At 34.8% G+C, this 60,948-nt stretch overlaps 6 protein-coding genes, 1 non-coding gene and 2 pseudogenes across 9 annotated transcripts; 4 read left to right on the top strand and 5 right to left on the bottom strand.

The window, feature by feature from the left end:
- The first annotated feature begins 565 nt into the window (after positions 1 to 565).
- Positions 566 to 18,967, top strand: LOC132173718 (uncharacterized). The gene is made up of 7 exons (XM_059585302.2): positions 566 to 790; positions 2,929 to 3,168; positions 4,462 to 4,587; positions 6,057 to 6,152; positions 6,394 to 6,540; positions 16,858 to 16,921; positions 17,064 to 18,967. Exons 1-7 carry the CDS (start codon positions 707 to 709, stop codon positions 18,755 to 18,757), a joined length of 2,451 nt encoding a protein of 816 aa, XP_059441285.2. The 5' UTR covers positions 566 to 706; the 3' UTR covers positions 18,758 to 18,967.
- Positions 18,968 to 19,519: 552 nt separating this feature from the next.
- On the bottom strand, positions 19,520 to 21,836 carry LOC132175685 (elicitor-responsive protein 3). Its single transcript, XM_059587707.2, has 5 exons — positions 21,597 to 21,836; positions 20,918 to 20,983; positions 20,277 to 20,406; positions 19,924 to 20,038; positions 19,520 to 19,781 (listed from the first exon to the last, which is right to left on the bottom strand). Exons 1-5 carry the CDS (start codon positions 21,661 to 21,663, stop codon positions 19,707 to 19,709), a joined length of 453 nt encoding a protein of 150 aa, XP_059443690.2. The 5' UTR covers positions 21,664 to 21,836; the 3' UTR covers positions 19,520 to 19,706.
- Positions 21,837 to 27,517: 5,681 nt separating this feature from the next.
- LOC132173986 (thaumatin-like protein 1) lies at positions 27,518 to 28,487 on the bottom strand. The gene is made up of 2 exons (XM_088514246.1): positions 28,098 to 28,487; positions 27,518 to 27,985 (listed from the first exon to the last, which is right to left on the bottom strand). The coding sequence occupies exons 1-2, from the start codon at positions 28,435 to 28,437 to the stop codon at positions 27,594 to 27,596; spliced, it is 732 nt and encodes a 243-aa protein (XP_088370372.1). The 5' UTR covers positions 28,438 to 28,487; the 3' UTR covers positions 27,518 to 27,593.
- A 7,512-nt stretch (positions 28,488 to 35,999) lies between these two features.
- Positions 36,000 to 36,889, top strand: LOC132175975 (protein P21-like). Its single transcript, XM_088514567.1, has one exon. The coding sequence runs from the start codon at positions 36,026 to 36,028 to the stop codon at positions 36,701 to 36,703; it is 678 nt and encodes a 225-aa protein (XP_088370693.1). The 5' UTR covers positions 36,000 to 36,025; the 3' UTR covers positions 36,704 to 36,889.
- A 7,746-nt stretch (positions 36,890 to 44,635) lies between these two features.
- On the top strand, positions 44,636 to 46,309 carry LOC132174766 (thaumatin-like protein 1). Its single transcript, XM_059586439.2, has 2 exons — positions 44,636 to 44,732; positions 45,387 to 46,309. The coding sequence occupies exons 1-2, from the start codon at positions 44,681 to 44,683 to the stop codon at positions 46,064 to 46,066; spliced, it is 732 nt and encodes a 243-aa protein (XP_059442422.2). The 5' UTR covers positions 44,636 to 44,680; the 3' UTR covers positions 46,067 to 46,309.
- Positions 46,310 to 48,195: 1,886 nt separating this feature from the next.
- LOC132174765 (uncharacterized) lies at positions 48,196 to 52,940 on the bottom strand. Of its 3 annotated transcripts, XM_059586437.2 has the most exons (10): positions 52,837 to 52,940; positions 52,310 to 52,706; positions 52,061 to 52,170; positions 51,463 to 51,581; positions 51,250 to 51,347; positions 50,058 to 50,145; positions 49,838 to 49,972; positions 49,600 to 49,708; positions 48,887 to 49,026; positions 48,196 to 48,537 (listed from the first exon to the last, which is right to left on the bottom strand). In XM_059586437.2, the coding sequence occupies exons 2-10, from the start codon at positions 52,369 to 52,371 to the stop codon at positions 48,493 to 48,495; spliced, it is 906 nt and encodes a 301-aa protein (XP_059442420.1). In that variant the 5' UTR covers positions 52,372 to 52,706; positions 52,837 to 52,940; the 3' UTR covers positions 48,196 to 48,492. The 3 variants fall into 3 exon arrangements, with proteins under 3 accessions (XP_059442420.1, XP_059442419.1, XP_059442421.1); XM_059586436.2 differs by having other exon boundaries at positions 52,310 to 52,940; XM_059586438.2 differs by having other exon boundaries at positions 48,887 to 49,011; positions 52,310 to 52,940.
- A 684-nt stretch (positions 52,941 to 53,624) lies between these two features.
- LOC132176743 (U1 spliceosomal RNA) lies at positions 53,625 to 53,785 on the top strand. The gene has a single exon (XR_009439598.2). It is a non-coding gene; the product is annotated as a U1 spliceosomal RNA (small nuclear RNA).
- Positions 53,786 to 55,472: 1,687 nt separating this feature from the next.
- LOC132175068 (thaumatin-like protein pseudogene) lies at positions 55,473 to 56,360 on the bottom strand (annotated as a pseudogene).
- Positions 56,361 to 60,829: 4,469 nt separating this feature from the next.
- The window catches only part of LOC148586767 (thaumatin-like protein pseudogene), an 883-nt pseudogene continuing 764 nt past the window's right edge, over positions 60,830 to 60,948 (bottom strand).

The following is a 60,948-nucleotide window of genomic DNA, read 5'->3' as shown; positions in this document are numbered from 1 at the left end:
ACAAAAAGACGTCATTTTGGGTTGGGTAAATGTTGTAGTTTTGAGGCAAAAAACGGTATAATTTCTTGGTGAGGATATAATCGGCATAAAAAGTCAAACCGTTTGAGTTTAATGTTGAAAACTAACAAGGGTCAAAAGTGATAAAAATTAAAAGTTTAGGAGTGTTTGTCAAATCGGCTGAAAGTTGGGGACAAACTGAAGTTTTTTTAAAGAGTAATACTAGGTACCATCTTTTTATCTTTCTAAAATCTTCATAAAATTAATGTGACTTTTAAAATTACTATTTGATCAAAATTCAAGTGTAATTCATCTAAAATTTAATAGTAATTTTAAAAATCACATTAACTTTTAAAATATTTAAAAAAAAAAAAAAATTGTACTTAGCATTACACTTTTCTAAATTATTAAAAAAGTACCACAAAATTTCCTTGTCCGGTTAAGTGGGACAGCTCTGTTGTCAACGCACCTAACTCAAAGAGAATCTTCTTAACCTAATCGTTGAATTACAAACACGTGGCATCAGACTCATTTCACTCAATTAACACATACATTATTTAGTTTCACTCACAGTTTGCATTTCTCCCTCACCGTTTCACAAAGCAAAAGCCCAAAGCTGGCAGAGGCATTATCGATCGAGAGAGTGAGGATCGCCGAAGAAGTGTCACGTTCTGCCATCTTGTCAACGGAGACCTGGGATTCCGGCGACATGGTGGCCCGGAACTCGCCGGACTGGCTTCCCTCCGGCTGGGTCGTCCAATTCAAAGTGCAGAAAACCGGTCGCAAAATTAGGGTAATTTCTAACATTTCAGCTTAATTTTTGCATTTTTGTTCAACTTTGGGGGGTTTTAGTGCTTAATCGTTAAAATTTCGTACCTTTTGTAGCTGTATTTTACAGATGTATTTAATCACGACGATATTAATCGTTGAATGGTCGAGCTCTATGATCAAATATGTGTGCATGATTGCTTATCTTTAATGGGCCTATTGTTATTTTTGTATATTGGTGTAGACCATGGTGCTTTGTTTAGCTCATGCAATTTGTATAAGTTAGCTGCAATGGTTGTCATTGAGGGCTCCTCAAACGGGGCAGTTATAACCGCCCTGCTAACCGCTAACTGTTAACTCCTAACCACTTTGGTAGGCAAAACCACTACTGCATAGGGTAGTTGCGGTTAGCAGTTTTAGGGACAGGGCAAGGCAATAATAACCGCTAACCGCCTTCATATATATATATATATATATGCCTCCTGGGCATGAGGATAAACTGCTTAGCCCGTCAGAGATGAAAGCTCCCGGATTACCTGGTAACTGGTTCTGGCGGGTAGGGTCAGTTACCCGTAAGAGTTTGATTAACGGTGAGGATTGTTGTACAGTATGCGTTTGCGACATGCAATTAATCTAAGTAAAGTTCTCCTACGTTATATATATATATATATATATATATATATATATATATATATATATATATATATATATATTAATTTTTTCATTTGTATTTGGATTAATGGATTTTGGCTATTTATGACTATGTATGTGAAATATATAATGTAGTATGTGATGTTTTGGGCTAAACCTTATTCAAAAATATTGGTTGGCCCAAAAAACATGTTTTTTTTTTTTCATCTTTTTTTGGAACAGTTTGGCTTGAAACCCTTAAAATAAGTCCAAAAAATAGGCAAATCCCATAAAATAAGCCCAAAAAATAGACCAATTAAAGGCTCAAAACATTTAAAAAGCCTAAAAGACCATATTAAAAAAGCCGATTATTGGATTGAATAACAGCTAACCGCCGGTTATAAAATAACCGCTAACCGTTTAGGCGGTTGCGGTTATTAAAAATCGATAGCCGCCCAATGCGGTTGCAGTTATAGCCAATAACCGCCGGTTATAATTGTTTGAGCACCCCTAGTTGTCAATGTTGTTTTTTTCGTGAGTGTTTGAAAATTTTCGCATGATGGAAGAAAAGGGATTGCATGCAGCTTATTGGAATATGTACAAGCAACCAAGACGTTTGATTGTGTGTTAAATAGGTTTGCATTTGGAGTTGAGGAGCTAGTGCTATTTCTTAATTTGTGGTTTGGCTTAAATACACTAATGATCCTAGTCTGGTCGTTCACTTGCATGAGAAGCATGTATTGTTATGAGTTTGTAACTGTGAAGCGATTTGACGAAGGAAGATTTTTTTGCTGTTCGGAATTTTGGCGTCTTGGGAATCCATATCACCTTCTCTTGTCAATCGTTAGAGCATGGCAGGGAAAACCCAGATGTGCACACTTGCACAATTTTTAATAGGAGCGACCCGATAATCATGGAAGCTTGCTATACATGTTACTTGATTTTTCTTTTTGTTGTGGTTATTCAAATATTTCAAAAGGCTACTTCATTGGGTCTACTTCATGTTTGGCTACCAGAACTTAAAAAATGTAGACTTCTTTTCGTAAAGACCCCCCCTGACAAACAAGATCTTAATAGGACTATCACGGACAAATAATGGCTCTATGCTAGTATTTAGAGTTATAGTTGTGTGAGTCATTACTATTTTTTGCTACATGTTAGTTGTATATCTGTTTAATTGATCCACATGTGATGAAACCACTTTTCGTTTTGTTTTCATTTAGCCTTTATTTATGTTTATGACCTATAAGCTCTTTTCATTTGCTGAAAAGACAAAGGAAGGAAAATTAGGAGCCCTAATGTTATCTTGGAGTAATAGTTTATAAGTATCTTCTCTTTTACTTTGGCCTCTTGGCAAAGGAGCAATAAAGTTAGAATTGCATGGTGGCTTACAAGTAACAAAGGGAATAAGTAACTAAAGACCAAGAAAGTTTCAAATTGAAATGAAGAACACTAGGACCAATTATCTGGTCATGGAGCTGCTATGATTCTTATGATATATATATATATATGTTTTTTTTTCTGATTTTGTAGTTTTACACAAATTTGGAAACTGGGAAGAAGTTCTTCTCCAAGGATGAAGTTATCCACCATACAAAAGTTAGTAGCAGAAAAGGTAGAAGGCCTCAGCCATCTAATAGAAACACCAAAAGGCACTCTAGAAACAATCCTAAGGCAGTAAGAACCAATGAACATCCTGAATGGTTACCTAAAGGTTGGAATGTGGAGGTGAGAACCCGGAACAGTGGGCCAAAAATTGGAGCAAAGTACAAGGTATGATGTACATTTATTAAGTGATCTTTTTTCACTTGCATTGCATGGACTTCTACCATTTTATAACTTCAAACCCCCCCCCCCCCCCCCCCATGCATGGCAGATGCAATGTCAGGGAGCTTTGATGTTTTATGTCTACTATTTTTGGTTTTCTAATGCATCACTAGTGGCTGATTCTTTTCCTTGTATTGCCTTTATAGTTGGTTGAAATGAGGAATTTCTATATGCTACTAATCACGAATTAGCCATAAATTTAAAGTAGATAGTTGGCATATCACATGCCCATCAGCACGTGCATCAGGAAAGCAAATGTTCCATTTTTAAATTTATGGTAATTAATTGATATCTATTTGTTGGTAACAGTTATTTGATATATTCCTTTTTGATTCAAATTTCATTTATTTATTTACTTATTGTGCATATTGGTCTCTATAGACTCAAGAAGATAACTTTCAAAGATTATGCTGAAATTAGTCTTTCAGTCAAATTTTATTTTCTTCTCCTGTTCAAACACTTAATTGGAGACTTTTAACATTTTTTTTTTTTTTTTTGATAAGTGACTTTTAACATTTTATACCTTGTATTTCCTGCAATATTCTTTAGTCCTACGAATTAGATATAGTATGATTGTATGATATATACTTTCAAAAAAAATGATTGTATGATATACAAAAATTCTCCCCTTGGCAAAGGTTCCTCCCTTGAGAAAGGTTCCAGCCCTACTAAAGGAATTGATGAAGATACAATTAGATCAGAGTTTTGGCAGTATCTTCTAGTGGTTTTGATGGATGCTATGTGCTAAACAATATCCTGAGTGATTTTTAAGATAAATTTTATTAGTGTACTATTACTGAGAAAGCTACATACTTGAGTATAACGTGATTCCATACTCTTTAATGCTGGGCCTTAATCTAATCTCCTGTCAAGATTTGTTGGTATGGTAAATTTCTAGCGATTGTTTACCCCTTAACAGTGCTCTGTTCAATCCCTATTCTGTCTGGAAATAATTCTTCAAACCAACTTTACCAGTTCATTATTAATTATAGGCATTTTAAATTTTTTATCAATGGAAACATTTGATAATATGAAAGTACTCTATTTTGTGAAAACAATTGTTTATTAAGAAAGTTTAGGACTCTTTCGACTTGTACTTTGCCAACCAGAGTCTGCTATACCTGGCCAGCCTTGCTCAAGTTGTAGAATGAGGTCATCTACATAGCATCCATCCTTGTGATGAAGTTCTTCGGAAATATTGGTCATTAATTCTTTCATGTGATTGCTTTCTTGTTGCAGTGTTATCTTGATCCATTGACCGGATGTAAATTCTATTCCAAGCCACAGGTGTTTCAATATCTCAAAACTTTAAAGCTGGGTAGTAGGACACCCATAAAGAGAAAACCAGATATTGGTCTGCCTTTGGTGAGCAAAGTTCATTCCCATAAATTTTCTCATGCATTCTTTTCATTTTTGTAATTTTTTTTACTGGATAGTGTTGTTCTCTCTCTCCTATAGAACATGTATTAGTAACAATGTTTTGTCAAGTTTGGGAAGTTTTTTTTGTACCTTATAAAGTAGGTTCATCTTTAATGATAAATAATAGGGTTATATGAGAACATTTGTGAATACAAAAAGGTTTACTTTACAGACACATAAAGAATAAAAAGTCTAACTACGCAAAAATGTATGAGGCAACTCTAACAATGTTTTAAGGATCTCAGAAAACAAGCTAGGCAGCAGCAACCAAAGAAAATTACCATCCAAACCCAACTTAAACTTCAAACCACAAAAGTTCTTCTCAGAAAGAGCAAATACGGCTTTCATGTGAGCTTCTACTGTAGTTGTCCTTTCTTTTACAGGAAATCTCATTCCACTTTTTGTGAGCACCATCATATTATTTCTGCTTAGTTTGACTACTTTGTAATGACAAATATGATCCTTGACTCCAGAAAATATCTACTGCATTGAGGTTATATTTAGATTTTCCGGTTGATGTCTTGCCACTGGACCCTGGTTCGTGTTGATTTGGAAAGTTGTCCAGAATCTGTTTGCCCTCTTCATCCTGAAAACCACCAATTTGATTTTCCCCTAAAGTTATCTAGACTATTTTTCTCTCTCATCGTGAAACAAGTGATTCAATTTTCCCCATGGCCGATTGAAGTTGCTGTATGAGAGAAATTGCCATGGTGATACCCAGGGGGGGGGGGGGGGGGGGGGGGGGGGGGCTGGGAAAAAAATTTCAAGGTAAAAATAAATTTATAAGGTAATTTTTTTTTTTTTTTTTTTGCCTACTTGCCCCTACCAACAAAATTTTTTGGCCCTTGGCCCCTACCTATACTAATTTCTACCTTTGTCCCTGGTGATACCAAAAGTAAGCCCACAAAACTTCTTAATTGTTATAACTTAGTGTCAATATCTGTTCATTAATCTGAAAGTCCAGCTTGCTAATAAAATAAATAATGTTTCGGCTAAACCTGTTCCTTTAACTCCTTATTACTGCAAGGAGTTGTACATGGGAGATCTTACTACAGCACTTCTCTCATTGCTCTGAATGATCACCTGTGACTTCGAAAAACTCTCATCACACATGCACTCTATTTCTTCAATTTGTGTGAAGTTTACATTCCCGAGATATTCTTTTGCAGCCTTTCATTTCCCAAGGTAATCCATTTACTAGATCTAAACCCGAGGTGGTCCGGTGTCTCAAGACTAAAAAAGCACTTTGCACATCCAGACAAAAAGGCGACAATCATTAATGCACCATTAGCTAGGAACATTTGTTCCATAATATACAGAAGTTATGGTGTCATTTTATTTTGCATACATGTAAATTTACGTTAGTACCTTTAGTTAATCTGATATACATCTCTAATAATTCGAGTATTTTCTAGGTTGTAGTCGAGAAGTGTACAGCGGAGGATTTACCAGCAGGGTGGATAAAGGAAATCAAGACAAGAAAGAATGCATTGGGAATTAGAAGGGACCCGGTATGGAATCTTGTATGCCCATGTTTGGTCCAGTTGCAGGCATTTCTTCACCCTGTCCCTCTCTCTTCCTTCCACACACATGCACACACATTGAGGCAAATATGTATCTATTCCAATTGTGCATCCTGTCTAGAGTGACAGCACTGTCAACTAGGTGCAATTTATTTTTAATGACTTTTGTACTAAAGTTATCAAATTCCTACACAATATATGAATTTTGATTGGTACCTCCTTGCTACAGTATTACACAGATCCGAGAAGTGGATATAAGTTCCGCTCCAAAAAGGATGTTTTGCGCTATCTAGAAACCGGAGAGATTAGTAGAAATGCATTTAAACCAAAGGAAAGCTGCATCAACAATGAAGAGTTGATTAACGGTGAAATCTCAGTAAGTCTGCACCTGTGTTGCTGATATCTAAGGATAGAACATATGCATTGATTTCATTTAATAGCGAAACTTTGGCACTATAACATTGGATAGAATGTTAATTTTCTATTGACTTTAGAGAATGTTGGCAAAAAAAAAAAATTGTTTAGAACTTAGGAATAGGAAGAATATTAAATGGTATCTGAAACTCTTTTATCAAACTTTAAAATTTTTACTTACATTTGGATAAAGATTTGGAATGTCAACAATAATCAAAAAGGAAAAGAAAACATATATGGACAAAGCATTAGGGTTGTAGATACTTTATCATTTGGTGTCAAACATTCATTTGCTGTAATGTTCAAACAAGCATTGAGTCAATGAACTCTAATTTAAATGGCACTTCTTTCCTGCATAAGAATGGAATAAAGGATTAGGTAGTGGGTTGAAGATCCTTTGGGTGCATGTATAACTTACTAATGAAAAAAAAAAAATTAAACAAACATTGAATCTAGTTTGTTGGATGTAATAGAGTATAATACATCATCATTTACCATCATTATAACTACATGTCCATTGTTCAGTTTAGCAATTCCTTCCTAAGTGGTTATAGTTGATATTAAGCTGGGCAACTTAAATGCAAATTTGTTTACAAAAAAAAAAAAAAACAAATTTGCATTTCACATTTTATAAAACTTTTTTGTTCCTTAAATATAAATGAATTAATTAATGAAATTCATAATATAATTTGGTGTCTAATGTGAACCAACAAAAAGGCAGAAATATAGGCTTTTTGAGTGAAAAATTAATTAAGTTAATTTACGTTACAAAGTCAACAGAGATTGTGAGCAAGTTTGAGCTCATTCTAGAAATTAACAAACCAAACTTGAACATAACAATGAGATCTGACTTAAGCTTGTGTTCAACTTGAGAGTAAAACAAAGCTGGAACACCTTATTGCTCAACTTGGCTCGGCTCGTTTAGTCCTACAAGTAATGTATTCATGATACCAGTCATGTCATTTATCTTTTTTATGCAATGGTGTCCCTAGTAATTTCAATTAATTCTGTATCAAATTTCTAAAACTTGTGATATTACACCTTACAATCCCTAGTATTTTCAGTTAACAATGAATGAAAAATCTCACATTGCATTAGAGAACATACCAATTTTCATTGATTAAAAAAGAAAAAATAGATCATTAATTAGCAATCTCTCTGTCCTAAAAGAGAATAACAACTTCTTTTATACCTTTAAGGCTGTGAGAAAACTATATGCATTTTCATTTTTCCAATTTCACCATATTATTTATTAAAAAAACCCTCCATTCATCTTGCTTAAAACTAGTCTCTATTTCTTTGTTTGTTACATTTAATTTGGCTAGTGCTTTTAGATTTCATTCTTTGATACTGTTACAGGTTAAATTTCAAGTATGTCAACTTATGTTGTTGAACTACTTTTATTTTATAAGAGAGGATTTATGTACTGCACCATGAGATACTATATAAATAAGACATTACCAGGAGGAAAACCCTAAGTTTTGGGTCTCACTCTCACACAAGCAATCTTTTCTTTTCCCTACTATCTTAGTTTCTTTTCTCTCTTTTTTTTCTTCCCATTATACTATTCGACTTGGCATCAGAGCAATCAAATCCTAGAAAAACCTACAAAAAAACAGTTTTTTTGACATTTTGTGGTGTCTGGCCGTTGACATTAGCCGTATGGATGTTAAGGCCAACATGGGCAGTAGGACTGCGTTAAAAAGCACATGGGCATTCTATGTGTCTTGAAGGTGGTCAATGAGTGGCGTCTGGTGGCATTCACGGACATGCTTGAAAACTTGACAACCATGGCCTTGGGATTGTTTCAGATCGGTGTCAATGCTTGATTTTGCTTATTAAGGATGTGAAAAGTGTCCATCGTCTTAGTCTAGGGTGTTCTTTTTTTTTAAAAAAAAAAAAGAAATCTTGGGCTATGCTTGTTAAACATTTTGAAAAGTATTTGTTTCGTTTTTTTATTTGAAAAGCTTTTGATATATATATATATAAATAAAAAAATAAAAAAATTGATAAGCGTTTTTGGTACGGTTCACATTTGAAAAGTCTCTTTTGTGGGTGCCACAAAAGAAGACTGTTTGGTGAACTTTTTGAAAGTGTGTTGTGTTTTCAATGATATGAACATGCGTATTTTTTCAGGTGTGAAGCATGATTTATTATTTATTTATAAGTAGGGTGGCTGCATGGCCACCTTTGTCTTGTTGGGGTGGCTACTTGGCTACCACTGTCTTGTTGAGGCTAACCTGATGGGGTGGTTGCACGGTTACATTGTAACACTTCGGTCCCATATTGAAAAAATGAGTAGTCCACATAAAGTGGGTGATTTATAAAGACACATAAGTGGTAAGTCCCACATTACTTACTTATTAGGTGAAACTGGGCTTTATGAGTGATTTTAGGAAAGTTCCAAATTAACTATTCATTTTTGGGTGATGTTACTAGCGTTTTTTCCTGGGTCGTTACAAATGGTATCAGAATCAGGTTGTAACGCCATGTGGTACTAGACCATTGCATGACATGGCCTTAACGAGGATGTCAAAGATTTAAGAGGGGAGTTTTTAACACTCCGGTTACATATTGGTAAGATGACTAGCCCACATAGAGTGGGTAGTTTATAAAGAGAGTCATGGGTGCTAAGTCTCATATTGTTTACTAGATGAAATTGAGCTTTGTAAGTGATTCTTGGGGAGTTTCAAGTTGACTAGTCTTTTGTAACGATAGTGCAAATGTGGCTATTGCTTTTTCCTCGGTCCTTACACACCCGCTCTTCCATTGGTGGTTGTCGTGAGGCAACCTTCCTATTTTTTAAAGCAATAAGTGTTTTGTGTTTTCAAAGATACGTAACCTGAACATGCATATCTTTCCAGGGTGTGGAGCCTGCCTTCTTATTGACAGTTGAACTATTCATATCACAATAGTAAAATTGGATGGGCTTAACTGCCTTGCTTGTTCAGCGTCAACACTCTTATATGTTAAGAGTAAAGGAAAAATGGGATATTTAAATGGTAAGATCATTGAACCACCGCTGGATGGTCCTACTATAAATGGGAAGCTAAAAATTCCATTACTATGTCTTGGCTATTGCACTCTAGGCAACCATAGCCTAGCGAAGGACATTTATTTCTTCACACTGCAAAGGAAAGTTGGGATTTGGAAGTTTAAACCTATTCTTAAATGGTAAGATCATTGAACCACCGCTGGATGGTCCTACTATAAATGGGAAGCTAAAAATTCCATTACTATGTCTTGGCTATTGCACTCTAGGCAAACCATAGCCTAGCGAAGGACATTTATTTCTTCACACTGCAAAGGAAAGTTGGGATTTGGAAGTTCAAACCTATTCTAAAATGGATAATGCAGCACATATGAACTAAAATGTCAGATTCATGGAACAACCCCAAAGTGAGTGGTCTGTAGCTATGTATTTTCATAACTTCATGGTTTGTGGTAGGATTTGGATCATTATTAGAACTTCCAAACCAAGTGTGCAACAGATGCATAAATCCGTAGAATGATAGAAGAGGGTTGTATCTCTGAGTTCCTCATGGGTTTGAATTAAGAATATGATGTAGTTCGAGTTCAAATTATGTGAAAGGATCCTCTTCCTTCTTTAAGGGAGATATTTGCATATGTTCAGAATGAGGAGAGTCATAGTACTATGCTCCACTCCGCTTCATAGGAGCAATCTGCCTTAGTCACTGAATCTCAATGCACTAGTAAAGGAGATTACAAGAGTTGTGAATTGTGATGGGGGGAAGGTGACAAATACTACCCTAGACGACAAAGACAAGCTATTTTTGTGGTCACTGTAACAAGACAAGACAAGGCGTACTAGGAAACTTGTTGGAGACTTCATGGTCGTCCCATAAGAGGTAGAAGGCGTCTTTGAGGAGGTGTAACTTGGTCTTGTGCCAATAACATTTATATGGTAATGACGACACTTTCCACACCTACTCCTAGCCCTACTTTAACACTAGTGCACTCAAAAAGGAAGAGGTAGACACTCTTCGTCGACTTATGGCTCAACATGAACAATCCACTACTGCATCCTCCTCGCTTGTTCATACAAGTAATTTCGCCTTTGCTTTGAACGCATCCTCCACTAAATCTAACAACCCTTGGATCATTGATTCGAGGGCCTCCGATCATATGACCTTTTTATCTTCTTTATTTTCCACTTATAACCTTTGTTTCGATTGGAAAAAAGTTAGAATACTTATGGTTCTCTCTCACCTTTGTTTGGACCTTGTCATCGTTCTTTATATAACCATGCCACTAATCTATTGTATTACGCGTACTACCCTTGATTTGAATTGTAGATTCATATTTTATTCTCATTACTGTTTTGAGGACTTAGTTATGGAGGAGATGACTGGCGAGGTAGCTTGAGGGATGGTTTTTCCTATCTGGATTCTTATCCCAAGACTCATGGTTGGCTCAAACAGGCTTATCACACGGTACAGTCAAATGACTTTTGCAGCAAGAATTTGACTCTTAACATCAATGACCGAGGCATCCTTCGTTCTTTTCTTGTTGCAATGCATGCTTCCTTTATTTTTACATAATAATGTTTCTAAGAGTGTGGCTTTCTTTGTGTGGACGGTGGTTTTAGGAAAAATCCTCACTTTGGATAATTTACGGAAGAGGAATGTTATGGTGATGGAGTGGTGTTACATGTGTAAAAAATGTGGAGAATCCATTGACCATCTACTCCTGCATTATGAGGTTGCGACTGAGATATGGAATGTATTTCTTCAACTTTTTGGAGTTAGTTGGGTTATGCCGAGAAAGATGATTTGATTGTTTGGAGAGTTGGAGGAGACAGTTGGGTAATCGGCTTGCTTTGCACATATGGAGGCTAATTCCATTGTGTGTGATGTGGTGTCTATGGCAAGAATGGAATGCACGAAGCTTTGAGGATCGTGAGAGCGGCATGATTGAATTGCGGAAATTGGCGTTAACTGCTTTGTTCTCTTGGAGAGTGACTTGGCCTCAATTGCATGATTCTACTTTTTCTGATTTCTTAGAGTTATGTAATTCTTTTTCTAATCTGTAGGGGATACTTTGTATATATCTTATGTACATAGGTTGCGCCCCTCTACGCGTTTGATAATATATTTATTATTTATCAAAAAAAAAAAAAAAAGTTTTAGTGTGAAATTTGTGAGCTGACCAAACACTATCGAGTCTCTTTTCCTCCTAGTACTAATAAAAGTTTTGAGCCTTTTGTTCTCATTCACACTCATGTTTGGAGCCTTTCCTAGTGGTTTCTTTATCTAGATATCGTTGGTTCATTTTGTTTATTGATGATTATTCTTGGACCACTTGGACCTATCAAAGGACAAATGTGATATGCTATTAGTTTTCCAATTGTTTTACAAAATGATTAAGACAAAATTTAATACCTCTATAAAATTTGTTCGTTCTGATAATGGGGGTGAATATCCATCTAGTAACCTTCGTACAAATTTTCGTCAAAATGGCATCCTCCATCAAACCAATTGTGTGAATACTTCCTAACAAAGCAGATTTGTTGGGTGGAAAAATCAGCTTCTTTTGGAGGTAACCCAAACCTTAATGTTTTCTATGTATGTTCCTAAACCTTATTAGGGTGATGCATACTAACCGCTGCATATCTTATCAGTCAGATGCCATCTCGTGTCTTAGATTTTAAAACACTTCCTCGCCATTATTTTCTTCCCAATTTGTTGTTCACTCTCGAGTGTTCGGACATGTTTCTTTTGTCCACCTCCATGCTCCAACTTGGAGTAAGTTGGATCCTCGAGTCCTCAAATGTGTCTTAGGTTATCATCCCACTAAGTCTTAGTCTTACAAGTGTTATCATCCCCTATCATAGGAGCATTTTGTGTCGGTGGATGTGATTTTCTTTGAATCACAATCTTATTTTCCCTCAGCCCAAACTTCTCAAAGTCAAAGAGTGAAGATAAGTTTCTAGAGAAATTTCCTTTACCTATTCTTGCTAATTTGTGAGAACATAAAAAGAGCCTCCTGCGAATGAATCGTCACCTTCACCGACTAATAAGCCATGTAGGCACCAATGGAGAAGTTAAGAGGTTACTTTAGACGGCAGAAGAGTAAGACCATTTCCTTTGCTCCTTGCCAAACATCAAACTCTGATCAAGGTAATTCTACTTCTATCTCAAATTTAAAATCTTCAGTATTTGTTGTCAGTGATATAGATCTACCTATTGCACAACCTAAGAGCATTCCTAGTAAACTCACCAAATTTTACTAGCCAAAACAGCCAAAAATCACTTTTCTCAATTTTAGCTATCAACTTTTTTAAAGCAATCCCAGCAATCACCATTTTAGCTATACACTTTTATTATTCTAATTACATATTATTTTTCAAAGATTTCTTTATTCTTTCTGACTATTTGTCTTATTCAAAAATCACTTTTCTCAATTTTAGCTATCAACTTTTTTAAAGCATTCCCAACAGTCTCACCATTTTAGCTATACACTTTTATTATTCTATTTACATATTATTTTTCAAAGATTTCTTTTTTCTTTCTCTAACATTTATATTTTTGAATGTTTGTCTTTTCCTAACGGTCATATTTCTGACTATTTGTCTTATTCTAATGTTCATATTTTTTAAAAATTGTATTTTCCTAACTGTCATATTTTTGAATATTTGTCTTATCATAAACAGTCATATTTTTTAAAATGTCTTTTCTTAATGGTCATATTTTTTAAAATTTGTCTTTTCCTAACGGTGGTGATCGATAGCTTGGCTTGGCTTTGTGTTCCTCTAGGTTCTCTTCCAACGTGAACGTTTGGGTGGGTTGAGAGTGAGAAAAAGAAATAAAAGGGAGAGGAAATAAGTTTTAATAATTTGTTGAGTCTATTGGGGAGCATTTTTTGTGACTTTTAATGATTTGGCTTACCAAAATCCTATTTTGGTGAGTCTACTAGGAATGTTCTAAAGAAGTTAAATGATGTACTCAACATCCACATCTAACTTTGTTTCTTATCTCGTTTCTTTGTGTCCAAATTGTCTTATGTGTCTATTCGTCAAAATTTAAAAGAAATAAGTGACCCAAAGTAGAGGGAAGCAATGCAGGAAGAGATGAAAGCCCCTCACAAAAGTAACACTTTGGATTTCATTGAATTGTATATTGCAAAAAAGGTTGTTCGATACACATGAGTATTTACAGTAAAACATGAGACAAATGGTTTTGTAGAAAGATACAAGACCAGATTGGTTGCAAAAGGTTTTACACAAACCTATGGGATAGACTATGAGGAGACATTTGCCCTGGTAACAAAGATGAACTCTATTTGAGTCCTACACTCGTTGGCAGCAAATTTATATTGGTCACTCTACCAACTTGATGTGAAAAATGTATTTCTTCATGGAGACTTAGAAGAAGTATATATGGAAGCATTCTATGGACTGAAACAATCTCTTAGGGCATAGTTTGAGAGTTTTTTCTGCACTATGCTTATAAACAAAGTGGAGCTGATCATACACTTTTCATCAAGAATTCTTTTCAAATAAAGGTATCTGCTCTTATTGTTTATGTAAATGATATTGTATTTATAGGAAATAATGTTGAGGAGATTCAATGATTAAAAAATTATCTTGCCAATGATTTTGAAATAAAAGACTTGGGCATTCTGAATATTTTTTAGAAATAATTACCTTCCCCCCTCCAAACTGCCACTCATCTACACATTTCCCCCATGAATTTTCACTTGTCACACTCAACTTCCTTGAACTACCATTTTCTTACAAAAAATTGTGTTGTTAGTCAAAATGGTTAAAAGAATGTAAAATGATGAAAATACCCTAAGAAGGAAAAAAGCCACCAAAAGAAAAGAAAAAAGTCATCCTAAGGGTGGCTAAACCACCCCAACACCTGGGGGTGGTGGCTGGACCATGGGATATTCTTACATCATCGGATTTGAAGCGAGATGAGGTCGTATTGCATCTAAACAAGAAGGTAGGATGAGAAATCAATACATACAATACACAATCAATCATTGTAAACCCATTTTCACAAAATATATAGATCTGAGAGAGAAAAAGCTGAACTTGATGAAAAACGTCAGAGTGATTTTTGTTCTTCACTTTTTGTTGCCTTTGGCACAAATCAGGGTATATTCCTAATTAGTTTTTGTTTGTGTTAATGCATATTGTTTAGATTGACCTATGAAGTATCCATGGGTTTGGTGCTCTGTATCAGAAGCTGGGGTTGGGTTGTTGTGGTTTGGATGATGGGGAGAGAGGGTTATGGATGACACAGAGAGAGAGAGGGTTACTTTGGCTTGGTTTTTAGAGTGTCATGCTTCAGATCTGATGATGTAAGATTCAGTATCGTCGTCTCAAATAAAGTATTTCAGAGAGAAAAGTTAGTGATCTTTTACGTTGATTCTTTGCTTTATTTATTTACCAAGAAACCGCAGGAAGAGAAAAAGAAAAACTTTGATTCTTACTAAAATCCGTTTTGTTTCCATGCAACCAAATAGAGCATTAGTCTAACCTCTGTAAAGATAAAATTGAAAGAGTATGTACTCAGCTTGATTCCTAGTATTATGTCGATCTTGATTTTGTATGAAAATATTGATTCTCTTTTGTTGCAATTCGATATATTGATATTTTTTTTCTTCTTTTGGTAAGCTTTGTTTCCTAATTTTCTGTTTAGAAAACCGAGAGAAAGAAATGGAACTGAATGTTTCCTAATTTTTTATTTGAGGATATTTTTGTCATTTTATGTCCAAAAGATTTACATTCCGTTTGATTTAACGATCTTGACTAACAGAGAGGTTTTTTGCCAATAAATGACAATTTAAGACAGTTGAGTGTGACAAGTGGTAGTTCATGGGGCTATATGAAATAAGTGGTCATTTAAAAAAAAAGGGGAGGTGGGGGGAGGTAATTAACCCTAATTTTTTAGCTATTGAGGTGACCAGGTTGAGACATGGCGTATTTGTTTCTCACCAAGAATATGTTATTGATGCTCGGGTTTAAAGCTATTGATAATTTGGTACAGTCGAATATTCAGTTGGGTGAAAGTAGTAAGAGTCCTCTAGCAGAAAATGGGCAGATATCGGCAAATTGGTTGGCAAGTTGATTTATTTGGCTCATACTCATCCAAATATTACATATGCAGTTAGTGTGGTGAGTTAGTTTATGCATTTGCCACAAGAGTCTTATCTAGAGGCAGTCTAACAGATCCTTCGCCACTTATAATCTGCCCCTAGTAAGGGTTTGTTTTTTTTCTCGACATCACTTGAAGATAGGAGCTTACACAGATGTAGATTGGGTTAGATCAGTTATGGATCGATTTTCCACTTTATGATATTAAACTTTTGTGGGAGATAATTTAGTTACTTAGTGTAGTAAAAAAGCAGAATATGGTTGCTAAGTCCAGTGCAGATGCAGAATTCAAAGCCATGACTCATGTAGTGTTGGAAATATTATGGTATAAAATATTATTGAAAGAACTTGGGTTTGACTAAAGATTCCAAGAGACTGTATTGTGATAATAAAGCGAGCCTTAACATTGTTTACAATCCAATCCAACATGACCGAACTAAGCATGTAGAGATTACAGGCATTTTCTTAAGGAAAAATTGTGATCAGGATTAGCTTGTACACCATATGTAATGTAAAGATAGGAGAACAACTTGCCTATATTCTAATGGAGGGAGTTTTGAGTAATGTCTTTCACACAATTTTAAGTTGAGAATGCGAGATATTTTTGCCTCAACTTGAGGGGGAGTGTTGTTGAACTACATTTATTATATGTTTTATGTTTATGTTTATGTTATTTTATGAGAGGGCATTTATGTACTTGCTACCGGAGACGCTAATATAAATAATAAATTACCAAGGGGATAACCCTGATGTTTGGGTCTCACTTTCTTACAAGCAGTCTTTTCTTTTCCTTACTCTCTCCTTTTTTCTTCTATTGTACTATTCAACTCTTTATACCTACTAAACGGTATACTTATCCCATCCAGTAAACAGTTGGCTGTGAATCTCATTTAATTCATTCCCTTTTACCTACTTCCATAAACACCAAGAGTTTTTGTCCATAGTTTCTTTAATATTCTGAATACCGAGATCCCCTGGATCAAGTCTGATTCTCATATACTGCAACTATAACCACGTGGATATGACTGGCTATATGCAAATCATATTAACCTTATTGAACACTTCTCCATTTTATTGTGTTTTTTGGGCAGTTTAGACATTATTCCGGAGGAAGATTTTGATTTTATATTTGCCTTTTTTTTTGGGGTCTTATAGCCATCAACTGCAGCTAAAAGGCAGAAATTAAATCCCCCAGCAGCTAGACAGAGGCCTTTTGCAGGTGAGAGATCATAGATGATGAACACTTCTCGTAGCATGATTCATCAATTATACTAAAAGTTGATCGAAGTCAAGAGGAGTTCAATAATGAACCAAATTATTTACTAAACTGCATTTCTTCTGTGTCGAACTTTTTACTGCAGGTAAGGGAAGTTCTGACAAGGACAGCTTGGTATCGGCAGAAGCCAAGAGCTCAAGGAGAGGGCGAGCAAGTAAAGTATCTGCTGAACAGAGGGTTGCTTTTGCTCCCACAGCTGAGATTGTCATAGGCAAGCATTCAGTGGGGGATACAATTAAAGAGTCTGCTGAAACGATGGAAAATTCTAATCCAGGGAGGTCAACATTGCCTAAAGCTGATGGCCCCAAGAGAAAAGGTCGACCAAAAAGTCTCCCTGCCAATCATGAGCGTGTTTTAACTCCTGTGGTTGATATCCTGCAGGAGAAGAATGGCCTTGAGAATATGAAGGAAAAAAGTCTCCCTGCCAATGATGAGAGTGTTTTAACTCCTGCGGTTGATATCCTGCAGGAGAAGAATGGCCTTGAGAATATGAAGGAAAAGAGCACTAGGAAAAATCAGATTAACTTAAACAAGTCCAAGAAGAAGAAAGAGTTTAACATGCCTTGCCGATCTTCGAAACGGCTTGCGGGGCTTGAACCTGAGCAGGTTGTCAACTCTGTTCGCAGTCAACAAGCTTTTCGAGTTTCAACTAGGAAGTTTAGTGAAAGTGGAGCTGGTCCAGATGCAGGATTGGCTCCATGTAGTTTGTCAAATGGAGCATCTGAGCAGCCCAAAGATGGGCAAGAAACTGTGAATGAACATCATGCTTCTAAAGACTTGAACAATCCATTACATGGAGAGCCATCAGAGAAGAGCAAGAGGCCTCTCGAAAACCAAGCTGCTTCCAAAGAGCAACTGGAGGTGCTGGAAACCGAAACAATGGATGATGAGAAACAAGAACAACCCTACTGTCCATTTGTGAATTCTTGGTCAGATCCATGCCTAGAATTTGCAATCAAGACTCTTACAGGTGCATTGCCACTGGAGGACACTACTAATAACAGGCCTGTTGAGATCCCGCAAAACGAGAATGCTCTTGAGGGTGGAATAAAAAAGAGCAGCAATAGAACCCGGGTTAATGTGAAGAAATCTAAGAACAAAAAAGAGCTTAAAGTACCGCCTCGGTCTTCAGGTCGACTTGCTGGATTTGAACCTGAGATGGCGGCCAATTCGATTTCCAGTAAACGAGCTCTTCAAAATGCAAGTAGAAAGTCTCATGAAAGTGAAGCCATTCCACCAGTGGTTTTGGCAGATGGACCATCTCAGCAGCTTGAGGCTGGGCTAGCTATGGAGCCTGCGGCACATCATACTTCTACAAACTTAAATACTCCAGTACTTGGAGAATCATCAAACAGGAGCAAAGAGCCTCTTGAAGCCCAAGTTGTTTCCAAAGAGACACCTCAAATGCCTCAAAGTGAAATAATGATAGAACCACAGTTCTCCTTTCCTTTCGGGGATTCTTGGTCAGACCCATGCCTAGAATTTGCATTCAAAACTCTTACTGGTGCAATACCCGTGGAAGATAATTTGGCAATTCAAGGAAGCTTCCAGGAACAACTTGATATCTCTCACGCGCAGAGGGATAGTAGTTTGGCATTGCCAGATTTTGGCTTACCCAGCTCTTTCCAAAACGACATTTCGTTCAATTTTGATTCAGCAGAAAAACCTGTGTCAGGACATGAGCCTGGAAATGTGAGCTTGCCAAGTTGCAGTGGAGTTGGTTCTCAACAACCTTGCTTGGAAGGCAATAAGGATCTCCATGGAAATGTAAACTCCTAGAAGAAAGGCAGCTAGTTATCTGAGATAGTTAGTAGAAATCTGCCTTTCGCTGTTTGTATTTTGTAATATTTGTAACTAGGGCTTGATGCTCAGTGTCATCTGCTTAGAAGATATAGGGGCAAAAGCAAAAACAGGGAGGATTTTGAGTCACAGCTGTTGTAACATTGTTTCTTTTTCATTTTTTAGCAGAAGTTTCAATGGAGAATTAGGCGCCTAATCTAAACTCGTAGCAACACAACGGTCCATGATTCCCAAAAGAAAAACCCATATATGGCACAAAGTCAAGTTTTTAAAATGATTTTGGCCCAACGCAAACAGGTCAGCTAAAAAGTGTGGCTCAAGCCTCAATTGTCTTATCTTGACATCAAAGATAGGGCATCACTTTTAGACTTACTTTGCGACTCGGTGGGCATTTTGTTTTATTGCATCTAAGAATATATATAATGTTACGTCATTTAAATGACAGTATATTATACTACACTTTTATCCCATTTTAATTTTACTAGGTTGACATGATAGTGCCTAGTAATTCTTATATATATATATATATATATATATATATATATATATATATATATATATATATATATTTTATCAGATTGATCTAAAGGTTATTATAACCTGCCACGTTAGCATAGCGTGATAAAGTTGTTTAGATTTCTTTTCGTAAATCCATGAAATAAAGAGAAATGTTATATGCAACAACTTTTCTATCATTTTCAATCACAAAACGTTGCAATATGATGGTTGGTCACATATATGTATTCAAACCATCAACTTTTGTATTCAAACCAGGAGCTTTGTCAAATCTCAGCATCATCAAATAGTTATTGAATCACAATCCATCAAGCAGGGGATAGGGAAGCTGAAATCAATCGAACAAAGTAGCCTATTTATTTCAATTCCCAGATCATAGTACTTATAGAAAAAGCTGCTGAACATTGCTTGATCATTCTCTGAATGCAGACTCTTTCCATCCACCATAGCTTTCCTCTTCCACAGGCAAATCTTGGCCACCGTGAACCTACGATGAAGAGCAGCCAACATAGATTTTGATTATTATCATGCCATTACACTCAACATGTAGTGAGATAAGTTTTGTTCTACATTAAAGGAGATAGATTATGATGCTGATTAAACAAAAGCTATAGAAAGAAGAGGATTACCACAGGAGTGAAAGTGAGGGCAACTCTAATCTCTCCACGAAACTCTTCATCCTTTACTACATTGTATGCTGTTGGAGGGAGGCTTCCTTCCATAAACACAGGCTCTAGTGAAATGCTGCAAGGATCATAAAAACAAATAAAATCTGGGTCTTGAATGCTTTTAAGAAATTAATTTCATCAAAATGTCAAATATTGATAACCAAATTATCTCTATTTCCATGTTTATTAGTATGAGAAGGGTGGTGTATGTGCTTCAAGGATTGATTGGTTCTTGCTCACTCAAGTGGTGATTGTATAACACGAGTTAAAACTTTTACGACAATTGATGATTTAACAAAAACTGAGACACTCACTTAGCTTCTCCCACAAAATCATCGCCAGTACCAGCATCACTGTCCATTATTTTTAATGTGAGTTCTGAAACAACATCATCCGAAATGGTGAAGACAAAATTCTCATTCCAATCTGGCTCAGTTCCTTTTCCTGCATGAATCATTTATCAAAAATACAGAACAGAATCCCCATACTAAAAGGACATGAATATAACACTCGTTTTGTAATTAAACATTTTTTTTTTTAATCTATTTAGTAGAATGCTTGTTATCATTCACCAAAGGAACTTTCATTTTGATAGAAACTCTGTTGAATATTTGTTCATGATCAGCCACAGAAACGTGAACATATAATAAGAATAGTGTGTTTTGCCCCGAGATTTAGTAGGCTAAATCCATGTTTTTTAAACAAAATCATAAAAAGTGTCATATTTGAGAGTACGTTTAAAAATAATCTCAGTTCGAAAACATAAAAAAATCTACATCTTGTGAAGTATATATATATATATATATATATATAGGTTTTATCAATTGCTTAACTTTTTAAAAATTACGTTTTGATTAACTATATTTTGAAATTACTAACTTTTTTTAAATCGCACGTTTTAAAACCTTCAAACCAAACCGATAGGAGAAAACAGAGCTGAACAGAGAGAGCCTACCCGATGCAACGCTGCTTTTTTGCTCTTGAGTGCGGCAAATGAGGATGACATAAGGATCCATGTCATCTGCCATATACATTTAACATCAAACATACTTTAATTAGTCATCGTAAACGATATTCCTCAATCCTCAGGATCTTTAGATGGGTCTCGCCAATGAAACTGTTTTAAACAGAAGTAATTGAAAAAAGCATTGCAATAATAAGGGTAAAAATTATTTTTCAGTGAGACCAAAAGGAAAAAGAACAGTTTTTCGATTTATAAAAGGTAAAAAGACCTGTCATTTTGCCGTACGTGGACTTCAGAAATATATATATATATATATATATATATATATATATATATATATATATACCAAATATTTTCTTGAACAATCACATCTATTACAGGAAAAAATAGTTATTAGATGAACATCATCATCATAATCTTATTATTCTTTAAATTTTCCTTGTACGTGCATCATTCATATAATTACGTAAAAATCATTTCATATAATACAAATTAAACATGATATATATATTCAACGGTGTTTTCTTCAATTTCATCCGTTTTCTTGCCTACCAAACAGAAACAGAGTCCAGATCTTAAAAGTTAAACCGATAGGACAATAAATCAAAAGGGTCAGCTCCAAACCGATCAAAACTGGAAATTCAAAAGAGAAAATTGAGATCAAACTTACTGAGATAATCGGTGTTTTCGAGTCCCTTAGCACTAACAAGAAGGACTTCGAGGGTTCCTTGAGGCATTTTTGGAAATTGATAGGGACAGATCCGCGAGAGATTGAGACCAAAACGAAGACGATGATGGAATCTGATCGCTGCGCCTGTCTCTCTCTTTTCTCTCAGAATATCTTACGAGAAACATGAAAAATGTCAGACAACGCTACGTAAATACGGGCGAAGCAAACCGGTCCGAGATGAACCGGACCACCCAGGTCGTAGCCGAGGAATTAGGACGCGTTTCAAAGGGAATGGACGGTGTGGGAGCCACAGGCGCAGGCTTTGCTGCGGTTGAGCGGCACGTGGACCATGTGTCAAACGTATGGTCAACCACGTGCTGCTAATGTGGCCCGGCCCATTCTGAGTTGGACTTATTAAAAAAAAAAAGGTAATTTTCTCTCAACTTACAATTACAAATATGGGTTTGACACGATTGGATAAAGAGTTCCTTCTAACTAAACTTTGTGTCAGTTTGCGTATGAAATAATATAGAGGATAAAATTGAAATTAAATTTATTTAAAAACAATATGTGCTTCTCACATGTAATTTAAAATGCACTTGCATCTTACGTGTAAATGTATATATGACATTTTTATATGCTAGGGGTTTAAGGAAGTTCCGACATGATTACGCTCCTCTAGATTTCGAGAAATGCTATTATGCTACACGCTCACTTTTCAAATTTTAAGTGCACACTTTCTTACGTGGCACCAAAAATTATTATTGGATCCAAAAAGTAAAGATGATTTTTAGTGTCACACTAAGGAGTTCTAATTACTATTTTTCATTAAATGGTTCAAATTTGAGTTCAATTTACAATTCAGTGAGATACAATGAATTTCTTTCAAAAAAAAAAAGAAAAGAGATACAATGAATTAAGGAAAAAAAAAAAAAAAGTGACAGATTCATTAAATATGATAAATTTAAATGGACAAATTTTTCTCCAAATTTATTAAATGTCAATATATCTTTAGAATATGTGATTCTCCTTTGTATTTTTTATATGATTAATAGAATATATGGCACTTGTTATTAGAGCATATGATTATTACATGAGTTTTAAAAATTTATATAAAAATTACATGTTTTAAGGACAAGTGTCGATTTAATATACTGAATTAGAATAGTTTATTCCAACGTTATTTGGACGAAAACATAAATTAAATTGAAAAAAATTCTTTTAATCCAATTTGAGAGAAAAAAAAAAAAAATCCAATCTAATGGTGGGATATCTAAACTAATTATAGACTAAAATTGTAATTTGCAACATTACCTCTAATCTTCCTGGTCCAAGAAATTGACTGGTCATCATTTTCCTATCCATTTTAAAACAAAAATTTTTTATTATTTTTTTTTTTTGGTATTTTGGTAGGATGGATTTTATTTGCACAAGACAGCAAAGGACGGCAGCCCAATCATACGTGCAAACACAAAAGGGCTTATGCCCTGATTGGCATATTCATTATTGTGTGAGGGTGAGGGTGATGTGGAATTAGAATTCCTACGGCCCATTTCACTAGCAGGCCTGAAACCTTGATGAGCCACCCAAAAGCGCTATAGTAGTCATAGTTTCTTAGCTTGATTGGAATTTCGTTGAGAAATAAATTTGTTGTTTATAAAATAAAGGGTAAATATATCATAAGTCATTCAGTCAACGCGCCAAAATTTTTATCTCCTTAAGTTTTTTTTTTATTTTTTTCGAACATTTACTCATGTGTCAATCGAAATGCCAAGAAAATTTCTATAGTCAAAATTGTTTAACTGCCATTAAATTGCTTGAAACGCACCGTTTTGCCACGTCAACATAATAATTTTTTATTAATTTAATTTAAAAAATTTTAAAAAACAATAAAAAAAACCATGGGGTTTGAGGTTCCCTGCGGGCCATTCCAAACCACCTAGGGGTGGCTCGTAGCCACCCCTTGGGTGGTTCTCGGCCACCCCATCGGTGGTTTGGAATGGCCCGTAGGCTACCCCTAACCACCCAAGGGGTGATCACAAGCCACCCCCAGGGTTTAGGGTTGGCATACGGGCCACCCAAAACCACCTGTAGGCCACCTTAGGCCACCTAGGGTTTGCCCACGCCTGGAGTGGCTTTTGGCCACCCCATATGAGTTAGGGGTGGCTTCCAGCTACCCCTTCAATTTTTTTTTATTTTTTTTTTTAAATTAATTAATTTATTTGTATAATTAATTTTTAAATTAAATTAATATGCTGACGTGGTAAAACAGAATGTTTCAACCAAGCTAACGGCAATTAAAAGATTTTGATGGTTGAAATTTTTTTGACATTTCGATTGACACATGGAGTGAATTTTCGAAGAAAAAAAATTAGGGAGATAAAAATTTTGGCGCGTTAACCCAAAGACTTATGATATATTTACCATAAAATAAACTTAATAGAATTTTTTAGAAAAATGTCATTTTTAAACTTCTCTCAAAATGTAGTTTTTGGCTTTTTTAGGGCAAAAGTAATTTTAAGGTCCTTAACGTAATCCCAAATAAGCACTTAGCACGCGTAATTCTAACAAAAAAAAAAAAAAAAAGTCATGTCAAACGAACTTAAAAGCAGTCAATATTCAAACAGTCATTGCTATTTTTATTTTTGTTCCTAAATTGTTCAAAGAGAAATGCTACATGCAATTTTAACTGTATACTCTCAAGTGACGTGACAATGAAAATTACTGTTGAATTTTGAATAGATTACTATTAGATTTTTGATCTAATAGTGATTTTTACTGTCACGTCAAAAAATATATACTTAAAAGTATGTAGATCTAATAGTGATTTTTACTGTCGCATCAAAAAGTATATACTTAAAAGTGTACACATAAATATTTATGTAGCATTTCTCCTTTTCAAAAGATGAGGGTAAAGTAAAGCAAGTGAATTGAGATTTTCATCAATTATTGGTCTAGATTGATAGCAATTTGGACATGTATTTTGAAAGGGTTTTCATAGGACACCTGCAGGTAGGCAAGTAGGCCCTATAAAAGTATCTTTCACAATTGCAAATTCACAGTACGTATTGATGGGTGAGAAGTGACAAGTACTACTTAAGGTAATCATTAGTATTATAGAGGGATGATCGGGATTTGTTGCAATTTTCTAGTAAAATTGTAATTAATATAGTTAATGAGAGATGATTTTGATAGGGTTTATTTCCTCGAGCAGGTGAGCCTGGCACCTCGAGTTGTTCGAACACTTACTTGAACATATAAACCACATCAAAACCCTTTCTTTCTCACTTATTGTCAGGACTAACTGCAACTCTACGGGGGTATTTTACTTGTTAAGCTTGCATTTGTTGCTTCCATGAGATTTTTCGCTACACATTTAGATATAAAAATTGAAGGGTGGCATTGTCATGAAGATTGAATTTCATAAAGCAGCTTGACATATTTTTGGAAGGATACAATTAATTGCACGTCAGTTTCAACTTTGTCCTCTTCAAACAATCTAATTCTTTGCATCAACACACTTGACCATAAAAGTAGGTCTTCTTTGATACCATAAGTGTCCTTCAACTCCACGACTCTACTTGGAAAGTATGGTAAAAGTTGGCACCTAAGCTGCTTATCTGTGCCATGGGAAAGCAAATTATTGCTAAGTGCCCATCATGATGTGCCCACAATAAAGACTGTTGTCTTCTTTGATAGGAATATGGGGAGATTGATATTTTGAGAAATTTCCTAGAAATTCTCTAGTGCAAGAGAGGCAGAGACGAAAGAAACCTTCTCATTGAGTGGATAAAATAAATTAGGAAGCATCTCTTGATAATTTAAGTAAGAAGACAGGGGTGGGAGTGATAGCTAGAGATGTTGGAGGGTAGCCTCTGTGTACAACAATGCCATTTATTATAGACCTAATAGTAGTTGACGCGGTCGCAGTTTGGAAAGCGGTAGCTTTTTTGTAGCGACTTGGGCTTTCAAAGGGTTATTGTTGAGGGAGATGAGGAATCTTGATGAAGCCATTATGGTCAATTGATTAAGGATGCGTGAGCTAGACTTATTAGACTCCAATCATGGTTTGTAGGGCACACTAGAAAAGAGGCAAACAAAGTAGCCCACCGTTTAGCAAAAACAACTCTCGACCAAGTATGGATTGAGGACAGTCCAGTATTTATCCACATACAGTATTGTATTTGCTGAACAATAATTTTCCTGGTGAGTATTAATGAAAGAATGAGGCTTCCCAATAATTTTTTTTTTTTTTTTTTTTTTTAAATTGAGTTTAAATTTTTTGAGTTTGTGCCTAATTACCCTATATTAACCACTCTCATTTGTCATATTTTTTCAATGTAAGACTTAATATTTTCTTTATATACTCATTAATCTCATTCTCACTTGTGAGTTCATCACAACATTGCTATACTTCCTCTCAAACGAAAGATTTTTTTTATTATTATGTATCATTCTTATAAGCAGTTTCTAGATCACTTGCAAACGCATGTGCCATGCACCTTTGCTTCTCTTTGAGGGGCTCTCATTTGCGTATGTGCAATGCAGTGCCGGTTCAACCCTTAGGTGACTAGGCGGTCTCTTAAGGTCCCCAGTAAATTAAGGCTCCCAATTAATAATTGTATAATTAAATTATTTTTCATAAATAAAATAAAATAAAATAAAGCCTCTTATATAGTAAAAAGTTAATAAATAGTCTTTAATTAAGGGCCCTAATTAATAATTGTACAATAAAGGTGGTTTAATAAAAAGCCAAGAATACAGATGTTTAAATAAAAATATAATATTAATATTAAAAATAAATATTATTTAATTAGTATTTAAATAAATAAATAAATGTCTCACTTGAACTTATCGCCTTAAGCCTTAAAATGTTTCAAACATTTGCTCCTAACTCGAAGGACCCTTGTCTCCGTATACACCTTGCATCTTTATCCCTATTTTAGGGACTCTTGTTGTATAACCTTTATCCCTTACTCTAGAGACTCTTGTCCATACCCACATCTTATGCCTTTGTTCTTATTCCAAGTCCGTGCTTGCACCTCTCTACCATATCGCATACCACAATTGATTCTCATACTAGTCTTTGAGGAGTCTTTCAATAAGACCATAATATAACATGTTGATACACCACTCAATCGGCAAAGAGTTTTCCTCTAACTTGAGTTGGAAGGATTTTCTTAAACTTAGTTTATAGAAATAACATGTGTCCATTGAGCACGTGAAAAACACATGCTTAAATTTTATTAAAAAATTATATGCATCTCACATGCTATTAAAAAAATGGACATATGTCATTTTATTGGGTTGTCCTCCAATTAACCAGATTTAGAGAAAATTTTTGTCCAATTAACCTTGACGTTTACGCCTATAAGTTTGAACCCAACAATGCTATACTAACTACTCAGTACATTTCTAACATCTTTCTAATATAAAACTCATTTTTCTTTGGACACACTCACACATGTGTAATTAATAGAATACAAATGAGGATTCATGGATTATTGATAGAAGGACCCTGCTATTTTCATTTCAAATTTTTTTGCATCCACCAAGTGAGGTGAGCTCAAACATAGGTAAACGAGATACACATTAATTCTTTTTCCCAATATGCATGTTTGATTATGGTATCAAATAACTTGATACCAGTTTCCTAATGATAGCTTATGAAGCGAAAGTTGCTGGTTTAAATTTCTTTCCTCTCGCGTGGACATATCAAAAAAATAAAAATAAAAATATGATAGCAAGGTAAATAAGGTACTCTATTTTCCAGCCAAGAATATGCAACATACTTTTCCTCTACTTTTTTTAAGTTATTCGTATAAGACACATAAATTTCCTTGATGAAAAGAACTTGCAGTCTTATTTCAATTAGTTTTCTATTCTACAGCTGAGCACAAACCAACAAAAAGACATACTAATTAATAGAAACTCAGATTTTATTTTCACCAAGCTCTCAAAGCCCTTACATACTTATTCAAAAGCCCAAAGGTTCTCTCACTCCTCCCATATATTTCCAACCATCTCAAGTGGGAAACGAGGAGACCCTTTAGGGCAAAACACAACCCTATAATTAGTCCCACCAGGGCATGTAAATGTGCTTGTAGGATCATCCTGAGGGTAACTATAAGCATCTGGGCACCTAGCCTTGAAGAACTTTGAGAAATTGGTTGGTCTACAGGTCCCTTGCCCTTGAGTGCAGCAATATTCATTGGTCTTGAAAACTGTACACGGGTTATTGCACCCACCTGGGGCCCTCAACTCCCCGGGGCACTGCCCGTTGATGTCAGCAGTGCACTTAATTCCTCGGCACCCTCCAGAAGTTGGGCTAAAGTCCATGGGGATGTTGAACCCGTCCACTAGGGAGATGTCAATGAAATCCTTGTTACCTGTTAGAGAATATTATAAATTTCAACAATTAAATTATCTCTTTTTGGTATCAAAACAAAAATAAAAAATTCAATTTTTAAGTTTTTAAGATAAGGAGTGATTTAACCTTACCAAATTGGTTTAGGGCGTATTCAGCGAGGGTGTTAGGAGGGACACCCCAGCCTTTGCACTCTAGGGCTCCACAGTCACCGGTCTCGCAATGGCCACGGCCGCCAGCATCAAAGTTACACTTTGTTCTGCCCCAAATACGTGCCATGGCAGTGCCGGCCGCCACATTGAGGGTCCAGCTTTGGCCACGGTCTAGGCGGCGACCGCCGCCGGGGCTGGCTGCTGCCCAGACAGTGTAAGGACACTCATTGCGGATTTCAAAGACGGCTGCTTGGGAGGAGATGAGAAAGAAGGAGATCAAGAGGAGTTGGATGGACAACAAGAGGTTGGCCAAGGACATCATTTTTATGTGTCAAAATGTTTGTGCTTGTGCTTGGTCCATTTGGCACTGCTGGGTTTATATAGAGGAAGCCAGGAAGGGTGGCTTTTGGCATGATGCACATAATTGCAATTATACACCTTTTTTTAAAGTAAAAGGTAGAGGCGGCTACTCTCCTGCTTCATAATGTGGATGAAGTCAAAAATGAAGGTTGCTTTCGAGAAAATGAATAAAGAAATAGGGAGTTAATTATCCTCTTAAAGCATTGCGATAATCATCAATTCATCTTAATTTTGTTTTCTAGTCTTCTAGACAACAGTTGATCACAAGTACTTGTGTGGGTTAGAGTAGTCTCTTGGGTTGAGTTGCATGGGATGGGACAGAAAAGAGAAACAACAAAATTTGAAGTTTGTTGTTAATTAAGCTTAATTTGAAACCACAGATAATTCTCTAATACAACAGGCTTTGATTCTGCTTTCTCAGACATTGTTTTGATGGGAAACCTCTCAAAGTACCCATCTAAAGTCATCATGATTCATGTACCATCATAGCTAGTGTCTCATCAAATCTTTTTAGAGGCATAGGCTAGCCACAACCCACAAGACATAGTTAAAAAAAATTTTATATCTTCCTTTTTATAAGGATAGAATGATCGAAAAGTAAAATAATCATTTTTACCTTTATAAAATAAGAGATTGGCTCATTTCCATTGGGATTTATAAAAAACATATGATCTGGTGTAATTATGGATCAAGATTTCTTAAGATTGTTTAATTATTATAAGTAATTGAGACAGATAATTGTGAAAGAGTGGCCAAACTTATGATAAACCCTAAAGTCTATCCCTATCAAATCTATTAACCTTATCAGTATAGTCAAATTCAATGGAAGCAAGCTTTAATTTCTCTCATGAGCTGCCAGCTTGCCCACTTTCCTACCAAAGACCGACTTTTTAATATTTTGTTATGATGTAAGGATAAGCTGGATGTCTACAGAAAGAGAACTGTCTTCATCAGATTGAGGCCGCCTCCCTCCATAACCTCAAAAAAAGCTTGTCCCAAAGACCAAGTCTATGGTCCTCTTTCTTCCATGTGCAGGGTACATTGATAGACCAGATTCATGTATATGATTATTGAATGTAATAATCAAATATATTAGTGTCGAAGGGACATAAAAAGGGACTGGCGTCTATAATTAGAACCCACTTCTTCTTCTTTTTTTTCTTTTTTTTCTTTTTTTTCAATAATAATAACCCACTTGCCGAAGAGAATTTAGACTTGATATTGCTAATTCCATTTACAATTTTTATTATAAATTTCTTGCAAACTAACAAACATGATATTAAATATAAATTGTCATGTATGAGTTCTCATGACATTTATCGTGTATTACAAATTAACTTAAAAATAAGGGGAGGATAGGATAATGGAGAATCTCCTTATGGCATAAGGAATTAATATTAATTATTTTGATCTCTCACCGCTAAAACATTGACTGAAATGATCAATGACCTAGATCTTCTTGTTACTTTTAGCTTTCAATTTGCATTTTGGCTTGTCCCATTTGACAGTTGCACCGGGCCCCAGCAATCACTTATGGGGTAAGGGGTAAGTGCATTCCCAACAGATTTCTTAAATGAGCCTTAACCATGAAAATCGCTACAGTAGAACCTAAAGTATAGGGTTCTACTATTGCGATCCTTATGATTATTAAATTCAAAAAAAATATTTCTCTCTCTTCTTTACACTCTCCTCTCTCCTCTCATATATATAATATAATTAAAAAAATAAATATTTTAATGATATAAGGAATGATTAAGGGAAGTTATTGGGGTGTATTTTGACATAAGGAAGCAAAAAGTAGTTTGAATCCTTAAATATAGGAAAAATGACAAGGAAGTTGCTGAGAATGTTCTAAGGAGATCCCCCCATACCCTTACATTTGCGTCTCTCAGATAATCTTTATTCTCTTTTTTTTCTCACCACCAAAATGTAAAAGGAAAAAAAAAAAAAAATAGCCTTTATGATGGGCAGAAGACAACCCTGTAGACAGTGGCGGATATACATGGGGCGACTCAGGGCGAGCGACCCCAGTAAAAAAAAAAAATTAAAATTTTTTAAGCATTTTTATGACAAAAATTTAAGGGCACTCTTAGTAATTTTAATTTTTTAGCCAGATGTGAGTCTATCATGTGCTACAGCTTGCCCACTATCTCATTTTAATAATAAACAATCGGCCCCTCATATTCTACAACTTCTCTCCTATATTAAAAATAATTTTCTCTCTCTCCATGCATGTGCCAAAAACCGTTAGGATGCTATTTACTGGTTTTGATGCTGTGAGGAAAGAAATAATAAAGAAAGAAAGAATAAAAAAATAATATTTAATTGATAGGGGAAGATTATTTAAATGAGATAATAAAAGTGATAAGTTAAAATGCTGAATCAGATGTGGGTGCTTTAAAAAAGTAGGAAATTAAAATAGATAAATGTGGTTTTTTTGGCTAAATTTAGACTCTAGTCTCTTCTCTGTAGACTCTAGTCTCTAATGTGATTTATGCTTTGAGATTTGAGGTTTTTCTAAAAGAAATAGCCGTAGGCTAACAGGCCACTAAAAGGTACTCATTTTTCTTAGACACTACTAGTCATTTAATTGTGCTTAGTTTATTTTGCAAGTAGTTTAAATTATTATGTGTTTATGACATCATTAGATAAAAATTTTTAATAGTTACTTTAATTTTTGTTTTTTTTTATATATATTATGGTATAATTTACTTTTTGATTGTATTTACCATATTATAGGACAAAAAATTATCATTATGTTTCATTATCCAATTCCTAGACCCGCCCCTGCCTGGAGACTGTAGTTGGTACCGCTGGGACAAGTGAAAACGCTGGTTTGATCATCGTGAGGGTAGCTGTAAGCGGGCACGTATACTTGAAGAAATTGGAGTAATTTGTTGGGCCACAGCTCCCAAGCCCATTGGTTCTTCAATATTTATTGATCTTGAAAACTGTACATAGATTGTTACACGCTACACCCATCAGGGGCCCGTAATTCATTCAGGGACTGATTTGGGCCCCACTATAAGACTTGTATACGTCACACATGTTTGGAAATTATAATTTAAGAGGATCCGGATTATCTCCTTTTGGACCAGAAAATATCGAGTTCATGGATAGAGTTTTTGAGAAATAAAACACTTGTTTCACTAATAAAAAATAATAAAATATTATTTAAAATTTTTTTAAAAAAATAATAATAAACAAATAAGCCACATCATCTTGGCCATAAGAAGTATTTTAGCTAGGGGATGGTAATGGCTAGCCAAGGGTAGCGGAACCACCCTCATGGCCTAACTTGCAAAAGTCAAGAGCCTTGAGCCACTCCCATTGGGCCTGGGGTTGGCTTCAGTCACCACATATCGACTGGTTTGGGGTGGCTGTTATTTTTTTATTATTTTGTTTTTTAATTTTTTTAAAGACTTTAAATAATAATTTATTATTTTTATTATTATGAGGACATGTGTCAAATTTGTGGTTCTAAGAAATCCTAGCTATGAACTGGATACTCTCCAGTCCATTTTGGACTGGAGAGGACCAGGATCCAATTTAAGAACCATTGGTTATTAGAACTTTTGTTATAAGGTTTTTTTTTTTAAAAAAAAATTAATGTGACATGTTCCCAAGAGATAGCTTCATCGGTTGGGACCACGTCTAATAAAGCAGATGTCACTAATTTGAATCCCTATCCCCCCTCTTGTGCTAACATGTCAAAATATATATATATATATATATATATATATATATAATGTGACATGTTGCACCTATTATATTAATTGCTAAAATATAGACTATTATGTGACAATTTATATTATATTTATTATAATTATAAACGGATGTATTAGTTCATGTAATACTTATTATGTTAGCCACTAAAATATGAGATTATCATGTGACAATTAACTTGACGATCATTTCAATAAAATGTGAATTGCCATATGAGTTTGCTATGAGCTGTAATAAGATTTATAGTACCCTAAGATTTGTCCAATGACAACCCTGCATCAAAGAATTTTCAGGATCAATGTTAATCCAACATAATCGTCCAAATCTTTGTATAAAAATGGTTGAACCAATTTTCTCATCGGGCCAGAGAAAGACCACATATGAATTTCTTGTCAAACGGTGCAGCCGGCCCAGCCTGACCGTTTATTGTGCTTAGTTTTTGTTGATTTCTTTGTCTTTTTTGGGGACCTTGTTATTGATCCCCCGGTGTATTAATTTATTTCCTTTAATTCAATTACTATATTATATTCATCAAAAAAAAAAAATCTAGGCGTGACTTAATGCTAAACTCGAGTGTTCTAGTCTTCTAGATAAGCTGGGCTAGCCTCTTCAAGAGTCAAGCCAAATGGTGTCGTCATTGATCTGTGAATAATTTCCAACAAAGACAAATTAATCACATGTACAACGACACTGTGCGTCATGTAGACCATCTGGAAGCCATCTTCATCTCTATATAGACTTGGCCTAATTTTCCATAATGTCATCATAGTTTTGTCCCTCCATGCTTCTATATTGGACTCTTTCTCCTTTTTTATTTTTATTTTTATTTTTATTTTTTTATTTTAACAAAAATCTGAGGATTTCATTGATTAAAGATTAGGAGCATAAAGTTTTACAAAAATCATAACCACATGCTATGATATTACAAAGTCATAGAAACAAACAAAAATCCTTACAATCAGGTGTTATTTATGACTTTAATCTTATGCTAACCTATGTGTATAAATATAGTTAAAGAGCTGATCTGCTCTAAGCAGACTATATCTAAGACACAGGTAACCAAATTTCTTAACAAAATTTATTTGAACCGGCCGTAAGAGATAACCTGTCACACCTAATTATTTTTCCGAACTCATAAGGGCAAATCTAAAAAAAAGAAACTTCTTATTCAAAACAAAAACACAAATAAACAACTAGTAAGCAGCAGCAGTGGCAGGAATGAGATGAACGGCACAACACGGTGAAAGGTGGACGGACGCATAGAAGAGAAGCCAAAGTTATTGATCAGGTCGAAGAACACCTACAAACATAAAAAAAATATATATATAAAATATAAAATATAAAATAAAAACCAGAAAGAGGGGGAGAATAAGAGCGGGGAGTAGAAAAGGAAGGGCTGCTCCTTCTCCTCTCAAAAGTCAAAACTGACTCTTTCTCCTGCTTGACCATAAATCAAGTGCTAAAAGGAAATTATTAGAAAAAAAAAAAAGTGCTAAAAGGAAATTAATGAATGCATAACGGGTAGAGTTTGGCTTACCTCCCGTAAAAAAATTAAAAAAAAATTATTAGATCGAAATTTTTTAATGCAAAAATTAACGGTAAAGAATACAAAATTAAAGAAAATTTCAATTATTTTTAAATAAAGGCAATCTTTACCATTGCTTTTTACAAACTAATAATAATAATAATAATAATAAATAAAAATAAAAAATAAATAAAAACCTACCAAATATAGTTTTCTAGCCACCAGTGTTAGGAAAAATCCTCGTTTACATGCTTTGGATTCACCCGTACTAGAAAACGACCTTTGCATGAGTAAGACTTCATTATCTAGTAGTCAATTTTTTGTTAACTTGTTACATTTGTCTATTGGCTAAATTATGCCGTCAATTAAGCCAAATATTAATGGAAGAAAAATTAAGCATTTCTATATTTTTGGCCGAGGAAACCAAAGCACCTCACGCAACAATAATTATTAAAATATAAATTAAATAATTAAAATTCATACATTTTTTAATTTTTGAGACAGTTGGCTAATTTAATATGATATTTAAGTTTTTAAGATAAGTAATAATTTTAGATAGTATTAGAGGAATGGTCTTGACTTCTAATCACGACTCTATAGTTTGTCTGGTCCGACATGTGAGGGAAAAGTTAACATATTAATTAAATGACTAGGTAGACAGTTCTGACGCAACCTCATTGAGACATTAATGAAACCCAATATGTTTTACTAATCTAATATGAAGATTCTCCTTGTGAGATGCTCTAGTATTTACCTAATCACATTGAAATTCCCTTTGGTCTACTAAATTACCACCCTTGATAATGAATAATATGTTGAGTCAATGAAAAAAATGGGGTAATAGAATAAAAAATAGTATATGAGGAGAAAGGTGTAATTTTCCATGACTAGCTTATCGCTTTTGAACTTCATATTTTCCAAGCTTATCATAAGAATGACTCTTGTTTTATGAAGAATGTGGTCAATTTACGAAATTTTGGATGCCTTAGCCCCTTAATTCTTTGAGACTTTTCCTTGCCATTTATTCTATTTTTCCTACTTTTCTACCCTATGTGATCACTATTTATTACAAAATTGAAAGGTGTGCATTAATGCCCAAAAATCGCGGCTAAAAGTCTAAAAGTCAAGACTCAAAGCCGAAGGACATCCACAATTTTTCACATTGGTTTTTCTCGATAACCAAACAAGAACATTAAGAAGAGAGAAATCATGCAACAAAAAGACAAGATCAGAGAAAGTAACAAACGGATCGATTTAGAAGAAATACAGTTTTCCTCTTCTTTCGGAAAGATTTTTCTCACTAACCAAACAACATGCAGCATTAAAAAGAAGAAAAGTGAAATATATATTAATGCAACAAAAAACCCATTGCGAATAAATTCTAGTACTTCCAGATAATTAGTTTCACGTAGTTTCCACTTCTTTTCTAGAGGTTTTTCTCGGTAACCAAACAACATAAAAAATAAACACCGAGATAGTCGGAAGGTTTTTTTTTTTTTTTTTTTTTCGAACATACAAATATGGTAACCTCTAGCTAAAGATTTAGGAAAATAATTTCCCTAAAATTAGGTGAGAAAAAATTATTTTAATTTAATTTATTAAATTGACATATGTCCTTAAAGCATGTAATTTTGATATAAAATATATATTTTAAAAAATATGCATAATAATTATCTACTCTAAAACAGTTTAATAAATGCACAAATTTTTTTTTTTTTTCTAAACTAGTTTGAAGGAAATTTCCTTCCACTGCAAGTCTAATAAGTGCCAAGTGTCATCTTTCATATGTTTTCTTTAATATTTTTACAGTCATTTATTGCTATTTCACTAATCTATGAACCCAAATATTAATTTTTTAAAAATTAAAAAATATTGAATGACACTTGTCATTATTAGAGTAGGTTGAAAGAAATTTCCTCCAAACTAGTTTGGAGGAAATTTGTGTCCTAAATAAATTAGGTTGAAACCCACTCTATTGAAAACTTTGTTCAAAAGTTTTTGGTGTTGACAATGTCATAGGTTAAACTTACTGTGGAAGTATTAACTACGGACCAAACACGTCGTTAACAAATGTTACCTACAATTATTTTATGCAGATATTCTTTATTTTTCTTTTTGTTGACTTGTCTTCAAGTCTAGCCAATAATAAAACGGGCGTGCCAAATTTTCCAACAATCTAATTCACGCACCTTCCCAGAAGGCCATGACCCCCCAAGCTCACCCTATATAAACCCCTAAGCATCTCCCTCACAAACCACAAGAGCTTACCAGTTACAACAAATATCTCTCACTTCACAAAATGAGTCTCTCCAAAAATCTATCCATTTTCTTCTCTCTTTTCATTGCTCTCTACTTCGGTCTAGCACATGCAGCTAGATTTGACATAACAAACAATTGCCCTTTCACAGTTTGGGCTGGGGCTGTGCCCGGCGGTGGCCGACAACTCAATCAAGGTGAAACATGGAACCATGAAGTTGATGCTGGCACTACAGGCGGCCGCATTTGGCCTCGAACAATGTGCAATTTTGATGGTTCCGGACGTGGCAGTTGCCAAACTGGTGACTGCGGTGGACTTCTTCAATGCCAAGCCTACGGTACACCCCCAAACACTCTTGCTGAATTTGGGTTAAACAAATACAACAACTTGGACTTCTTCGATATCTCTCTTGTCGATGGGTTTAATGTTGCTATGGATTTTAGTCCCACCTCTAGTGGTTGCACTCGTGGTATAAGATGTACTGCTGATATCAACGGGCAGTGCCCCAATGAGTTGAAGGCCTCAGGCGGCTGTAACAACCCATGTACCGTCTTTAAGACCGATCAATATTGTTGCAATTCTGGAAGCTGCGGACCGACAGATTTTTCCAAATTTTTTAAGGAACGCTGCCCCGATGCTTATAGTTACCCTAAAGATGATGCAACAAGCACATTCACGTGCCCTGGTGGGACTAACTACAAGGTTGTCTTCTGCCCTTGAAGTAGTACTAAAATAGGAAGGAAAGCTGCATGGCTAGTCATATATAATAATATGTAATGTAATAAAAGCTTAAAGGCTTTGTTTGCAGTGCAGACGCGCGCAATATATTACGTATTCACGTAATTAGATTGTAATAAATTCACCCTCACAAGTCATTATAACCATCGCTATTTGCTTTGACTTTTATTTTTGGTGAACCATTTATGCATCTCTCTCTATGTCGGTATTTCTTGTGGCCGATGATGAATCAAGTACAAATGGGAGGTAAATGGACCTGTAAATTTTTTACTATAAAGTTTCTATTATAAATTAATTATTAAAGTATAAACGCAATTGACACATAAACTTTTAAAGAAACTACAGTAGCATTTTCCAACTTTTATTACTGACCATAAAGATATCTTTATAGAGCTAATTTTTGCCAATTTTTTTTTAAAATCTATTTTTTACCCAGATCAAGCAAACAGCCGGGTTGACTGGACAATTCATTCTATAGTTAAACTACCCACCTCAAAATACCAAAGTTTATTTTATATTAGTTGAAATTAACTTTAAAGGTTTCATATTAAAACTAACCCAAAAAAAAAAAAAAAAAAAAAAAAAAACTCTTAAGAGCTAATTGAGGGTTTGGGGAAGAAGCATAAGTCTCCGGAATTTGAGGATCCACCTTCAAATATCACTAGGAGGAAGTGGAGAGCATCTCACTTCTAACTCAAGTGCTTTTAGAGTCGCCCTATGTGGTAGTCTCAATTTTTCTAATAAATTGGGTCACTTATTTGACTTGTTTTAATAAGTATAAGTTTCCTGTATGGTTTTCTAATTGTTTTGAAGCTTTTGTTTAAGGTGTCCACCTTTTGGTTGTTTTTGTTATGTTGTAATTAATCTCCCATTTTTCTCCCGTATAATTATTATTATTAAATAATAATAAAACTCATCTGCCTCTCATACGTGGGATATTGTGCAATACTGAGACGGCTAAGAGTCATGGGCTGATGCAAGACTTTGGACAGTTATATTATTAGTGGGCCTTTTCCAGTTTTGGGAAGTTATGGTTTATGTTTAGTTGCATTTAAACAGGTTACTTGATTTATTGATCAAGATTCAAAATATATATATATAGGGATGGAGCCAGGAAGTTTTATGGGAGGGGACCAAAGCAATTTTTTTTTTTTTTTTTTTTTTTTTTTTGCAGTGTGTAATGAACCAGTACTTTTTTTTTTTTTTTTTTTGTCTTCTTTTTCTAATCACGGGTACTTAAATACAATGAGGAATTGAGCTTAGAATTGTGTCATACTCTCCAATTAAACGTTTAAATTTTAACAAACAATATTCTCAACCATAATATGCAAATTACAAGACCACTTAGATTAGGAATTGAGCTTAGAGAACTAACCTCAAAAAGTGCGACCTGCGTTGAGTTATTTTGCACCTCGTTGATTAGCATGATATTCTCGTGACACACAATCTAGGATCAAACTCCAATAAACTTTGTGCATTTTTTCTTTTGAAATAGTCAAATATTGTATTTGACTTTCTCATCATCTACAAATAAATTTACATGATCATTTTGAGTCATTAGAAAATAAAGAAAAAATATTTGTAGGTTAACAATGAACAAACTCACATGAATAACATAATCATCACATAGACTCTTAAGTTAAACATTATACTTTAACCCTATAATTATTATTCTCTTCCTATTCTATTGATCTAGCAACTTACCCCAAATTTATAATACTCATATTCACATACAAGAATCAATATGATTATAATATGACATAATAGAACCTAAACCCCATGGGCATCAATTTCCATTGAACTCATAAAAGTTTAGGGTTAATTAACACTTTAAATGTAATTAACACATCCAATTAGCAATCCTAGTGTTCACATACTAAAAGCCCTAATTTAATTCATACTATACAAATTAGGGTTTATGTCTATACTATAAACAATAATGAAATTAAAGCTTTAAACCCATTAATCTAACAACCCGGATCTCAAATCATGCATAGAAATCCACTACACACAAAAGCCCCTAGTGAAGTTTAGGAATTTAGCTTCTTACTAAAATTCCCCCAAATTCGGACCTAATTAAAAATTCCTTAAATCATTATGATTTCAAACTTGAAATTCAATGGGTGGAACAAAAACTCAAAGAGAAACTAGAGATTTCTCAATGGCATTAGTTATAAAAACCCATCAAATATTCTCATACGGCCATATCAAATCAAGAACCAGAAATCCTCACAGAGAAAAGATCCAAGATTTACATACATACATAAAGAAAATAACAACAAAAAACATATAAATTTCCAAGTAGCAACATGAATTTCCAAGTTTCCAAGCCGAAAGGCAAAAAAAAAAAAAAAAAAAGTCAACTTTTTAGATTCTTAACCAAATTTCCAAGCCAAACAATAGAAAAATTTACCAAAAGAAAACTCCATGATTAACCTAAGAAGTAAGAACCGACAAGTGGAGGAGAGTTGGGGGGATTGGGACCTATCAATTTATTTTGGGTGGGGACTCGTATAAATTTTTTTTTACTCAAAATATCTTTTTTGAGGGAAGGGGGGCATGGCTCCGTCTATGTGTGTAAGCTACGTCATTGCAAACGTGCATTAATTATTAAGACTTTTTGGAAGCTAGCTATAGCAATTTGAATAATTGGTAATATCTTTTTTGATGAAGTGGGGGGGACCATGGCCACAGCAGGTCCCCCCCTCCCTCCGACTTTGATGGGGGGCGTAGATGAGTCCTACAAGCTAAGTTGTTTCCTTATATCCTGTTTGGAATTTGCATTGGATAAATAGAGATTTTAAGTCAAAAAGTATTTTTTGACAAAAGCTTCATTTTTAAGCTTTTATTGAAAATACGTTTTGACCATTTTTAGACTTTTTAAACCCTTTCCAAACAAATCTTTAGTGAGCTTTGAGAAAACATCTGCTATCTTGTTCGCTTACTTGGGCTCACAACCTTTATCAATCTTTAGGCTTGACATTGAGTTCATGGTGTTTGATAACCGGGTTGTGGGGGTAGATGCTGTACATTTTCGGGAAATGTGCCAAATTAAACATCCACTTATCGGTACCCAATCTATTAAGTGACCATTTTACCCTTCCCTTCGTTCTCTTTTATTTTTTTATTTTTTATTTTTATTTATTTATTTTTATTTTTTATCCTTCCAGTGAACGACTTCGAACCAAATAACTAGCATCCTATGCCAATAAGCCGCCAGATCTTACTTGGTATACTCACGGGTAGCAATGTTTTCTGTTATTATCCTCACTTTTTTTTTTTTTTTTAATGTTACTCTTTGTATTCCATATTTTGATAGTAAATTTCTTTCGAGTCATCTCTGCATGTAGGCTTGTTAAACCAAACCACTTAAATCTTAATATCATGTAGATTGTTTTTTACTTTCTTCTTATTTTTTGCATCTCACCACTTCTGAAAAATATGATATATTTTCGCAACTCATACAAGACATAATGATCAAGACCAACTTAGTGTTTTTTGAGGCCTTAGGCGAAGCTTTTAAATGGAGCCTTATTTTTTTTTTTAATATTTGTATATTAATTAAATCATATTTATTTTAATATTATTATTTTATTTAGAGTTATCATTTTTATTAATCCTTACAAAAATAAACACAACAATAAAAAAATTAATTAATTAATTTTTTTTTTATGAATCAATCGAAGAACTGCACCAAATCTCTACGAAGCACATGTTCCAAAACTGAAGCACACAAAAGCAAAAAAAAAAAAAAAAAAAAAAAAAAAAAACTAGAAATATTATCAAGAACCCATACAAAATTATCAAAAAAAAAAAAAAAAAAATCCATACCGTGGCAGTAACTTTCTCACTTGATTCTTTGATACATCTTTGTTTTAAACAAAACCTACCAAAAAATTTGTTAAAAACCAATACAAAACCCACTAGAAAAATCAAGCACAAAAATAAAGATTACAAAAAAATCAATTTATTTATTTATTTATTATTTTTTATTAATTCTTACCTCTTTGATATACCTGTTTCAAACAAAACCCACCAAAAAAATTGACAAAAACCCATACAAAACTCACAGGAAAAATCAAGCACAAAAATAAACATTACAAAAAAAAAATCAATTTTTGATTTTTGATTTTTGATTTTTATGAATTCTTACCCTATTGATACGCGTGTTTCTCTCTCGCCCAGCCTCTCTCTCTCTCTCTCTCTCTCTCTCTCTTCATCTCTCTCCATCATGTTATGTTTTGAAAAAAAAAAAAAAAAGATAAGAGGGGAGGCTGTCGGCAGTGGAGAAGAAAAGAGAGAAAGAAAAAAAAAAAGGAAAGAAAATGGGTGGTTAGGTAGGGTTAAAATGATCTTTCAATATCAAATAATTTCGGATGCATAAGTAGATACTAGATAGGCTCTTTTTAAGTACAAGGATATTTGCTTTTTTGGATTAATTAGTCTTATTTTACCATGGGCTTTTATTATATTGAGGTCTTATTAAATTGAGACATTTTTTAAATTACTTACTTATCATGATTAGATGCCTTAAGTTTTTATGAAGAAAAAAAATGGGCCTTAAATTAAAAAAAAATTAATTAATTAATTATTTTTTTTTTTAGGCCTTATTAATCCGGGGGCCTTAGGCTAGCGCCTCACTCGCCTAGTGGTCTAGCCGGCCTGATAATGATGGCTGTACGTAAGGGAAGAAAAGAAAAAATGAGTGAGAGCTCAGTAGCTCATAGGACTCCTTGTAATATTATAAGTAGGGTTGAGATATTACAAATTTTACTATAAATCCTAAACCCTAAACCTTAAACGAAACAGTACAAAAATGATGGAATAATTAAATAAATAAGTTGGCTTTTTCAATTTTTCTGAGAGGGGTGCTAAAAGTACTAAAATATTTACCACGTACAAAATCATGCGACTCTCCTTAATTTATAATATGGGGTTAGCTATCCCTTGTTTTCTTTTTGAGCACTGATATATGTATTCATGAACCTCAAGTTTATACATTATAAGTTTATTCTAGAAAAGTGAGTCAGAGTGAAGTTCAATTGTGTTTCAAAAAAAAAAAAAGACCTATTAGAGAGAACATACCAGGCAGATGCCCTATGGATTAATTTGGTTACTCCAAATTCTTAGTCTCTTATACAGGAACAGAACCAGAAAATTTTATGGAAGTGGGCTGACTAATTTTCCTTATTTTGGGGGGGACCATGGCCTACCCCGGTCCCCCCCTCCCTTCGTCTCTGCTCTTATATATATGTTGGTATTTCTTGTGACTGCTGATGAATCAAGTATTAATGGGATGTAAATGGTGTACGTGTAACTTTTATGGCGGCAAAGGGTATTACACCGGTCCCCCCCTCCCTTCGTCTCTGCTCTTATATATATGTCGGTATTTCTTGTGGCTGCTGATGAATCAAGTATTAATGGGATGTAAATGGTGTACGTGTAACTTTTATGGCGGCAAAGGGTATTACAATTTTTATTTTATATATATATATATATATATAAATTAACATGGTAGCTAAAATATAATTAGAAACACTTTTAATTTTTTTTACCAAACGACAACTTTTCAAACGGACTTTTTAAGTGTTAAATGCACTTTTAAGCTCCTCAAACGCAATCCCAAACAAACCCTTAGTGGGCTTTGAGACACATCTATTATCTTGTCCGCTTACTAGGGCTCACAACCTTTATCAATCTTTAGCATCCCATGCCAATAAGCCGCCGGATCTTACTTGGTATACTCTCAGGTAGCAATGTTTTATGTTATTTTCCTCTCACTTTTTTTTTTTTTTTAATTTTTTTTTTTTTTAATGTTACTCTTGATAGTAAATTTCTTTTGATTCATTTCTGCCAGTAAATATAAGCTTGTTAAACCAAACTACTTAAATTTTAATATCGCGTAGATTGGTTTTTACTTTCTTCTTATTTTCGTATCTCACCACTTTTAAAAATTATGATATATTTTGGCAACTCATACAAGACATAATGTTGGCTGTACGTAGGGAAAGAAAAGAAAAAACGAATGAGAGCTTAGTTGCTCATAGCACTCCTTGTAATATTATAAGTGGTATTGAGATATTACAAATTTTACTATAAACCCTAAACGTAACAATACAAAAATGAAGGAATAATTAAGTAAGTAAGTTGGCTTTTTCAATTTTTCTGAGAGCGGTGCTAAAAGTACTAAAATATTTACCACGTACAAAATCATGCGACTCCTTAATTAATATGGGGTTAGCTAGCCCTTGTTTTCTTTTTGAGCACTCATATATGTCTTCATGAACCTCAAGTTTATACATTACAAGTTTATTCTAGAAAAGTGAATCAGAGTGAAGTTCAATTGTGTTTCAAAAAAAAAAAAAAAATCCCTATTAGAAAGAACATACGAGGTAGATGCCCAATGGATTAGTTAGGTTACTCCAAATTCTTTCCATTAATCCTTAGACAAGTCGCATGCATGGGCGTAGGTCTTTTTCCACAGGTGAAAATTCTACGAAAGTAAGTGAAAGAAATTCCACAAGCACTCATAAAAATGGATTTGCCTACCTTTCCCAGAAACTGACACATACGTAAATAACTCCAACTGAGTTGTAAAGGAGCAATAAATGGATTTGGCCACCTTTCCCAAAAACTGACACATATATAAATGCCCCAACCGATTAAATTAACATTTATTTAATCCGTATCTCTCATGTCTTTCGTCGGTGCAGTAAATATCAAAGGAAAACCCATATTTTTATTGTGTACTGGATTTCGGAATTAATGCGGGTCACATCAATTTTAAAAATATACAAAATAATGCACGAGGAAAACCCGTTAAGTGGATCAAGATTTCTGGTAATGCTTAAAAAATTGCCAATCAATTTTTTCTCAAATTTTGACCATTCAATGTCATTCAACAACCACAATTTTACGTGTCCCAATTAAAGATAAATAATAAAATATTATTTATTTTAAAAAAAATATATATAAAACAAAATATTAAAATTAAAAATTAAAAAAACCGGAGTTGTCGACCACCCCAATTGTGCCATTAGGAGTGGTGGAAGCCACCCCCAGGGGTCAGTTGGGGATGGCTTCAGCCTCCCCCATGGCCCTAGGGGTGGTTCGGCCACCCCCAATGGCCAAAACTCAAAAATTAATTTTTGGGTTTTGGCTATGGGAGGTGGCCGAACCACCTCCAATGGCCACGGGGGTGGCTTCGGCCACTCCCAGAGACCGGTTGGGGGGGGCCGAAGCCACTCCCATGGCCTTAGGGGGTGGTTCGGCCACCCCCATGGCCAAAACCCAAAAATTAATTTTTGGGTTTTAGCCATGGGGGTGGCCGAACAACCCCCTAAGGCTATGTGGATGGTTTCAACCACCCTTAATTTTTGGATTTTGGCCTTAAGGGGTGGCTTCGGCCACCCCCAACCGGCCCCTGGGGGTGGCTTCCCCCACTCCCATGGCTCAATTGGGGTGGCCAGCCATCTCAGTTTTTTTTTTTTTTCATTTTTAATTTTAATATTTTGTTTTATATATATTTTTTAAAAAATAAATAATAATTTATTATTTATCTTTAGTTGGGATACATGGTGAAATTGTGGCTATTGGATAACATTGGATGGTCAGGATTTGAGAAAAAACTGATGAACAATTTTTGGAGCATTGCCGGGTATCTTGATCCTTAACGAGAGGCAATGAATCGTATTTCTAATGAATTTTCACACAGGCTTTGGCTTGAAAAAGTAGGCATTGAAATGAGTCACATTAATTTTAAAAAGATACAAAATAACGTATAAAGAAGACCCGCTAACAAATAAGAGTCAATGAAGTATATTCCCGGTGACTTCCCACGCAGGTTTCAGCTTGAAAAAGTAGCATAGAAGCCTCTATAAATACAACCCCCAAGCTCGAAAGATGAGCACCACAATACCAAAAACATTCATCAAGATTAACTAGAAGTCTACTAGAAAGATGAAAACCCTTTCACTCTTCGGCCTTGCCTTGGCCTTCTGTTTCCTATCTGGTATATATATATATATATCTCATTGTTTAGTTATGATATATATGATAGCAAATTGCTTTAATATGTGTAAATAATTTTGTTGGAAAGTGATCATCGTTCGCATCAATCACCACACAGATAGTTTAATTTTGCAACTTTCACCAGTACATGCACATATATACGAAATAAAGTCATCAGTCAGGCCCACAAAGGTTGAAAGCTTCCATTGTTTTAACTTTATTTATTTTATTATTATTATTTTTTTTTTTTGTTTTACATAAAACACATTTTAGATTTTATGTTCTGAACGCCTTCTCTCTTTTTCTCTCCCCATTGCTTCTGGAATAGTATTTACACACATAATAATGTTATATATATATATATATATATATATATATATATATATCACATAAGCATTTCACAATATCTTATAAAGCTAGTGTGCGGGTAGGTCTATTAGACCTTGACATGTCACCTTAGTAAGATGTTTGTGTGATATATATATAGCATTACAGTAAAGAACACAATTTTATTGTGTATCTCCTAGTTATTTGTTGCATGCAAGTTATAGTATATACTTTAAATTATAATTTAATTATCCTAAAAACTAAAGTTAATATTAAAAAAAATGATTTTAATGAGTTGACTATTCTTCTGACAATTTATGTCATGCAGGTGCTCATCCTGCTCAAATAACTTTTACAAACAATTGTCCTACAACTGTATGGCCAGGAACTCTAACTGCGGACCAGAAACCTCAACAATTAAATACTGGATTTGACTTGGCATCCAAAGCATCCACATCAATTGATGTCCAAGCTCCATGGATAGGCCGGTTCTGGGCCCGAACACGATGCAACACGGACGCTTCGGGAAAGTTCACTTGTGAAACTGCTAACTGTGGATCCGGGCAGGTTGCATGCAACGGCGCCGGTGCAATCCCGCCAGCTTCTTTGGTAGAAATCAACATAGCAGCAAATGGTGGAAAGGATTTCTACGATGTCAGCCTTGTAGATGGCTTCAACCTCCCTGTTTCGGTTACCACACAAGGTGGGAACGGTGATTGCCAACCCTCAAGCTGCCCTGCAAACGTGAATGATGTTTGCCCTACTAATCTGCAAGTGAAAGGATCTGATGGGAGCGTAATCGCTTGCAAGAGCGCATGCGCAGCGTTCAATCAGCCACAATACTGTTGCACTGGCGCTAATAATACCCCAGAGACATGTCCACCCACAAACTATTCCATGATCTTCAAAAACCAATGCCCTAAAGCTTATAGCTATGCTTATGATGATAAGAGCAGCACATTTACCTGCTCCGGTGCACCAAACTATATTATCACGTTCTGTCCTTGAACTTATGGAGACGAATTATGTATTCCTTACTCTCTATAGTAATAATTAAGATAGCAATAAGTACTGTCATTGACAAAGGCACATGCATGAGCTCATGCAAGACTTTGGACAGTTATATTATTAGTGGGCTTTTGCCAATTATGGTTTATGTTTAGTTGCGCGCATTTAAAAAGGCTAGTTGATTTAGTGATCATTAAGATCCTGTTTGTACTTTGTTCCTTATCATTTTCTCAATCAATTTCAGTTCCAATTTTAATTCTATTTCTTTAGTTAAAGTTAGATTTTAACAATTGGTATCGAAGCGGTGTTCTTAGCATAGAAAAGAGTACACGTTAGTTAGTTGACTCCTTGGCTAGCCTCCGGCGGGCCCATGAAAGGCAACACCACCAAGAAGAAAGGTAGCAACGACAATTAGAGGAACAACATAGATTTTTTGAACAGATGATACCTATAAAGAAGAAAAATGTACCAATTAAAATGGATGGGGAATGACAGAAACAAAGTTTAATAAAAGGTGTGTACCAATTAGGCCTTAGTATATAACAAGAGAAACATGCTATTTCACGAGAATCTTACCGATTTAATGGTAAATTTTTTTAAAAATAATAATAATGGATGAAAAATAGATGCGAGATATTAAGAATAACATTTCTTAATTATAAGTCAACAAGGGGGAGTCTTGCTACCAAGAATATTAAGATGACTTATTAAAATATAAGGTAAAGTCCACATACCTCACTCAAATTACTACCCGATTGATAATGTACCCTATAAACTTTCAATTGTAACAATGTCTTCCCCCAAACTACCAAAACATTGTTAATGTCCTCCTCTAAAGCTAGCAAAAAGATAAAAATGCCCTTATGTTTTTCTCAATATGACAAAAATACCCGTATAAATTAAAAAAAATAAATAAAATTTTAATTTTTTTTTAAGAAAACGAAAATTTAATTTGAAAAGAAAGATTTTTTTAAAACGGAAATTTTTAATTTTTTTTTTAAAACTAATTTTTTTAAAATGATTTTTTCTTTAAACAGAAATTTTTATTTAAAAGAAATTTTTGTTTTAGAAACGAAAATTTTTATTTTCTTAAACGAAAATTCTTAATTTTTTTTTAAACAGAAATTTTTATTTTAAAAAGTTATAAAAAAAATATTTTTTATAACAAAAAAAAAAAAGCAGATTTTTTTTTTTTAATTTTTTTCTTATACAATGGATTTTTTTTTTTTAAAGAAAAAATTAAAATTTACCGCCCTTTGGATTTTTATTTTTTATTTTTAGGTTTTTTCTAAAAGATTTAATATTTTTTGTTTTTATTTTACTAAGTGTAGTTTCATCATTGGGGGGAACATTGACAATTTTGAGTAGTATGAAGGGAAATTGTTACAATTAAAAGTTTGATGGAACATTGTCAACACGTGAATTTTTCCTTTATATATATATATGTGTGTGTGTGTGTGTGAGAGAAAAGTAGATAAATAATTTTTTTAGGGTTTAAATTTGGTATGATCTGACATTTTGTTCTCATTTTGTTATCTTGTTCCAAGCTGAGGTGTCAACCTCTTATTGGTGGGCACAAATGTCGTGGTTTGTGCCACCAAGACCTTATATAAGTTATTCTCCACGATTAATGACAGAAGGAGAAATTGACCCAAATCCGAGCACACATGTTTCTAATCTTTTCTCACGTCAATCTTTTTTCCTATCTCATTCTACAAATTCAATAAATCAATGGTGAATTCATTAATTTACTATGAAAATAGATAAAAGATGATTAAAAAATGAAAGAATTCTATAATTTTTCTTTTCTTTTCCTACCATTTTCTGCTAGATTTTGAAAAATCTATCCTACCCTAGATTAGACTCCGTGTAAACAGTATCATGATTTCATGTTGAGCAAACAGGCCACAGTATTGAATTGTGTAACTTGTTTATTCTCTGATTCTTTTTTTTTTTTTTTTTTTTTTTTCTTTTTCCTGAATTTCTCTAGAAAAAATAAAAAATAAAAAATAAAAAAAGAAAAAAAGACCAGAGTGTAGCATTAGAGAACAAGTTGACATTTATAGCTGATTCATATGACCTGTTGTGCGAGAACAAGTTAACTCATTCATTTGTGGGAGGCAGTGACAAAAACAAAAAACTGGGACCAGAAATACTTCAAGTCTCCACTCTTGCACTCTTGTACAGCCCCATCTCCCAAAGAGAGAGGAAACCAGTAATAATTAATAAAACTAGAGGAAATCAAGATTAAGAAAATCTTTCAACCGTAATCAAGATTCAGCTATCAATTTTTTTTTTTCTATTCAGCTATCAAAATTGCATCCTCTTTAGCAACTTTCCCTCGCTGTGGACTGAGCTTTGAATGATATCTCTGCCATTATCCGGTTTACAGGTCAAACAAATAAAGCAATATGCTACAAGCACACTTAGTGGACAGCCTTTTGTCTTTCATCAGCATCTTCATGCTCAACCTGACAAATAACAAAAAAAAAAAAAATTGAAATATTTAGGATCCTGATGGAATGTAGCTACTGAAGATTACAGAAGGCGCATGCAACAGCCAAATATGTGTATTTAAAGTGTCTCAGTTTCCAAGAAACAAGTAATATATTTTGAGTTTGTGTGTGTGTGAGGGAGAGAGAGGGAGAGATCAACCTCAAGAAATTCGAAGAAAATTTGCACATGAGAGAGTTGGCTAAAAATGATGTAATTGAATATAATAGCTACCGTATACCATAGGTACAGTCTATAACTTGAAAGGATATATGTATATGGAAATGTAGTGAGCCTGTAAAACACCATAATATCATTCGCCATTACCTCAACAAGCACCCTTGCTCTCTTCTTCAATTTTGCACCAGGTTCACCTTTATCAAGCTTTCCTGAAGCCAAGGCAGTTTCCTTCCTCACTCTCTTGCTAGCAACTGGCTCAATGTCTTCTTCATCTGCATCCATTCCAACTGCATCATTAAACTCTTTTTTCTTATTCCAGTTTGGATGGGTACACACACACATTTGAGAATTCTCTCATGTGCTCGTCCCGTTATTATATAAGCTAGTAAAACAAAGGCCACAACTTATACCCTAACTAAAATAAAAAATAAAAATAAAAATCCCATGTAAACTAAAAATTGACAGCTTTTACATGGTATAAGTTAATACTCCCTTCGTCCATCCAAATGACTCTTTTTATTGGTTTCATGACTTGATTTGAAATGGTACGACTATTAATAAAAAGATAACACTATCACCCTCTTCCTCAAATGTCCTTCACTTTAAATTAGAGACGAAATAACCTTTAATAAGAATATTTAAGAAAAAAGGTAAGAATAATAGGAAATTGAAGATGTAAGAAATTTCACTTTTAGAAAGTGGACATATATTTTATAGCGTCCCAAAAAGGAGAATAAGACACTGAAATTGGAACAAGAGTATATTAATTATATGTGCAAGCACAGGCAAGCATAAGGTAATAAAAATTTAAATCAACATTAAAAAAATGCTCAACAATAAGTATCTAGTGACTGCTTTACCATTGTCGTAATTCGCATGAGACTGAGCAATTGCAATATCACCAAAATCTTCTATATCATCTTCCTCTTCAAGTTCATCATAACCCTCAACATATTCTATCTCATGTTCCTGCTTATTCCAAGAACCAATAAAAGGGCATTTAATTATCTGAAGTAGCATCTAAGTGAGCACAAAAGCAAATAACTCGTTTTTAAAACAATATTAATAATTTCAAGAAAAAAGGATTTCACAAATTACCATCTCATCTTCATCTTCACTCACAGCCTGCCCCTCTTCAATATCAAGAACCTTGTTATACTCTTTAACAGGATAGTTGTATATGTCACCATAAACTCCTTGCTGAAGACGTTCCAAGAGTTCTTTTTCAATACTCTGCAGAAAAGCTAGAAAGTCTTAGTCGAGCTGTAGGGACAACACATAATCATGTACATCAATAGTATGAGCTCATGTGTATAACCTTATCCAGTGCTGCTGCCTTTTCAGCCTTCTCTTCTCTTCTAGACTCTCTTTTTTTCTCCTTCCTTGGTGTTGTCATTATTTTCTCCCTGTTAGGCAGCAGAAACAATTGCCAATACAACAAAGCACGTTAATGTGGGACGACACTATTTAACCTATAAAGGTGACAACTAGAACCTTTTTCAGCATCACAACACAGTCCAGGGTTGCCAATTCTGTGTGCAAGACCAATTAAAATTTTCACATTTTACTTCTCTCTTTCTGCTTTTATACTAAATATCTCATAGTGAATGCTATTTCACACTTACAACACCCAACCCTGAATTCCGTGTCACCCAACCATAATGCATTACTGACCTAAGATATCTAGATCTTTGCAAATCTAATTGCTTTGTTCACTAAGTGAACTTAACTTTTGATGCTAATTAATTACTGTTTCTCATTGCATAAATGGGATCCTTTGGCACATTTATCAAAAGAGTTATTCATAGAATATTTTGATGAAAGAAGAAATTTATCTATTATTGAAACCCATAGGTAAATCTGGATTAGGCTATGTACCACATTATGCTTATAGTTGGGAGGTAAGGAAAACATAGTTTAAGTTGAATTACCCAATTGGTTGTATAGCCACAACCACACCCTCCAACCATTCATACAGGGGGAGGATGTGTCATAGAGCTAAAAGTTTACTGAAAAAAAAAAAAAAAAACTTAGTTCTTAAAGATCAATGCAAGACCCTAACATTCGAAGGTCTCCCATGTTAGGAGATAAGCGGTCAGGGCATTTTTTACTAGGAGTACGTTAATATACATATTTGGTCATCACATTAGCCCAAAAGCTTAAGCTAATGGGCTTGAGTCCACTTAGGTATATTAACTACCATTTTTCTTTATACTTTCTCAATGTGGGACTCAACACTTACAAGTGTACTCATAACATGCCATACTCCAAGCCCTATAATTTCTTGGCTCATTCTTTTGCTTTTTTTTTTTTAAAAAAAATAATAATAAGTAACATGTTCTCTTGAAACATAACAAATAGTGGCTCATTATAACATCATTGATCTCCCAAAAGTAACAAAGTAGTTTACCAAAGACAATCTTGTAGCACCTCAGAAAACCTTATTTGCACATGAGTAAGCATTTTTGGTAGTGAAATAAAAACAAATTCAAGCATGAGAAAAAATGAACCTTGTTTTCAAAGCAAGCTTCCTCATGCGTATCCGCATTTGAGTCATCTTGGTCAATCGTTGCTTTGTTTTGTGTACAAGAAACTTCGGCCAATACATCTGTCAAATCAAAAGCGAGGGTAAATTAACCTTTCTAGAACTGATGAACAAAATCATATCGTATCAAATAATCTTAAAGTTCAAAAAAAAAAAAAAACAATATAAAGTTCAATACCAGGTGTTTGTCTATAATCTCAAGTGCCTTCTCATAATTCCTGGGCAACTTAACTCTCTCCCACAATTTGTTTGGCATATGAGCTCTTTCTATGGTTTTCATATAAAGATAGAAGACTCCTGCAGCAGACCAATACAACCATATAAAATCTAGCACACTCATCATTTGTTAATATCTACAAATATTAATTGACATGTGACAGCAAGTCAATTCATAAATACAGATACCAATGCACAGATAAAAATCCTAAGATCCACCAAGATCAACCAACAAAGCCTTGCTGTAGCACATTTTTCCATAGTCTTCAGCTTAGAAAAAGAAACTATAGAGCTCAATTCAACAAATCCAAATAATTGTATTGAGCTCAATTGGACGGAGGTTTCTGTTTTCTCAACTCCCATAACAAAAATAAGATTGAATAAGTTTCGTCCTCTACTTGCTTCTTCTCAGCGACCAAAGGGAACAATATTACAATGACTCAACTGGCATATGTGTGTGAGAAAATCACCACAAAGAAAACCAAAAAAAAAAAAAAAAAAGTAAACAGACCCAATTGACAGAACAAGTAAAAGGGCGAGAGGAAAAGAGTGAAGATTACCGTCATGGTCGCGAATGGTGGCATAGCGACTATTGGCGAGAGGGCACGAGCTCCGATTACAAATCCCGGTCACATTATACGGGTTTCTACAGAATTTCCCGGTTTCAATTCTACAAAACCACAAACCCACCAAGATTTACAACCCGCGGCAATATTAGCACAGCCACAATAAACAAAATGAATCGAAACTTCAATAGACTCTTATAGCGAAAGAAGAATCAATGGTTTTTGAGGTTAAGAAAGACTCACTTGGCCATGAAACTGCAGTGGTTGTGCCTGATTACCTGCCATATGACCTCGTCGTGCTGCATGTTTAGCCAAACCTAACTTCACTAGTGTCTTCTTTAGATTGAAAGGTCAGGGTATTAAGGTTTTATGATGAAAGAGGTTTTAAGGGTTTTAAGGGTTTTAAGGTTTTAAATTGGTTTCCAATTTTAAAATTCGTAAACCAATTTCCCTAGCCCTCGTGCTCAACCAATTCTATCTTCTACGCTCAACCAGACCCGAGACGAAACCCAACCCAACTTGTCTAGGCCCTGCCGGCCATGCAAGAGACCCAGATTCTACAGGAATGTCGATCACCAGTGAAATCTGAACACACCCACCGGCCAACACTGACCTCGCCTGAGAAGACCAAGCTGTCGAACTGCAAGACCCCCGAAATCAGACAAGGACAGACCCCCGACGTCGAACAGATTATGCACGAGCAGAACGACGCCGGTTGCAGAGAAAACGACGTCGAGTCGTCGACGACAATTAGAGAGAGAGAGAGATACCTGACGTGCAGAATACTAAGACGAGAGAGAGATGTTGAGTTTCTGGAGAAAACGAGAGGGAGAGTCTGAGAGAGGCAGGCGTGAATGAGGGGCGGCTTAGGTTAGGAAGTGGAAATTAGGGTCTTTGTTGGTGTTAGGCGGGTCGGGTCTAGTACCCGCAAGCCAAAATATTTTTAACCCGCAACCCGCCACGCCTGGGTTGGACAAAATCCAACCCGTTTCTGGGAAAAATTTCAAAAATAACCTTAAACCCCGGTCTATGCGGTACGGATCGGGGCGTGTGGGTCGGGTTCTACGGGATGGGCGGGTATTTGCTCTCCCCTAATGGATAACGAAATGGATTTAACCTTTGGGTTTGATTTTCTTGCGGCTTTGGTGTTATTTGCTTTCCCTGTAACCAACCAGAATGTTGAAGAATTCTGGTCTAAATTTTTTTTGCTATGGATTTCTGGATAATTTCTTTTCGTATTCCTTAGAGCTGAATTTTTGTTTGATCAATGTTCAAGATTCTGCTTAATTTTTCGAATGTGGTCAAGTAAACGATTTAGGAGGAAGATCATCGTAAAGTTTAAGAATGTGAAGGAAGAGTTTTCTCGTTTCTGTAGATTCAGGTAAAGAAGTTAAGAGTCCCTGCGTGTTCGTCATTACCAGATGCCATGGCTTTGGGATCCGGAGTAGCAAGCCGTATTTTTAGTTCTGCGAAAGGAGCACATGTCCCACACCGACTAAACACAAAAGAGAAGAAGCAAGTGCGGGATATTAATCTGGGACAAGCGAGCCCGGAAAAAGTACTTACCTGGATGGGGTCAATGGGTTATAAACAAGGCCCATGGCCTAGGCTTGTGACCTCCATTGCACGTGGGAGGGGTGCTCGCTTAAGGTCTTCCCAAGCGGGAGAGCCTGCATCATAATTTGTGCTAGTGGGGACCTGCGTTCGCGCGGTCCCTATCCAATTTCATTCTAAATAGTTAATGGTTAATTTTCCTGGTTCTGTTTAGAAGTTAACAATAGCTATATAAACTTTGTATTATGACTTGGATAATCTTGAATTAGTGCTTGCTAGGAGGAACTGTCATGCAATGTTAGCCTGTTCATAAGACATTTCTAGCAGTTTGCTGAGCAAAGAAGCTACGTTATTGTATTTTTTTTAACATATCGGCACAAAAGAAGGGAAGAAGCCGCATTATTGAATTGTGTAACATGTTGTTTCTTTTATTATTTTTTTTTTCTTTTTTCTGAATTTCTCTAGAAATATAGTTTCATGTGTTTGGAATTCAGAAAAGTTGGCAGTTAATAGTTTTGATAAATGCACTTTCTCTCAACATTGGTCTAAGCTCTCTCTCTCTCTCTCTCTCTCTCTCTCTCTCTTCTAACTTATGGACAAGCTATTGGACAAGCTAACTTCTGGTTTCATGAGTTTGTTTGATATGTGATCATGATCCTGAATGCTCTGGATATTAGTGGCACTAATGGTGTGTCGATCCTCTGGTTGAAATTTTTTGTTTCGTTATTGGATAGTTGTAATGAGGGTTAATCTCAACCATGAAAAATGTTCTTCATTGTTGGGATTATACCACATCGGTTGTGAAAGGGACTGGTGATCAATTTATAAGTGTGAGAGAAAGCTTCACTTTTTGAACTAGCTTTAGGGGTTGATAAAAGACCCAAAACCTCCCTACTTTGATATCAAAGCCCAAGTTCAACCAACAAATCTTGGCTTGCTAGTCCACGTAAGAAATGAGTTGTTTCTGCTCACAATTCAAGCCCAATGTGTGAGGGGGAGATTATTGGGTTATCTTAACAAAGAAAAAATGAAAATGAAGGTTAAGTATCACTAAGGTGAATTCTTTAAGCCCATTAATCTTAACAAAGAAAAAATGAAAGTGAAGGTTAAGTATCACTAAAGTTTCAGGATCGTACGTATTCTTACACAGGATCCTGAAAATATCACTAATGTTTCACCATGATGAAGACATGGCATATATGTTTGGAATAGATTCCATTTTAAGAGAGTTAAAAAAGCACTATCTTGTTGAAAGGTTCTATACATCTGTCATTTTTCAAGGCATTTCTTTAGACAAAGACTTCGTAATTTTTCCTCTTTTCGAATGGTAAATATTTTTCAGAACATGAAGTGTGAATCAAACCCATGTTTGAATTGAAATTGAGATACTGCTGCAAGTATATATATATATATAGAGAGAGAGAGAGAGAGAATCTTGTACTCATTATATGCTTTAAATGTATAGAAAATAAATCTTAATTGTTGAAGTTTATTTCTACTAATATATGTTAAACTTTGGTATTTTGAGGTGACTTACCTTTTCTTTTCTTTTCTCTTCTTTTTCTAAAATAACAAGAGAAAGGGGGCCGGGAAGGGGATTAATGAGAGTTTTTCCACTCTTAATTTTTAAAGAAAATATAAAAGAAAGAATAATAAAAATGCTTTCATAATAATAATGATGGCAAGCGGTTTATTTAGCGAAATTGTGTGCCGAAGATTAGCTTAAAACCTTGGTAGTAGACCAAGAAAAAAAAGGGAAATAAGGTTACAAATAACATTATCCACATTAGGAGCAATGGACCGATCGGCACTGATTATAATAAAAGTCACAAAAAATACCGACATATAGAGAAAGCTGCAAATAGAGAGGTTATGACATATATGAGCTTTTATTTATTACATCACATATTATTATATACGTACGTGATGATATGGCCTCTGCACACTTACACGAGTGCTCAAAAAGCCTTTAAGCTTTTATTACATCACATATTATTATATATTACCGGCCATTTTCCTTCCTCATAAAATACTACTTCAAGGGCAGAAGACAACCTCGTAGTTAGTCCCACCAGGGCACATGAATGTGCTTGTTTGGTCATCATTAGGGTAGCTAAATGCATCACGGCAGCGATCTTTGAAAAATCTAGAAAAAGTTGTAGGTCCACAATTTCCAGAAGTGCAGCAATATTGGTCGGTCTTAAATACAGTACATGGGTTGTTACAGCCGCCGGGGGTCCGCAACTCATTGGGGCACTGCCCGTTGATATCAGAAGTACATCTTATACTACGGCTGCATCCATTAGACGTGGGGCTAAACTCCATAGGAACATTAAACCCTTCGACAAGAGAGATATCGTAGAAGTCCAAGTTGTTATATTGGTTTAGTGCATATTCAGCAATGGTGCTTGGGGGTGCACCAAAGTTTTGGCATTGGAGAAGCCCATTACAGTCACCGGTTTGACATCTGCCATGCCCAGTACTATCGAAATTGCACCCAGTGCGAGGCCAAATGCGAGCCCCTTCCGTGCTGGCATTAACAATAAGGCTCCACGTTTGACCTCGGTTGATCTGCTTGCCACCACCGGGCACAGCTCCAGCCCAAACTGTGAAGGGACATTTGTTTTTTATATCAAATCTAGCTGCATGAGCTAGACTGAAGCAGAGAGTAATGAAAAGGAAGAAGATAATGAGCAGGTGTTTGGGGACACTCATTTTGTTAAGTGCTAAGAGATATTGGGTAAGCCCTTGTGTTTTGTGAGGGAGATGGGTAGGGGTTTATATAGGGTGAGCTTAGGCTGGTTATGGGCTTCTGGGAAGGTGCTTAGGGAAATTCTATTGGCTCTTTGTTGGAAAATTTGAGACACGGTTTTATTATTGGCTAGACTTGAAGACAAATCAACCAAAAAAAAAAAAAACAAGGACAAACAATATCTCTGCATAAAATAATAGTTTATATTTGTGAACGATGTATTTGGTCCGTAGTTAATTTCCAGAATAAGTTTCACCTATGACCTTTTCAACTCCATAAACTTTAGGCTAATGTGGGACCAGGTCCCGTAATTTCCTGTTCTACACAACAGTGGCCGGGGATCGTGGGAAAAGAGAGTAGAAGCAAAGTATACTCTTAAACACCACTGATTTTTTTTAGTCAGCAATTGTTTAGATGGAATACCTTAATGAGTTCCAACAATGCCATTTCTCCGATCCCTTTCCCCACTTCTTCAGCGTTGTGTAGAAAAATAATCAGGGGACTTAGTCCAACATCGGCCAAGGAGCGAGAGCAGACTATGCTCTTAAGCACGACTGGATCCTTTTCCAATTAGCAATTGCTTGGATGAAATACCTTATGGGCTCCCACTTTTGAGCATCTCTCCCTATTTGATTTTGGCAATGTCGATTCTCTCTTTCCCTACTTCCACAATGTTGTGTAGAAAAATAAATCGTTGGACTTAGTCTCATATCGGTCAAGGGGAGGAGCACAGTACTGTACTCTTAAGCACCGCTGGGTCCCATTGGCCAGTTAGCAATTGCTTGGATGAGGTACCTTAGTAAGCCCCCCTTTTAAGCCTCTCTCTCACTTTTTAATTCTGACAATATCGTTTTCCCTTTCCTCACTTCCCCAATGTTATGCAAAAATCAAGAGACTTAGTCCCACATCGGCAAGGGAACGGGATCAAAGTGTGATCTTACGCACCACTAGGTCCTCTTTCAGTTAGTAATTTCCTGTATAAGGTGCTTTAGTGGATCCCGCTTCTGAGCCTCTTTCTCTTATTCAGTTCCCACAGTGTCGTTTCTCCCTTTCCCTAATTCCCTACCCTTTTGTAAAAGAAAAAAAATTCATAAATTTTTTAACAAAGTTTTTCTTAAACTAGGTTTTCAACCCAATCTATTAGAACATTCACATTTGGCTCAACAAATTTTAGCAAAATAATTACCTTTTTTGTAAAAAATTTTTTTTTAGCTACGTAATTTTTCAAAGCACATTCATCTCACGCTTTATTTTAGTTATCCACTTCACTATTCTATTGATTTTTTTTTTTTTTTTTAAATCCACTTTTACTATTCCCAAAGAGGAGAGAGAAATATATATATATATAGTGCTCAATAAATTTGTTGTAGCCAATTTTTTTTTTTTTTTTTTTTTTTTAAGCTACAATGGCTAGCCGGCGGACGGCACCACTGTTTTGCCCATTTTTACTATAGAGCTAGCCAATGAGAATGTTCTTAAACTTTTATAGCATATGATTGTTACATACATTTTTAAAAATACATGTAAACATTACATACTTTATTAAAAATGTATATGAGAATCGCACCGATCCTTTAAGGACAAATGTCGATTTAATACATTGTATTAAAATAATTTTCTCCAACCTAATTTTAAGAGGAAGAAAATTTCCTAAACCGATCTTTATCTAGAGGTTACAATACATAATGAATCGAACAAGACACATAAATAGAGGTTACAATTCAGCTAATTACTCTTACAATTGCCCGAAGTCCTCCTTTGCCGACATGAATACAAATGATGTCTTTTGTTCTCTACTGAATACAACTGATGTCTTTTGTTCTCTACTGATATAGTTCCCCAACCGGTTTGACATAATTGGACCATTCATTAACAGGACAAATCTACGAAGATACTTCTTTTAAATGTTGTGAAGATATAGATGATCTATAAAACACGATTGCTTTAGCATCATCAGAGATATCTTAATTTGTAGGTAAAAGACATGCAGTATCAGGGCGGCCATATATAATTATATATATAATTCTCGATGATCAGTTTGTGAGTATTTGGGAGTTGGGAACCATCCAAATTAAAGACCCAATAATTCTCGATGATCAGTTTGTGAGTATTTGGGAGTTGGGAACCATCTAAATTAAAGACCCAATAATTCTCAATGATCAGTTTGTGAGTATAGTGTCTCCTTATCTATATCAATATCACAAGGGCTTTTTAGGGTTAGATACAAGAAATGCTACGGTGGTCTCCTTCCTGTTCTTCTCTTAGCGTTATTTTGGTCCTACGTGGATATTGTTTTATAAAAAAACAAATTACCCTACTAGTCTCTTGGAAAAAAGAAAATTAAAAAAAAAAAAAAAATTATATTCACGTAGGACCAGAAGAAACCGTAGCATTCATCGATTAGATACCAAGATGATAAGTAACTTCATTCTATCTATCAATATCCCAGTATTTAAGCTCACCATGCCTCTAGCCAACTGTCAAAAGTACTCATCCCCCCAACAAACAATCTCAACCATCACCAAACACATAATTTTGAAGGCCCCGACTCCTACATAAATCTTCGTTAATCTTGCTTCTCATAAACTGTCGGGGAGAGAGAAACACTAAAAGAGTCAAATAATAATAAATTAATATACATATATATTAGGATACTACTTTTAGCAAAAAGACTTAAGCTAATGGGTTTGGATCTACTTAAGTATATCAACCACTTTTTTTTTTTCTTTTTTTTTCTTTTTTCCTTAATGTGAGACACAAATTTAAATTTTATAAGTGCATGCACAACATAAATCTTCCAGTCATGATTCTTTTCCTAACAACTCACTTAATTCTCTTGAGTAGCTGTTCTTCACTAAGAAAAACAATTCTATATCTTCTGCTATGATTGCATATAATGAAGCTACCCTAGGAGTGGAGAATCCTAATGATACTTGAATATTATATTGTTATCTCCATATTCATAGTTTTTTGTTTTTTTAAATTAAAGCCTTTCATCCATTCATAGATTTTGGCTGCTGGTATGTCAATTTAATGCATTTTTCTTTTAAAAAAAAATTAACTTCAGTTTTTTACATTACAAAATAACTTTCTTTCACTTTTCAAAAAAAATTAATAAGTCGGTTAATGCACCACCCTGTGTTGTCAAGATAGGCGGCTCATTTCCTGAAAATATCACTTGATAAATGTCTTTGTCGAGTTGGCTTTGGAATTAATTGGAGACTCGTTGCCCGGCTCATTTCCTGAAAATATCACTTGATAAATGTCTTTGTCGAATTGGCTTTGGAATTAATTGGAGACTCGTTGCCGCGCACTAAATTTCATCGTGATAAATTATCTGTCTTTACATTAAGCAATATTATTCTTTTTTTTTTTTTTTTTTTTTTAAGATTTATTCTCTTTCTTATTTATTTATTTTTTAAAACATTCTCCCACGGATCCTAATCTCCTTCAGTACGTCTTCTAATCCTAGCCGTCCAATTTGCTTACGTCGTGATATTTAAAGGCGGATCCTCTAACATCAGAGACTTCTGCTTCTTCCCCGAACGCTCAAGTTGTTTTTTTTTTTCTTTTTCTTTTGTGGGTTAATTTTAATATATATGAACCATATCAATGGCTTAACCTTATAACTTGAAGGTTTATAATGGTGGGTTTCAATAACATAACACTTCGGATGATATGACGACGCATTATGTGCTTTAAATGTATAGAAAATAAATCTTAATGGTTGTTGGGGAAAAATATCTCCTAGTGGGCTATACTTCTTTTTACACTTATTTACAACATTACTCTCACAACTCATTGGACGACACATGTACACACTACTTTCACACTTAAGGATAAAAGGAGATAGGAGAGAAGGAGAGGGAGTTATTCTCCTTCCCCACTAAAGACCTCTTTGGCAAAGACCCAGAGAGAGAGAGAGAGAGAGAGAGATCTCTATCTCTCTCTCTCTCTCTCGTATATTTTTTACTTTGACGACCTTCTCTTCTTCTCATTTGTTATATACCTCACTTAACACACATTGATTCATAAATATTATAGGCAAATTTTTATTATATTTTTATCTACAAATAAATATGCTAACTTAAGCATCAGAGAATCTTCGGCTTCAACAAAAGACCCTCTGACCTTACTTTTGTTTTGCAGGAATCTCACTGTCGTACAAGAGTTTCTTCATAGTTTAATTTAGCCATAAAAAAAATCACTTGATAACAAATTCTTAGACCAAAAAAAAAGCTCCAAAAGTTGTTAAATTTTATTAATTTGTACTAATATAAGGTAAACTATGATATTTTGAGGTGACCGACACTGGGATATATAGTTTAACTTTTATGTTCGTAATAAAAGTTGGAAAATACTTGATCTTCATCACCAGCCACAAGAAATACTGACATAGAGAGTTTCAAACATGGTTCACCAAAAATATATAAAAATCGAAGCAAATAGAGAGGTCATGACATATAAGCTTAATTTTATTGCATCACATATTATTATATATGTAATATTATGGCATCTGCACGAGTAAGAGTGTGCTCACAAAGCCTTTAAGCTTTTATTGCATCACATATTATTA

Source organism: Corylus avellana, chromosome 3 (genome assembly GCF_965113065.1).
Source record: "Corylus avellana chromosome 3, dhCorAvel1.hap1.2, whole genome shotgun sequence".
Taxonomy (NCBI): Eukaryota; Viridiplantae; Streptophyta; class Magnoliopsida; order Fagales; family Betulaceae; genus Corylus; species Corylus avellana.
This window is presented reverse-complemented; position numbering and strand designations above follow the sequence as displayed.

Excerpts from the sequence above, each read along its gene's own strand:
- LOC132173986 (XM_088514246.1), bottom strand. The coding sequence starts at position 28,437 with ATGATGTCCTTGGCCAACCTCTTGTTGTCCATCCAACTCCTCTTGATC. Across the intron at positions 27,986-28,097 it reads ATACGCCCTAAACCAATTTG|GTAACAAGGATTTCATTGAC; the intron begins GTAAGGTTAAAT and ends ATTCTCTAACAG.
- LOC132174766 (XM_059586439.2), top strand. The coding sequence starts at position 44,681 with ATGAAAACCCTTTCACTCTTCGGCCTTGCCTTGGCCTTCTGTTTCCTA. Across the intron at positions 44,733-45,386 it reads GGCCTTCTGTTTCCTATCTG|GTGCTCATCCTGCTCAAATA; the intron begins GTATATATATAT and ends TATGTCATGCAG.
- LOC132175975 (XM_088514567.1), top strand. The coding sequence starts at position 36,026 with ATGAGTCTCTCCAAAAATCTATCCATTTTCTTCTCTCTTTTCATTGCT.
- LOC132173718 (XM_059585302.2), top strand. The coding sequence starts at position 707 with ATGGTGGCCCGGAACTCGCCGGACTGGCTTCCCTCCGGCTGGGTCGTC. Across the intron at positions 791-2,928 it reads AAACCGGTCGCAAAATTAGG|TTTTACACAAATTTGGAAAC; the intron begins GTAATTTCTAAC and ends CTGATTTTGTAG. Across the intron at positions 3,169-4,461 it reads AAATTGGAGCAAAGTACAAG|TGTTATCTTGATCCATTGAC; the intron begins GTATGATGTACA and ends TTCTTGTTGCAG.
- LOC132175685 (XM_059587707.2), bottom strand. The coding sequence starts at position 21,663 with ATGCCTCAAGGAACCCTCGAAGTCCTTCTTGTTAGTGCTAAGGGACTC. Across the intron at positions 20,984-21,596 it reads CGAAAACACCGATTATCTCA|ATGACATGGATCCTTATGTC; the intron begins GTAAGTTTGATC and ends TGTATATGGCAG. Across the intron at positions 20,039-20,276 it reads GATTTTGTGGGAGAAGCTAA|CATTTCACTAGAGCCTGTGT; the intron begins GTGAGTGTCTCA and ends TGATCCTTGCAG.
- LOC132174765 (XM_059586436.2), bottom strand. The coding sequence starts at position 52,371 with ATGCAGCACGACGAGGTCATATGGCAGGTAATCAGGCACAACCACTGC. Across the intron at positions 49,027-49,599 it reads TCATGCGAATTACGACAATG|TTGGAATGGATGCAGATGAA; the intron begins GTAAAGCAGTCA and ends TTAATGATGCAG. Across the intron at positions 48,538-48,886 it reads GAGCAAGGGTGCTTGTTGAG|GTTGAGCATGAAGATGCTGA; the intron begins GTAATGGCGAAT and ends GTTATTTGTCAG.